Source organism: Mobula hypostoma, chromosome 5, assembly GCF_963921235.1.
Source record: "Mobula hypostoma chromosome 5, sMobHyp1.1, whole genome shotgun sequence".
Taxonomy (NCBI): domain Eukaryota; kingdom Metazoa; phylum Chordata; class Chondrichthyes; order Myliobatiformes; family Myliobatidae; genus Mobula; species Mobula hypostoma.
The window spans coordinates 9,013,421-9,085,509 of record NC_086101.1 but is presented as its reverse complement, the minus strand read 5'-3'; the positions used below and the strand labels follow the sequence as shown (position 1 = coordinate 9,085,509).

Sequence of the window (72,089 nt, the reverse complement as noted above, 5' to 3'; positions counted from 1 at the left end):
GTGTCCTTCAGCCAGGGCCAGCATCTCGTTCATTAATGCTGACGGCGGCCTGTCTCCCAAACCATCCAGGTTCATTAAGCGGCGTGCTCGTTCGTGCCGTGAGAGTCCGAAAGTCCTTATGAGCAGGGCTTTGAATGCTGTGTATTTGCCGTCCTCCGGGGGCGACTGTATAAACTCCTCAACTTGTGCAGCTGTCTCCTGGTCGAGGGAGCTCAGCACGTAGTAGTAGCGAGTGAACTCCGAGGTTATCTGCCGAATGTGGAATTGGGCTTCAGCTTGTTCGAACCATAGGCGTAGTCGCAGCGTCCAGAAGCTTGGCAGTTTTAACGAAACTGCATGAACAAATGCGGCGTCGGTCATCTCTGGTCCAAATATCGTTTGGACCGTCGGGGTCAACAATTGTAGCGGTGTGCTACACTTAGCGCTTGAATAACAACACATAGTTGGTGAGTTGTAGTTGCGATAAAAGAGATTTATTCAAACTTCGCGGCCTCCTTTAAAGCCTTCCCGTTCCCGCCCTCCCTGGAGCGGGACTGCTGTGGGGAATGCATATTCCCAGACCCTTCCCGCGCGCGGGTTTTTCTCCCTGCTGGTGAAGATGGCCTGGCGCCCTTTTTGGGGCCGACCTCTCTGCCGGCGCGTGCCGGTTCGTGTGTGCTAGAAAGTGGGTCGCCACAAACCTTTATAAATCATCGGTCGGTCCACATTTGGTGTATTGGGAGCAGTTTTAGGCACCATATCTTAGAAAGGATCTACTGGCGTTGGAGTAGGTCCAGAGGAGGTTCATCAGAATGATGCAGGGTATGAAGGGGTTAATATCTGAAGAGGGTCTCTACTTGCTGGGCTTCAGAGGAATGGAGAGGGGGGAGGGGAATCCCAATGAAACCTATCAAATACTGAAAGGCCGAGGTGCAGTGAACGTCGTCAGGATGTTTCCTGTAGTGGGAGAGTCTATGACCAGAGGGCACAGCCTCAGAATAAAAGGATATCCATTTACAACAGAGATGAGGAGGGATGTGTTTAGGAGAGGATGGTGAATCTGTGGAATCCATTGGTACTGATGCCTATGGAGGCCAAGCCGTTGGGTGTATTTTAAGCAGGGGGTAATAGGTTAACAAGGTTGTCAAGTTTACTGGGAGAAGGCAGAAGAACGGGGGTTGAGATGGAAAGTACATCGGCCATGATCAAGCTCAAGCTCAAGTTCAAGTTTACTGTCATCTGACTGTTCATAAACACAAACGAATCAATGTTCTTCCAGACCATGGAGCACCCACAAAACATATATCACACACAGCGCATAAAACAAAATATTACCACCACAAATAAGATAATAAACTATCATTCAAAATGCATATCAAGTGTGCAGCACAGGTAAATACTGAACAGCTCGCTGTCCTAGTGACAAGACCTTAGTGGTGGCAGGGTCGTCATTAGTCTCACAAACTGAGGGTAGAAATTGTTACCCGTCTGGCATTTCTATCCTCCTGCTCCTGCATCTCCTTCCTGGTGGTCGTGGGTCGAAGAGATTGTGGTGGTGGTGTTCCTCAACAATGCTTTGGTCACTTTCTGTTCAACCCTCCCGGTAAATGTAACAACCCGGGGGCAGGGGGAGACCCCAGTGATCCTCTTGGCAGTCTTTACTATCCTCCTGTAGGGCTTTGTGGCCTGAGGCCTTGCAGCTTATTTCTTCTGGATCAGCATCGAAAGGCAGAGCAGACTCGATTGACTGAATGGCCTCATTCTGTGGCCGTGCCTCATGGTCTTATTGTTCTTGAGATCTTGCAGATGCTGAAAATCCTGACAACACACAAAACATGCTGGAGGAGCTCAGTTCAAAGCAAAACTATTACCAAAGTACATTTTCATCACCCTGACATTCATTTTCTTGAAGTCATTTACAGTAGACACAAAGAAACACAATAGAATCAATGAAAAACTCCACACAAACAAACAACATATAATCAATGTTCAGAAGAAGACAAACTGTGTGACTACAAGAAGAAACAATTGCTATTAATAAATAAATATGTAATAAATAACACTGAGAACGAGTTGTCGATTCCTTGAAAGTGAGTCCCTAGGTTGTGGAATCAGTCAATTTTCAGGTGCGTGAAGTGGAAAATGAGAGGAGAGTAAAGGATGAGTAATTACCAGAATTTGTAATTATCTACTGTAATTGCCCTGTGCATCGTCTACATAGCGGATCATCCGCAGTTGTCGGCGTCTCGTTTTCTCGCTTTAGGAACCCATCATCAGCAGTTTCCTACTGACAGGCTTGACTTACTAAGGGTGCTTCGCTATTGCCGACTTCCTGTGGTGCAAACCCAACACCCCCTCCTCAACCCCCAGACACAGTCAGACTCGGAGGGGGCTTCCCTTCAAGGTCGCCTCCCAGACCCGCTGTTGTCGAGCCGAATCCAACGTGACAATGTGCAGAACGGTCCCTCATCGCCCCCTTGTGGTGACTGACAGTAGCTGGGAGAGTCAGACAAACCAGATTTTTGTCCCCAGAGACGGTGAAGCAAGCTTGAGAAAACTTTTGTAACCGAATGAAATCAGTAGAAGGTATTTATGGTGCAGGGAATACGGCCAAGAAAGTGCCCCAGGGCCTCTTCCTCCTCAGGGGACCAGAGAAGTCTGGGATTTCCCTTCAATTTCAAGTTCAAGTTTCATATCAGCTGACTCGACATATATACAACCAAACAAAATAACATTCTTCCAGACCACGCTGCATCCACAAATACATATATCACACACAGCACATTAACAAAAATATTATATTACAATGAAGTTTATAAAATCTAATTCAAAATGCATGCAATAAACCCCAGCACAGGTGAACAGCAAATGGCTTTTTGTCCCAGTGACGAGACCTTGGTGGTGGCAGGGTATTCATTAGTCTCACAGCCTGAGGGAAGTGGCTGACACCCAGTCTGGCAGTCCTAGTCCTGATGCTCCTGTACCTATTACTGACGGTAGTGGTTCAAAGTGTTTTAAAAACTTGCAGAAGGAAAATAAGAAGGACAGTCAGAAGGAAAAGATGAATTATGATGAACATCAAAGAAGATACTAAAAGCTTTTTCAAAGTATATAAAGGGTAAAAGAGAGTCGAGGGTAGATATAGGCCCAATATAAAATGACACTGGAGATATTGCAATGAGAAATGCAGAGATGGCGGAGGAACTGAATGCATATATTGCAACAGTCTTCACAGTGGAAGACAACATCTGCAGTATACCGAACATTCAAGAGTGTCAGGGAAGGAAGTTTGTGCAGTGAAAATTACGACTGAGAAGGTTCTCAGAAAGCTTAATGGTCTGAGGGTGATAAATCTCCTGGACCTGATGGAATGCACCCTCGGGTTCTGAAGGAAGTAGCTGGAGAGAATGCGGAGGCATTAACAATGCTCTTTCAAGAATTGATAGATTCTGCCGTTGTACCGATGACTGCAAAATTGGAAATGTTACGCTGCTATTTAAGGAGAGTGGGAGGCAGCAGAAAGGAAACTAGACCTGTTAGCCTGACATCAGTGGTTGGGAAGTTGTTGGAATGGGTAGTTAGGGATGAGATTACGAAGTACCTGGAGGCACATGACAAAGTAGGCCAAAACCAGTATCGTTTCCTGAAAGGAAAATCTTGCCTAACAAACCTACTACAATTCTTTGAGGAAATTTCGGGCAGACTACTATTTAGATGGGGAGAGAATTCGAAATGCCTCCTCCCATCGACCTGTACCAGGACCATAGTCCTCCATACGCCTGCCATCCATGTACCTATCCAAACTTCTCTTAAACCTTCAAATTGAGCTCGCATGCACCTCTTGTGCTGGCAGCTCGTTCCACACTCTCACAACCTGAGTGAAGAAGTGTCCCCTCATGTTCCCCTTAAACTTTCCACCTTTCACCCTTACCAGTGACCTTGTTGTAATCCCACCCAACCAAAGTGGAAAAAACCTGCTTGCATTTACCCTACCTATACCACTCAGGCTTTTGTTTACCTCTATCAAATTTCCCCTCAATCTTCTACATTCCACGGAATAAAGTCTTTCAACCTTTCCTCATAACTTGGGGTCTCCAGTCCCAGCGATATCCTTGTCAATTTTTTCTGTACCCTTTCAACCTTATTAACATCTTTCCTGTAGGAAAAACTGCACACAATACTCCAAATTAGGCCTCGTAAACATCTGATACAACTTCAACATAACATCCCATCTCTTGTAATCTATATTTTGGTTTATGAAGGCCAATGCGCCTAAAGCTCTCCTTACGACCCAATCAACCTGAGACACCACTTTCAATGAATGTTGGACAGTATTCCCAGATCTCTTTGTTCTACTGCACTCCTCACTCAGGTAGGTCCAACCAAAGTGCAATATCTTGCCATTGTCCACATTAAATTGCATCTGCCATTTTCCAGTTTTCAGCTGGACCAGATCCCACAGCAAGCTCTGATAGTCTCCCTTGCTGTCCACTACACCCCCAATCCTGGTATCATCTGCAAATTTTCTAATCCTCAGCGATGAGCCCATTTACATGGAGCTCAGCCACAAGAAAGCAGCGACCGTCATCAAGGACTCCAACCATCCACACCATGCTCTCTTCTCACCACTCCCATCGAGCAGGACATACAGAACCCTTAGGTTCCACACCGCCAGGTTCATGGACAGCTGTTACCCTACAACCATCAGGCTCTTGAACCGGTGTGGATAACTCACTCACCACAACTCTGAACCGATCCCACAACCTACAGACTCACCTTCAACAACTCTTTGCAAGTAATGTTCTCAGTATATTTTTCTTTATTTGAACAATTTATCTTCTTTTGCACATTGATTCATTGTCAGTCTCTGTTTATGTACAGTTTTCATAAATTCTATTGCTTTCTTTATTGCCCTGTAAATGCCGGCATGAAAAAGAATTTCAAGGTAGTACATGGTAACAAATAGGTACTTTGACAATGAATTTTACTGAACTTTGAGTACTGGTATTGAGGGCAATACAGGGTCATCCCCAACATCCTGGCCAATGTTAATCACAGAAACAACACCAAACAAAAGAGCCGTTTTGGTTGTTTTCAGTTTGTTATGTATGAATACACAAGATTCTGCAGATACTGGAAATCCAGAGTAAAACTCACAAAATGACGGAGGAACTCAGCAGGTCAGGCAGCACCTATGGAGACAAATAAAGAGTCAGCTTCTCAGGTCGAGACCATCCATCAGGATGCGATCATCTGAAATACCGACGAAGGGTCTTGGCCTAAAATATCGAGTCTTCATTCCTCTCAATAAATACAACACCGTACAGACTCTTCGACTAATGATGCAGTGCTGACATTTTAACCTGCTCTACGATAAACATAACCCTTCCCTTCCACATAACTCTCTACTCTTCTTTCATCCACGTGCCTGTCTGAGTATCTTCAATGCCCTGAAAGTATCTGCCTCTACCACCACTCTTTCAGAGCGTTCTGCGTGCCCACCAACCTCTGTGTAGTAATCTACCTCTGACAACCCCCCAGACCTCCCTCCATTCTCCTGAAAATGATGCCCCCTGGTATTAGCCATTGCTGCCCTGGGAAATACTTCCTATGACTTATGCTGACCACTCTCCAGGTGAAAACATTGGCCTCAGATTCCTGTTAACTCACTTCATGCCAATTAGTCCTTCAGTCCCCAGTCCTGGGAAAAAGATATTTGGCCAGTTAAACCTGACAAAAGTGCTCGAACCTTTTCACTATTGACTAAGGATGTAATATCAACTAAACCTAGCCTTAAGTAAATACTAGCATCGCTGATGGTGACGTTTTTACAGGATTGTTGTGAAAACCCACCCAATTCGGGTGTCACGGTAGCCCAGCAGTAAGTGTAACGCTATTACAGAGCCACTGGCCCGGGGTCAATTCCCGCTGCTGTCTGTAAGGAGTTTGTAGATTCTTCCTGTGACTGTGTGTGTTTCCTCTGGATGCTCCGGTTTCCTCCCACACACCAAAGATGTGTAGGTTAGGGTCAGTAAGTTGTGGGCGTGCTATCTTGGTGCCAGAATTGTGGTGATTCTTGGCCTGAGCACACAGAATGTGTTGGTGATTGACACAAACAGCCCAATTCACTGTATGTTTCAATGTGACAAGAAAAGCCAATTTACATTCACAAATGTTGTTCAGGGAGGACAACTGCCTTCCTTACCCCCTCTGGATTGGACAAGACTTCAAATTCTTGGCAATATCATCGTCCCAGAGTTTCCCCTGCTAAGCTGATCGTCAAGCCACCCGACCCAGGAGTGAAGGATGAGAGACAAAATGGGCCAGGCGAGGGAACCGATCATCCCTGGAGTACAACAGTCAAACACTTTGAAAAGAAACGTGTTCAGCAGCTGACTTGAAACTGGCTGTCAAAGAGTGAAGAGCAGATTTAGGTCAACAGGTTCTGAAGGAAGTCAAGTTTCAGAATGAGAAGGCAATGGGATAGAATTACAGTCGTGTGTTACCAGACTTAACCCACACAAGAAGCTGTAATGATGAACAACTAGAATGTCAAGTTATTAGGTGAGACAGAGGACAGGAGAAAAATAGATTAGCGCTATGTCTGAGGGGGTGGGGGAGACTGGTGAGTCATATCTCTTCTGAAAGAGAGGACAGGTGAACAAGGAAGCAAAGCTGAGAGCAAAAGCTGTGAACAGAAACTCTGGCAGGGGAAATTACAAACAATGGGAACGTCTCCGCAGCTGAGCGATAGAGACTGGACTCCAATTCTACTCACTGCATTTTAGGAAGACAGGATTTGTCAGCGGACTTGTCCTGGATGGCGAGGATTTTAATGATGGACTCCACACTCCTGAGGCAGCCTCATTTGACGATATCCATAATGGCGGGGAGGCTAGTGCCCATGATGGAGCCGGCTGAGTTTTCAAACCTTTGTAATGGTTTCCGATCCTGTGCAATGGTACCTCCACACAGTCAGTATGTACCCAGACTGAATGCTCCCTACAGTACATCTGTGGAAGTTTACTTGAGTGAGGGATTCTGATTGTGCAAAAAGACTGGGAGGATGTAAGAGAGGTGTCCTCGAAGTGAAGTAAGATCAAGTGAAGTCATGCTGAATTTATTGTCGTGTGTACAAGGCACCGTGACAGTCTGGAGACACGACAGGCTGCAGATGCTGAAATCCAGAGCAACACACAAAATGCTGGCTAGATGCATCTCCTGCCTCAGCAAGGACCTGGGCCCACTGCAATTTGCCTATCGCCACAATAGGTCAACAGCAGACACGATCTCAATGGCTCTCCACATGGCCTTGGGTCACCTGGACAGTACAAATACCTACGTCAGGATGCTGTTCATTGACTGTAGCTCAGTCATCCTCATTCCTACAGCTCTGATCAATACGCTACGGAACCTGAGTCTCTGTATCTCCCTCTGCATTCGGATCATTGACTTCCAAACTGGAGGACCACAATATGTGCTGATTGGTAATAATATCTCCACCTCGCTGACGATCAATGCTGGCACATCACAGGGATGTGTACTCAACCCACAGCTCTACTTTCTCTGTGTGACTGGGTGTAGCTCAAATGCCATCTATAAATTTGCTGATGATAGAGCCATTGCTGGCAGAATCTCAGGTGGTGACGAGAGGGCGTACAGGAGCGAGATATTCCAGCTGGTTGAGTGGAGTCACAGCAACAACCTTGCACTCAGCGTCAGTAAGACCAAAGAACCGATTGTGGACTTCAGAACGGGTAGGACGAGGGAACATGAACCGGTCCTCAAAGAGGTATCAGAATTGGAGAGAGTGAGCGATTTCAGGTTCCTGGCTGTCAAGATCTCTGAAGATCTAATCTGGTCTAACCAGAACAGCAGCTATATTTCATTAGGAGTTTGAGGAGATTTGGTTTGTCACCTAAAACAGTGGAAAACTTCTATAGATGATCCATGGAGAGCATTCTGACAGGCGGCATCACTGTCTGGTTTGGGGAAGGTGCGGGGGGTGCGACTGCACAGGTTCAAAAGAGGCTACATAAAGTTGTAAAATTAGTCAGCTCCATCTTGGGTACTAGCCTCCATGGTATTCAAAACTTCTTCAAGGAGCGGTGCGTCAGAAAGGACCCCCAACACCCAGGACATGCCCTCTTCTCCTTGTTACCATCAGGAAGGAGGTACAGAATCCTGAAGGCACACACTCAGCGATTCAGGAACAATTTCTTCCCCTCTGCCATCCGATTCCTAAATGAACATTGAACATTACCTCAGTTTTTAATATATTATTTCTGCGTTTGCAATGTTTTAATTTCACTGTTCAATACAGATATATACTCTCTGTGACAGATCTACTTTTTTTTCTATATTGTCATGTATTGCATCGTACCGCTGCCGATAAGATACAAATGTTATGACGCATGCCGGTGACCTGGACCTCTGTACCTCCCTCTGCAATTGGATCCTCGACTTCCCAACTGCAAGATCACAGTCTGTGCGGATCAGTGACAATATATCCTCCTCACTGAGGATCAACACTGATGCAACTCAGGGATGTGTGCTTAGCCCACTGCTCTACTCTTCAATACCAATGACAGTGTGACTAGGCAGACCTCAAAGAGCATTTATAAATTTGCTGATGATACAACCATTGTTTGTAGAATCTCAGATGGAGTTGAGAAGGCGTACAGGAGCAAGATATACCAACTAGTGGAGTGGTGTCACAACAACCTTGCACTCAACGTCACTCAGTAAGATGAAAGAGCTGATTGTGGACTTCAGGAAGGGTAAGAGGAAGGAACACATACCAATCCTCGTAGTGGGATCAGAATTGGAGAGAGGAAGCAGTTTCAAATTCCTGGGTGTCAAGATCTCTGAGGACCTAAGCTGGTCCCAACATATAGATGCAGCTACAAAGAAGGCAAGACAGTGACTATACTTTATTAGGGGCTTGAAGAGATTTCGTATGTCAACAAATATACTCAAAAACTTCTCTAGATGTAACGTGGAGAGCATTCTGACAGGCTGCATCACTGTCTGGTATGAGGGGGGGGTGGGGGTGCTACTGCACAGGACCAAAAGAAGCTGCAGAGGGTGGTAAATATAGTCGGCTTCATCTTGGGTACAAGCCTACAGAGTACCTAGATCTTCAAGCAGCGGTGTCTCAGAAAGGCAGCGTCCATTATCGAGGACGGCCAGCACCCAGGGCATGCCCTTTTCTCACTGTTACCATCAGGCAGGAGGCACAGACTCAGCGATTCAGAAACAGCTTCTTCCCCTCTGCTTTCCGATTCCTAAATGCACATTGACCCCGTGAACACTACCTCACTTTTTTAATATAATTGTTTTTGCATGATTTTTCATCTATTCAATAAACATATACTGCAATTGATTTACTTATTCATTTACTTATTATTTTTTGTTCTTCTATATTATGTATTGAATTGAACTGCTGCTGCTAAGCTAACACAAGCCGGTGATAATATAATCAACGGGATTTGATTCTGATTCCTTCCTCGTTTAGCGATCTGTCTGTGTACGAGTGGGCCACAAGTACATCATTTCGACTTTCTTTTGGGCAGTCGGCGGGCAGTAAATGTTGGCCCCGCTACCGATGCCCACATTCCTGCCGAGTTACAGCATTGTGTTTCTGCTCTTCCTGCAGTACCGGTTTCCAGCAGCAGGTGGCGACCCTGCACCGTGAAATTATAAACAAGAGACAATCTGCAGATGCTGGAAATAGTTAATCTCTCCCTCTCCCAGTGTAGAGTAACTTCCTGCTTCAAATTATCCTGCATTGTCCCTGTACCAAAGAAGACCAAGGTAACATGCCTGAACGACTGACATCCTGTTGCACTCACCTCAATAATAAGCAAATGCTTTGAGAGGCTGGTCAAGGATTACATCTGCAGCAAGCTGCCATCCACACTGGACCCCCTACAGTTTGCCTACTGACACAAGCAATCAACAGACGATGCAATAGCCACTGCTCTACATACCATCCTTACATATCTGGAGAGGAGGGATGCTTATGTGAGAATGCTGTTATTGGACTACAGTATTCAACACCATAATTCCCTCCAGGCGCGACAGGAAGCTCAGAGACCTCGGCCTTGACCCTGCCTTGTGCAGCTGGATCCTGGACTTCCTGTCAGATCGCCAGCAGGTGTTAAGAGTGGGCTCCTTCACCTCCACCCCTCTGACTCTCTATACACGAGCTCCTCAGGGCTGTGTCGCCACCCACAGCTCTAATCTGCTAATTAAATTTGCTGACGACACTACATTGATTGGCCTAATCTCAAACAATAACGAGGTGGCCCACAGGGGAGGAGTTATCTCTCTGACGCAGTGGTGTCGAGAAAACAACCTCTCCCTCAATGTCGCAAAAACAAAGGAGCTGGTTGTGGATTACAGGAGGAAAGGAGACGGGCGAGCCCATATTGACATCAATGGATCTGGGTTTGAGGGGGTGAACAGCTTCAAGTTCTTCGGCATCCACATCACCGAGGACCTCACGTGGTCTGTACACACCAACTGTGTGGTGAAAAAGGCACAACAGCGCCTCTTTCACCTCAGACAGTTGAGGAAGTTTGGTATGGGCCCCCAGATCCTAAGTACTTTCTACAAGGGCACAACTGAGAGCATCCTGACCGGTATGGGGACTGTACCTCCCTTAATCGCAGGATTCTGCAAAGAGTGGTGCCAACAGCCCAGCACATCCGTACTTGTGAACTTCCCATGATTCAGGACGTTTACAAAGACAGGTGTGTAAAAAGGGCCCGTAGGATCATTGGAGACCCAAGTCACCTCAACCACAATCTATTCCAGCTGCTACAATCCGGGAAACGGTACCGCAGCATAAAAGCCAGGACCAGCAGGGTTCGAGACAGCTTCTTCCAGCAGACCATCAGACTGATTAACTCACACTGATTTGAGTGTATTTCTATGTTACACTGACTGTTCTATTTATTATAAATTACTATGATTGCACACTTAGATGGAGAGGTAATGTAAAGATTTTTGCTCCTCATGTATGTGAAGGATGTAAGAAATAAAGTCAATTCAATTCAATCCAAGCAACACACACAAAATGCTGGAGGAACTCAGCAGGGCAGGCAGCATCTATGAGAAAAAGTACAGTCGACGTTTCAGGCCAAAGCTCTTCAGCAGGACTGGAGGAAAAAACATGAGGAATCACATTTGAAAGGTGGGGGGGGGGCAGGGGGAGAACACGAGGTGATCCGTGAAACCGGAAGCTGGGAAGGTGATTGGGTGAAAGAGATCCAGGACTGGAGAAGGGTGAGTCCTACAGGACAGAACAGAAGGTCATGGAAGAAAAGTGGGAGTAGCACCAGAGGGAGGTGATGGGCAGGCAAGGAGATAAAGTGAGAGAGGGAAAAGGGCACGGGGAATGGTGAAGGAGGGGTGGCCATTACTGGAGGTTCGATAAATCGATGTTCATGCCATCAGCTTCAATGCTACCCAGACGGAATATGAGATATCGCTCCTCCAACTGAGTGTGGCCTCATCGTGACAGTAGAGGAGGCCCTCGATGGACATATGGGAATAGGCAGTGGAATTAAAATGGGTGGCTACTGGGATCCAGCTTTTTCTGGTGCTTGGTGAAGCAGACTCCCAATCCATGTCGGGTCTCACTGATGAATGTCAGGGCCCTGGGGAGTGTTGTAGAATAGAAATACCCAGGGGAACAAGTACATAGTTCCTGAGAGTAGAGACACAGGTAGACAGTGTAGTGAAGAAGGTGTATGGTACGCTGGCCTTCATCAGGGCATTAAGTACATGAGATAGTTTGTCACGTTACAGTTGTACAAGACATTGGTGAGACCACACTCAGAGTACTGGGTGCAGTTCTGGTCACCGAGCTGTAGAAAGGATGACATTCAGCTGGAATGTGTGCAGACAAGATTCACAGGAATGTTACCAGGGCTCAAGGGCTTCAGGAGAATCTGGATCGACCTCTGAATCCAAAACACTATCCACATCTCTCCTCAACATAGTTGATGTGTAAATGTGCAGAGCCCTGTTAGATTATGAGCTGGGTAAATACATTTATTCACCTCTGAATGGTCGTCCCCTCACTGTGCCTCCTCATCCTGACACTCCCGTTACCAGAAACATCATCCCTGCATCTACCTGGGGAGCCTGGAGCAAGTCTCAGACTCTCTCTCTGTCTCCACCACACACAAATACACACAGGGGACATCACCATTTACATTTCTCCATTGCGTCAATGACCAACACAGTCTGCCCGAGGATTGTGCTGGGATCAGCCTGCATGTGTTGCCACACTTCCGGCTCCAAAATATCATGTCCACGTCTCTGTGTTTTTCCTGCATTCCTGGGTATAAACTGTGTCCCAAAATGAATATCTGATTTAACGTAGAGATCCCGGCTCTATTTGTCTCATAAATTAGAGGAACAGCTCCCCATGTCCCGTCAGGGTGATCGTCAACCTGACAGCATCAACACCGAATTCTGAAACTTTTGGTAGCTGTTCCCTGTCACTTTTGCTATGTAAATGTCTCTCTCCTCCTGATCCACCAGCCCCATCACCCTATCTCTTTCCCCTCCCTCCCCCACCCTCTCTGTTCCCCATCACCCACACACTCCTCCCCACCTCCCTCCCTTTACTCCGGCCTCCACTTTCCCCTCCTGTCAGATTCCAAAATCTTCAGCCCTTTGTCACTGACACCTCTCACCTCCCAGTTTCTGACACATTTCCAAACTCCACCCCTCCCTCATCTATTACCCCTCACCTGGATCCACCCCTCACCTGTCCATTTCCCTCCACAGATGTTACCTGACACACTGGGAGATCCCGCCGCTTCGTGTGTTTCCGACAGTACATGTCCCGTGTTACCAAGATTCACCGTGACCTCCCTCTCCCAGTCAGCCCCACCACCACTTGTCCCAGTTACCCGGTCAGTCCCGGTGGACTTTAGCACCCGGCGGAGCCGGGGAGCTCAGGACCCGCCGCCCGCGGCTGCTGCTGAATCCGCGGTGTTTCTGTTCCGTTGACTGATGCGGTGAACGAGTTAAAATTAATGGATCGATAATTCTCACATCGTGTTTATTTCACTCTTCGCACATTTATATTTACACTGACTTACTCCTGACGCCGGTCCCGGACCCGACCCGTTTACAGACCCGGAGCGGAACCAGAGCAGATTCTCAGCCGCTCGTTTGGATATACTGTCCCGAATAAAGGATAAAGTTTCTCCGTGAATTTGTTCCCAGTGAAGGTGTGGAGATGGAACTTGGTCTCCGCGTTGTAAATTGAAACTGTCCCGGACTCGTAACTGAGATAAACTCCCACCCTCCCGGGGATGGGACCGGCAGGGAGACGGGACTCAGGGGAGGTGAGAACCTTCATCTCGTCACCATCCCGCCCGATGATCCAGAATCCGGTCTCCGGACTCCGTGTGACCCATCGCTTCCTCTCCACAGACTCTGCGGCGACTCCCAGACCCCAGCACCGATTCCCCGTCACCTCCACCTCCCAGTAATGTCTCCCCGATGTGAACCCCTCCGATCCCAGCACACAAGCCCAGTCTGTGAACCTCTTCCCGGTGTCAGGGAGACTCCTCTGGGTCTCGGTCCGTCTCACACTCTTACGATCCTCAGACACCTCGAGCAGCGGATGCGCCGTTTCCACATCCAGGGTGACAGAGACTGGGGGGAGAAGCAGAGAATTAGAGAGTCCCCGGGGATCGGGGGGGAGACTCGGGCAGCGCGGCCCCGGGACCGGACCGGGGGAGAGGCCGCTGGGCCTCAGGCACAGTCGGGTGGCCGACAGGACCCTTTCCCGGGTTTTACACAAACACAGCGGATGGACAACCAGCATCTTCACGAGGTTTTTCCCCGCCATGGAGAGCGGATTTTTCCTGATCAACACACTAGATTCTGGAGGATCTCAGCGGGTCAAGTAGCATGTGTTAAGGGAGATTTCAAGCAGAGACCTTACCTCAAGATTGGAAAGAAAGACGGGAGATAGCAGTGGAAACGGGTATGAGGAAGGAGAGGAGCAACAACTGGATCCAGATGAGGATGGAGTGAGTAAACACTGGAGGCATTTAAAGAGGAGGTCAGGCAGAATTCATTCATGCTGACCAACTCACTTTAATGAACTTGTTCCATTTGCCTCTATTTGCTCAATATTCCTTCAAACCTTTCCTACCCATGTGCCTGTCCAGATGTCTTTTAAATCATTGTAACTCTACCCACCTCTACAATTTCCTTTGCAGCTTCCTGAGCTCCAGGAAAACGACCCAGAATATCCAGCCTCTCCTTATAACCCAAACCCTCCAGTCCCAGTAACATCCTTGTAAATCTGTTCTATACCCTCTCAGTTTAATGACATTCTTCCTGCAGAAAGATCACCAGAATTGTACAGAGTGATCCAAATCATAAAGACGAGAAAGTCTGCGGATGCTGGAAATCCAAAGCAACACACACAAAACCTTGACCCAAAACATCGACTGTTTATTCATATCCATAGATGCTGCCTGATCTGCTGATTTCCTCCAGCAGTTTGTGTGTATTACTCTGCTCCAAATGTGGCCTTCCCAATGTCTTGTACACTCTTAACGTAAAGTCCCAGCTCCTGTACTCAGTATTCTGACTGATGAAGGCAATCACCTCCTGGTCTCTCTGTTCCACAACACTCTCCAGGGCCCCACTGATTCCTGTGTAATCTGGTCCTGGTTTACCCTCCAAAATGCAACACCCTCATATCTGAATTAAAATCAATTTCCATCCAATGGCCCAGAGACCCAATTAATCAAGATCTCATTGTAATCTTGGACAAAGCATAAGCAACAGGGTTATATAGTGGATAACACAATACTGTTTCACCATGGGGCGTTCTGGAGTTCAGAGTTCAATTGCGACACCATCTGTAAGGAGTTTGTACGGTCTCCCCGAGACCTCGTGCTTTTCCTCTGGGTGCTTGCGATTCATCCCTCAGATTGGGGAGGAGTGGACACGAGGAAGACCATCATTACTTGCAGTGGGATCTGGAGCAGCTGGAAAAATGGGCTGAAAAGTGTCAGCTGGAATTTAATGTAGACAAGTGTGAGCTGTTGCACTTCTGTAGGACCCCAGTGTAGGTCTTACACAGTGAATGGTTGGGCACTGAGGACTCTGTTCCACAGCAGATCTGGGAACACAGGGCCATAGTGCATCGAAAGTGGTGTCACAGGTAGATAATGTTAAAAAAAAAAAGCTTTTGTCACATTGGGCTTCATAAATCAAAGTATTGAATACAGGAGATGGGATGTTATGTTGAAGTTGTATGAGACCTGGTGAGGCCTAATTTGCAATATTGTGTACAGTTTTGGTCACCTACCTACAGGAAAGATGTAAACAAGATTGAAACAGTACAGAGAAAATTTACAGGGATGTAGCTAGGACTGGAGGACGTGAGACATAAGGAAAGATTGAATAGTTCAGGACTTTATTCCTGTAACATAGAAGACTGAGGAGAGATTTAATAGAGGTATACAAAATTATGAGGGTATGGATAGCGTAACTGCAAGCAGGCTTCTTCCACGGAGGTTGGGTGGGATTACAACCAGAGGTCATGTGTTAAAGGTGAAAGATGAAAAGTTTAAGGGGAATATGAGGGGAAACTGTTTCATTCAGAGGGTTGTGAGAGTGTGAACAAGCTGCCAGTGCAAGTGGTTCATACAAGCTCGATTTAAACATTTAAGAGAAGTTTGGACAGGTACATGGATGGTAGGAGTTGGAGGACGATGGTCCCAGTGCAGGTCGATGGGAGCAGGTAGTTTAAATGTTTCGGTATAGACTAGGTGGGCTGAAGGGCCTGTGTTGTTCGTTTCTATCACTCTGTGACGCTCGTACAAAGACGAGTTTGTAGGTTAAATGGTCATTGTACATTGCCCGTGATGAGGCTAGTTTTAAATAGTTGGGTTGCTGGGTGGAGCAGGTCATTGGTCTGGGACGGTCTGTTTCACACTGTATCTAAATAAATAAATAACCTCTTCACTGTCCATGAAACCACCAATTTTAGAGTCCTTCACAAACCTACTAAACACGTCACCTACATTCTCTCCAAATCATTCATATGAATGATGAAAAACAGTGGACCCAGCACCGATCCCTGCAGCACAACCGCTGGTCACAGGACTCCACCCAGACAATTCTGTATCCTATTCCAGATCGTACTGTATCCCATGTGATCCAACTCTCTGCTACCTTGTCAAATCCCTCACTAAACTCCATGGAGATAATGTCTACTGCACTTTCATCAGCTATAATTTATTTATTCAGATACAGCACGGAATAGACCCTTCCGGCCCTTTGACCCCCACCACCCAGAAACCCCTGATTTAATCCGAGCCTGACCCTGGAACAAGTTACAATGACCCCACCACCCAGCAACCCCTGATTTAATCCGAGCCTGACCATGGGACAAGTTACAATGACCCCCACCACCCAGAACCCCTGATTTAATCCGAGCCTCACCATGGGACAAGTTACAATGACCCCCACCACCCAGAAACCCCTGATTTAATCCGAGCCTGACCATGGGACAAGTTACAATGACCCCACCACCCAGAAACCCCTGATTTAATCCGAGCCTGACCATGGGACAAGTTACAATGACCCCCACCACCCAGAAACCCCTGATTTAATCCGAGCCTGACCATGGGACAAGTTACAATGACCCCACCACCCAGAAACCCCTGATTTAATCCGAGCCTGACCATGGGACAAGTTACAATGACCCCCACCACCCAGAAACCCCTGATTTAATCCGAGCCTGACCATGGGACAAGTTACAATGACCCCCACCACCCAGAAGCCCCTGATTTAATCCAAGCCTGACCATGGGACAAGTTACAATGACCCCCACCACCCAGCAACCCCTGATTTTATCCGAGCCTCACCATGGGACAAGTTACAATGACCCCCACCACCCAGAAGCCCCTGATTTAATCCGAGCCTGACCATGGGACAAGTTACAATGACCCCCACCACCCAGAAACCCCTGATTTAATCCGAGCCTGACCATGGGACAAGTTACAATGACCCGCACCACCCAGAAACCCCTGATTTAATCCGAGCCTGACCATGGGACAAGTTACAATGACCAATTAACCTGCCAACCGGTACGGGTTTGGACTGTGAAACCGGAGCACCTGGAAGAAACCCACGTGGTCATGGGGAACGTACAAACTCCTTACAGGCAGTGATGGGACATGAACCCGGGTCACTGGTACTGTAAAGTGTTGTGCTAACCACTATGCTACCGTACGGTCCATGCAGAAAACCAAGCTGGGTATCCCTGATTAGTCCTCACCTTTCCAAATGAATGTAGATCCCGTCTCTCAGAATTCCCTCCATTAATGTACCCTCCACTGACGTTAGGCTCACCGGTCTGTACTTCCCTGGCTTTTCCCTACAGCCGATCTTCAATAAATGTTCAACATTAGTCTCCCTCCAGTCTTCTGGCCCCTCACCCACAGCTATCGATGACACACATATCTCCAAAATGGGCTCCACACCTTCCTCCTGAGCTTCCCACAATGTCCTGGGATACACTCGATCAGGACCTGGGGATTTATAGACCTTTCTGCATTTTAGGACCTGCAGCACATTTGCTTCTGTAATGTGGTAGAAAATGAGGTCGATCATTTTCTGTAACACGGGGGAATTGAGGGTCCCGTGGAACTGGCACAGAAGAGGAGTTGAGAAATGATGACAGGGAAGGTTTAGCAGGATACAGGCAAAATGCAGGTGAATGGGCCGATGGGTGATCTGACAGAAATGTATAAGGTTACGAGGGGTGTAGATTGAGCAGATTGTTGAAATCTTCTTCCCACAGGAGGGGGATCAAATACAAGAGGTCACAGGTCTGAGGAGGGAGGAAGGAGTTTAAAGGTGAGTTTACTGGAACAGTGAGTGGTTGATTTTGGAACTTGCTGCCAGAGGAGGTGATGGAATCAGATACAATCACTGTGTTTCCGAGAAACTCAGCCAGACACTTTAATGGACAGGACACAGAAGGAGACTGACATAAATAGGTCAGAACAGAGGTGACGGGCCGAAGGGCCCATTTCGATACTGTACAACGATGACTCTGTGACTTTAAATGAACTGAATGACTGAGACCCCACAGCCTCCGGTGCAGAGAATTCCAGTCACACCATCCTCTGAGGGTCCACCCCATCCTGAGACAGTGACCCCTGACCCTCGACTCCTCAGACAGGGGAAACATCCTCCCTGCATCCTGCCTGCTGCATTTGGAAAGACAAGGACAGATCAGGGACAGTCAGCATGCCGTTGTGCATGGAAAATCACGGCTCACAAACTCCAGTTTGTTGAAGAGGTGACAGAGAGGATTGACCAGGACAAGGTGGTAGACATTGTCCACATGAACTTCACCAAGGCCTTTGATGTTGATGATAGACCATACTTGGAGTATTGTGGACATTTCTGGTTCCCCGACTATGGGAAGATATCATTACACTGGTCAGGAAGCTTCAGGAGGCTGTATCAATGGCCAGAGGGCTTGGGTTAAAAGGAGATACTGGATAAGCTGGGGACATTTCCCTGGAGCGATGGATGTTGAGGGGTGACCCCATTTCAAGGTATATAAAATCATAAGAGGCAGATGTAAGGTGTAGGCTCATGGTCTTTTTCCCATAAAGGGGGAGTCCAAAACCAGAGGACAGAGAGGGAACGTGAGAGGGGGAAGTTTTTTAAGGGAGGTGCAGGGCAACCAGTGACCAATCGGCATCTGGGATTGATGAATAAGAACAAATTAAAGGAAGACAGGCAAACACAGCAGCCATCGTCTGAGTGGACATCGTCAGAGTGGTGATCTTGAGGCTTCAGCTCTTCAAGGCTTAACAGGGAGAAAAAAATAAATAAAAGGCATCCGTTAGTCTTGCGAGACCATGGATCTGCACCTGGAAAGTCTTCACTCTCCAGGGCGCAGGCCTGGACAAGGTTGTATGGAAGACCGGCAGTTGCCCATGCTGCAAGTCTCCCCTCTCCACCACACCGATGTTGTCCAAGGGAAGGGCATTAGGACTCATACAGCTTGGCACCAGTGTCGTTGCAGAGCACTGTGTGATTAAGACACAACACACTGCCTCGGTTGGGGCTCAAACTCACCACCTGGTTAAGAGAAAGCAAAGGAAAGAAAAGCTCTTCTTTTTTCCTTCTCTTCTTTGTATCTGCTCAGCCAGGACAGTAGAGATGCCAGGCAGGATAGACAAATGCTCCTCTTGTGGGATGTGGGAAGGCAGGGAGACCTCCAGTGTCCCGGAGGACTACAACTATGAGATGTACATCCAGTTGCAGCTTCTGACAAACCACGTTAAGGAGTTGTAGCTGGAACTGGGTGAACTCCGGATCATTCGGGAGGCTGAAGGGATGAGAGACAGGACGTACAGGGAGGTAATTACAACAAGGTGCAGGACACGGAAACTGGGTGACAGTCAGGAAGGGGAAAGGGTTGAGGGAGCCAGTGTATAGTACCCCTATGGACATCCCCTCAACAACAGGATACTGTCCAGGGGAGATGACCTAACAGAGGAAAGTCACAGTGGTCAGGTCCCGGCTACTGAGTCTGCCTCTGTGACTCAGAAGGGAAGGGGGAGAGGAGGGATGCTGTGGTGACAGGGATTTGTTAGTTGGGGAAAAGGACAGGAGGCTCTGTGGGTGAGAACGAGATTCCCAGATGGGATGTTGCCTCCCGGGTGCCAGGGTCTGGGATATGTGGGATTGAGTCCTCAGCATTCTTAAGTGTGAGGGTGAACAGCCAGAAGTCGTGCTCCATATTGGTACCACTGACATGGGTAGGATGAGTGACGAGGTTCTGCAAAGGGAGTTCAAGGCGTTAGGTGCTGAGTTAAAGGGCAGGACCTCCAGGGTTGTGATCTCAGGATTGGTCTCCGTGCCACGTGCTGGTGAGGCCAGAACAAGCAAGATTATACAGTTTAATATGTGACTAAGGAGTTGATGTAGGAGGCAGGGCATAAAATTTTTGGATCATTGGGCTCCTGTGATCACAATTCTATCTCCTTTACCATAGCATTGGAGAGGGATAGGAACAGGCAAGTTAGGAAAGCGTTTAATTGGAGTAAGGGGAAATATGAGGCTATCAGGCAGGAACTTGGAAGCATAAATTGGAAACAGATGTTCTCAGGGAAACAAATAGGATTAGGACAGGATGAAGGAAAATCCCAGGGCATTCTACAAATATGTGAAGAGGATAAGATGTGAGAGAATAGGATCAATCAAGTGTGACAGTGGAAAAGTGTGTATGGAACCACACGAGATAGCAGAGGTACTTAATGAATACTTTGCTTCAGTATTCACCATGGAAAAGGATCTTGGCGTTTGTAGGGATGGTTTACAACGGTCTGAAAAGCTTGATCATGTAGATATTAAGAAAGAGGACGTGCTGGAGCTTTTGGAAAGTATCAAGTTGGATAAGTCACTGGGACCAGAGGAGATGTACCCCAGGCTACTGTGGGAAGCGAGGAAGGAGATTGCTGAACCTCTGGAGAGTTTCTGGAGGATTGGAGGGTTGCGGATGTTGTTATCTTATTCAAGAAAGCGAGTCGGGATAGCCCAGGAAATTATAGACCAGTGAGTCTTACTTCAGTGGTTGGTAAGTTGAAGGAGAAGATCCTGAGGGGCAGGATTTATGAACATTTGGAGAGGCATAATATGATTAGGAATAGTCAGCATGGCTTTGTCAAAGGCAGGTTGTGCCTTACAAGCCTGATTGAATTTTGGAGGATGTGACTAAACACATTGATGATGGTAGAAAAGTATATGGATTTCAGCAAGGCATTTGACAAGATACCCCATGCAAGGCTTTTTGAGAAAGTAAGGAGGCATGGGATCCAAGGGGACATTGCTTTGTGGATCCAGAACTGGCTTACCCACAGAAGGCAAAGAGTGGTTGTAGACTGGTCATATTATGCATGGAGGTCGGGGACCAGTGGTGTGCCTCAGGGATCTGTTTTGGGACCCCTACTGTTCGTGATTTTTATAAATGACCTGCAGGAGGAAGTGGAGGGATGGGTTAGTAAATTTGCTGATGACACAAAGGTTGGGGTGTTGTGGATAGTGTGGAGGGCTGTCAAAGGTTACAGCGGGAAATTGATAGGATGCAAAACTGGGCTGAGAAGAGGCAGATGGAGTTCAACCCAGATAACTGTTAGGTGGTTCATTCTGACAGGTCAAATATGATGGCAGAATATAGTATTAATGACACTTGGACTCTTGGCAGTGTGGAGGATCAGAGGGTTCTTGGGGTCGGAGTCCATCGGACACTCAAAGCTGCTACGTAGGTTGACTCTGTAGTTAAGCAGGCAGGCAGTGCATAGGCCTTCATCAATTGAGGTAATGAGTTTAGGAGCTGAGAGATAATGTTGCAGTAATATGGGACCCTGGTCAGACCCCACTTGGAGTACTGTGCTCAATTCCGGTCACCTCACTACAGGAAGGATGTGGAAACCATGCAAAGGATGGCGAGGATATTCACAAGGATGCTGCCTGGATTGGGAAGCATGCCTTATGAGAATAGGTTGAGTGAACTCGGCCTTTTTTCCTTGGAGCGACGGACGATGAGAAGTGACCTGATAGAGGTGCATAAGATGATGAGAGGTATTGATCGTGTGGATAGTCAGAGGCTTTTTCCCGGGGCTGAAATGGCTAACATAAGAGGGCACAGTTTTAAGCTGCTTGGAAGTAGGTACAGAGGAGATGTCAAGAGTAAGTTTTTTTTAAACACAGAGTGTGGTGAGTGCGTGGAATGGGCTGCTGGTGACAGTGGTGGAGGCAGATACGATAGGGTCGTTTAAGAGCCTCCTGGATAGGTACATGAATCTTAGAAAAATAGAGGGCTTTGGGTAACCCTAGGTAAATTCTCAGGTAAGGACATGTTCGGCACAGCTTTGTGGGCCTAAGGGCCTGTATTCTGCTGTAGGTTTTCTATGTCTTTTTGTTTCTACATCCCACAGAATAAGTACTCTGAAGGCAGGATGTGGCTAACAAGAGAAGTCAAAGCCAACATAAAAGCCAAAGAGAGGGAATAAAACAGAGCAAAGAGTAGTGGAAAGTCAGAGGATTGGGAAGCTTTCAAAAGGCAACTAAAAAAGTCATTAAGGTAAAGAGGGATTACAAAACTAAGTTAGCCAATAATATTAAAAAGGACAACAAAAGTTTCTTCAGATACATAAAATTTAAAAGACCATAAGACATGGGAGTAGAATTAGGCCATCTGCCCATCGACTCTGCTCCGCCATTCAATCATGGCTGATCCGATTTTTTATTTCCTCCTCAAACCCAGTTTCCAGCCTTCTCCCCGTAACCTTTGAAACCATGTCCATTCAAGAACTTATCAACCTCTGCCTTAAATACACCCAACGACCTGTCCTCCACAGCTGCATGTGGCAACAAATTTAACAAACTCACCACCCTTTGGCTAAAGAAATTTCTCCTCATCTCTGTTTTGAAAGGGCGCCCCTCTATCCTGAGGCTGTGCCTTCTTGTCCTGGACTCTCCCACCATGGGAACCATCCTTTCCACATCTACTCTGTCTATGCCTTTCAAGATTCGAAAGGTTTCAATGAGATTCCCCCCCCCGCCCCCCATCATCCTTCTGAATTTCAGTGAGTACAGACCCAGAGCCATAAAACGATCCTTGTATGATAACCCTTTCATTCCTGGCATTATCCTTGTGAACCTCCTCTGGAACCTCTCCAATGCCAGCACATCTTCCTCAGATGAGGTGCCCAAAACTGTTCACAATATTCAAGGTGAGGCCTCACCAGTGACTTTTAAAGCCTCAGTATCACATCCCTGCTCTTGTATTCTAGACCTCTTGAAATGAATGCTAACATAGCATTTGCCTTCCTCACTACCGACTCAACCTGCAAGTTAACCTTTAGGGTGTTCTACACAAGGACTCCCAAGTCCCTGTGCATCTCAGATTTAGATCTCAGATCCCATTTAGAAAATAGTCTGCACATTTATTTCTACTACCAATGTGCATGACCATACATTTTCCAACATTGTATTTCATTTGCCACTTTCTTGCCCATACTCTTAATGTGTCTAAGTCCTTCTGCATCCCACCTGTTTCCTCAAAGTGACCTGCCCATCCACCAATCTTTGTATCATCTGCAAACTTGGAAAAAAACCCATCTATTCCATCATCTAAATCGTTAATATACAGCATAAAAAGAAGTGGTCCCAACACTGACCCCTGCCGAACACCACAAGTCACTGACAGCCAACCAGAAAATGATCCTTTGGTTCCCTCTTGCTGCCTCCTTCCAATCAGTCAATGCTGTAACCATGCCAGTATCTTTCCTGTATAACATGGGCTCTAACTCGGTAAGCAGCCTTTTGTGTGGGACCTTGTCAAAGGCCTTCTGAATGTCCAAATACACAACATCCACTGCAGCCCCTTTGTCTATCCTACTTGTAATCTCCTCAAAGAATTCCAACATGTTCGTCAGGCAGGATTTTCCCTGAAGGAAACCATGCTGACTTTATACTATCTCGTCCTGTGTCACCATGTACTCCATCACCTTATCCTTAACAATTGACTCAAACATCTTCCCAGCTACTGAAGTCAGGCTAATTGGTCTATAATTTCCTTTCTGCTGCCTTCCTCCTTTCTTAAAGAGTGGAGTGACATTTGCAAATTTCCAGTCCTCTGACACCATGCCAGAGTCCAATCATTTTTGAAAGGTCATTTCTAATGCCACCACAATCTCTAATGCGACCTCTTTCAAAACCTTAGGCTGCAGTTCCTCTGGTCTGGGTGACTTATGAACCTTTAGGTCTTTCAGCTTTTTGAGCACCTTCTCTCTTGTAACAGTAACTTCACCAACTTCTCTTCCTTCACACACTACAACATCAGGCACACTGCCAGTGTCTTCCACAGTGCAGCCTGATGCAAAATAGTCATTTTGTTCATCAGCCGTCTCCTTGTCCCCTGTTATTATTTCTCCTGCCTCATTTTCTAGCGGTCCTGTATCCACTCTCATTTCTCTGTTATTTTTAACACACTTGAAAAAACTTTTACCGTCTACTTTGATATTATTTGCTAGCTTGCTTTCATATTTCATTTTTTTCCCTTCCAATGATTTTTTTAGTTGCTCTCTGTAGGTTTTTAAAAACTTCCCAATCTGCTATCGTCCCACTAATTTTTTGTTTGTTGTCTGCTCTTTCTTTTGCTTTTACAATAGCTTGGACTTCCCTTGTCAGCCACGGTTGTACTATTTTACCATTTGAGTATTTCTTCATTTTTGGAAGAAATGAAGAAATACTCATGTCCTGCACCTTCCTCATTTTTCCCAGAAACACACACCATTGCTGCTCTGCTGACATCCCTGCCAGCAGCTCTTTCCAATTTACTTTGGCCGACTCCTCTCTCATACCACTGTAATTTCCCTTACTCCACTGAAATACTGCTACATCAGCCTTTACTTTCTCCCTATCCAGTTACAAGTTGAACTCAATCATACTGTGATCTCTGATTCCGAAGGGTTCTTTTACCTTCAATTCCCTAATCGCCTCCGGTTCATTACATAACAGCCAGTCCAGTATAGCTGATCCCCTGGTAGATCAAACTGATTTAAATGCCATCTCTTAGGCATTCAACAAACTCACTCTCTTGAGATCCATTACCAACCTGATTTTCCCAATCGACCTGCATGTTAAAATCTCCCATCACTACCATAACATTGCCCTTTTGACATGCCTGTTCCATTTCCTGTTGTAATCTGTGTTCCAATTCCCTGGTCTGTTGGGAGGCCTGTATATAACTGCCATCAACGTCTTTTTATCCTTGCAGTTTCTTAACTCAACCCACAAGTATTCAACATCTTCCGATCCTATGTCACTTCCTTCTACTGACTTGATGCCATTCTTTACCAGTAGAGCCACACCACCCCCTCTGCCTACCTTCCTATCACTCCGATATAATGTGTAACCTTGGATATTCAGCTCCCAAATACAACCATCCTTCAGCCACAATTCAGTGATGGCTATAAAATCCTACCTGGCAATTTGTAATCGTGCAACAAGATCATCCACTTTACTTCTTACACTACGTGCATTTAGATACATCATCTTGAGTACCGTATTTGCTGTCCTTTCTGATTCTGCATCCCTAATGATTTGATACTCAGCCTGTTGGCTGCAACTGAGGCCCATCACATGCCTGCCCTTCCTGACAGTCTGACTGCACGCTATCTTTATTTTTCACTATCCGTCCTATCCTAAGTCCCTCACCCCGGTTCCCACCCCGCTACCACATTCGTTTAAACCCTCCCCAACAGCTCTAACAAACCTGCCCGTGAGAATATTGGTTCCCCTCGGTTCAGGTGCAACCCATCACTTTTGAACAGGTCATACCTCCCCCAGAAGAGATCCCAGTGATCCAAGAACCTGAAGCCCTGCCCCCTGCACCAGCTTCACAGCCACAAATTTATCTGCCAAATCATCCTGTTTCTACCCTCACTGGCACGTGGCATCGGGGGCAATCTAGAAATTAGTACCTGGGAGACGCTATTTTCTGGATTAGAGGGAGGCAAGAGTGGATATCAGACTGCTGGAAAACAATGTTGGGGAGGTAGTAATGGGGGACAATGAAGGGGTGGATGAACTGAAGACGTATTTTGCATCAGTCTTCACTGTGGAAGAGACGAGCAGGATGGTGGAAGTTACAGGTGTCAGATGGCATGCCGTGCGTGAAGTTCGCATTACCAGAGAACAGGTTCTTGGGAAACTGAAAGAAATTAAGGTAGATGTCCACCTGGACTAGATGGTGAACATGCCAGAGTTCTGAAAGAGGTGGCTGAAGAGATCGTGGAGGCATTAGTAATGATCCTTCAAGAATCACTAGATTCTTGAATGGTTCTGGAAGACTGCAAAGTTCTAAATGTCTCTCCACTGTTCAAGAAGAGAGAGGCAGAATAAAGGAAACTCTGGGCCAGTTAGGCTGACCTCAGTGGCTGGGAAGATGTTGAAGTTAATTATTGAGGAGGAGTTGTCAGGGTACTTGGAGGCTCAGGATAAAATAGGCCGTAGTCAGCATGGTTTCCTCAAGGAAAAATCTTGCCTGACAAATCTGTTGGAATTCTTTGAAGAAATAACAAGCCAGATAAACAAAGAAGAATCATTGATGTTGTGTACTTGGATTTTCAGAAAGCCTTTGACAAGGTGCCACACATGAGGCTACTTAACAAGCTACGAGCCCACGGTATTACAGGAAAGATCCCAGTATGGACAAAGCAGTGGCTGATTGGCAGGAGGCAAAGAGTGGGAATAAATGGAACCTTTTCTGCCTGGCTGCCAGTGTCTAGTGGTCTGTGTTGGGACTGATTCTTTATACATTGTATGTCAATTATTTGAATGATAGAATTAATGGCTTTGTTAAAGAGTTTGCAGACGATATGAAGATAGGTGGAAGGGCAGGTACTTTTGAGGAGGTAGAGAAGCTTCAGAAGGATTTAGATAATTTTGGAGAATAAGACCATAAGACAAAGGAGCAGAAGCCGGCCATTCGGCCCATGGAGGCTGCTCCGCCATTCTATCATGAGCTGATCCATTCTCCCATTTAGTCCCACTCCCCCGCCTTCTCACCATAACCTTTGATGCCCTGGCTACTCAGATACGAATCAATCTCTGCCTTAAATACACCCAATGACTTGGCCTCCACTGCTGACCGTGGCAACAAATTCCATAGATTCACCACCCTCTGACGAAAAAAATTTCTTCGCATTTCTGTTCTGAATGGGCGCCCTTCAATCCTTAAGTCATGCCCTCTCATACTAGACTCCCCCATCATGGGAAACAACTTTGCCACATCCACTTTGTCCATGCCTTTCGACATTCAAAATATTTCTATGAGGTCTCCCCTCATTCTTCTAAACTCCAAGGAATACAGTCCAAGAGCGGACAAATGTTCCTCATATGTTAACCCTCTCATTCCCGGAATCATTCTAGTGAATCTTCTCTGTACCCTCTCCAATGTCAGGACATCCTTTCTTAAATAAGGAGTCCAACATTGCCCACAGTACTCCAAGTGAGGTCTCACCAGCACCTAAAAGACCCTCAACATCACATCCCTGCTCCTATACTCTATTCCTCTAGAAATGAATACCAACATTGCATTCGCCTTCTTCACCACCGACTCAACCTTGAGGATAACCTTAAGGGTATCTTGTATGAGGACTCCCAAGTCCTGTTGCATCTCCGAACTTTGAATTCCTTCCCCATTTAAATAATAGTCTGCCCATTTATTTTTTCTGCCAAAGTGCATAACCATACACTTTCCAACATTGTACTTCATTTGCCACGTCTTTGCCCATTCTTCCAATCTATCCAAGTCTCTCTGCAGACTCTCCGTTTCCTCAGCACTACCGGCCCCTCCACCTACCTTCGTATCGTCAGCAAACTTAGCCACAAAGCCATCTATTTCATAATCCAAATCGTTGATGTACAATGTAAAAAGAAGCGGCCCCAACACGGACCCAGTGGAACACCACTGGTAACCGGCAGCCAGCCAGAATAGGATCCCTTTATTCCCACTCTCTGTTTCCTGCCAATCAGCCAACACTCTATCCACGTATGTATCTTTCCTGTAATTCCATGGGCTCTTATCTTGTTAAGTAGCCTCATGTGTGGCACCTTGTCAAAGGCCTTTGGAAAATCCAAATATACAACATCCACTGCATCTCCCTTGTCTAGCCTACCGGTAATTTCCTCAAAAAATTATAATAGGTTTGTCAGGCAGGATTTTCCTTTAAGGAATCCATGCTGTGTTCTGCCTATCTTGTCATATGCCTCTAGGTACTCTGTAACCTCATCCTTGACAATCGACTCCAACAACTTCCCAACCACCAATGTCAAGCTAACAGGTCTATAATTTCCTTTTTGCTTCCTTGCCCCTTCATAAATAGTGGAGTGACATTTGCAATCTTCCAGTCCTCCGGAACCATGCCAGAATGTATCGACTTTTGAAAGATTATCGCTAATGCCTCCGCAATCTCCACAGCTACTTCCTTCAGAACACGAGGGTGTATTCCATCTGGTCCAGGAGATATATCTACCTTTAGACTATTCAGCTTCCTGAGTACTTTCTCTGTCGTAATTGTGACTGCGCACACTTCTCTTCCCTGCCACCCTTGAGTGTCCGGTATACTGCTGATGTCTTCCTCAGTGAAGACTGATGCAAAATACTCGTTCAGTTCCTCTGCCATCTCCTTATCTCCCATGACAATTTCTCCAGCATCATTTTCTATCGGTCCTATATCTACTCTCACCTGTCTTTTACTCTTTATATACTTGGAAAAGCTTTTAGTATCCTCTTTGATATTATTTGCTAGCTTCCTTTCATAGCTAATCTTTTCTCTCTTAATGACCTTCTTGGTTTCCTTTTGTAAGGTTTTAAAAACTTCCCAATCCTCTGTCTTCCCACTAATTTTTGCTTCCTTGTATGCCCTCTCCTTTGCTTTAACTTTGGCTTTGACTTCTCTTGTCAACCACAGTTGCATTCCTATTCCAGTCGAAAATTTATTCTTTTTTGGAATATACCTGTCTTGCACCTTCCTCACTTCTCGCATAAACTCCAGCCACTGCTGCTCTGCTGTCTTTCCCGCCAGTGTCCCTTTCCAGTCAACTTTGGCCAGTTCCTCTCTCATGCCACTGTAATTTCCTTTACTCCACTGAAATACCGACACATCAGATTTCGGCTTCTCTTCTTCAAATTTCACAGTGAACTCAATTATGTTATGATCACTGCCTCCTAAGGGCTCCTTCACCTCAATCTCTCTAATCACCTCCGGTTCATTACACAATACTCAATCCAGTACAGCCGATCCCCTAGTGGGCTCAACAACAAGCTGTTCTAAAAAGCCATCTTGCAGACATTCTACAAATTCTCTCTCTTGAGATCCAGTGCCGACCTGATTTTCCAAATCCACTCGCAGGTTAAAACCCCCACAATTATCACAACACTGCCCTTCTGACAAGCCTTTTCTATTTCCTGTTGTAATTTGTAGTCCACATCCCTGCAGCTGTTTGGAGGCTTATAAATAACTGCCATCAGGGTCCTCTTACCCCTGCAACTTCTCAGCTCAACCCATAAAGATTCTGCACCTTCCGATCCTATATCACCTCTTTCTAATGATTTAATATAATTTCTTACCAATAAAGCTATGCCTTCCCCTCTGCCTACCTTCCTGTCCTTCCGATACACCGTGTATCCTTGGACGTTCAGCTCCCAGAGACATGCATCCTTTAGCCATGTCTCAGTGATGGCCACAATATCATACTTGCCAATCTGTAGCTGTACGACAAGATCATCCACCTTATTCCTTATGCTGCGTGCATTTAAGTATAACACCTTAAGACCAGTATTTGGTACTTTTCACTTTGATTTCACTGCAACTTTATTGCACTGCAACTCATCCCAATGGCTACAAATTTGCCCATCACCTGCCTGTCTTTCCTGCTCACTATCTTAGATTTCCCCTTCCTCTGCTCTGTCATTCCGGTTCCCATCCCCCTGCCAAATTAGTTTAAACCCTCCCTAACAGCTCCATTAAACTTTCCCACCAGGATATTGGTCCCCTTCGGGTTCAGGTGTAATCTGTCCTTTTTGAACAGGTCATTCTTCCCCCAGAAGAGACCCAATTATCCAAGAATCTGAAGCCCTGCCCTCTGCACCAGTCTCTTAGCCATACATTCATCTGCCTGATCCTACTATTCTTGCCCTCACTAGTACGTGTCACAGGTAGCAATCCCGAGATTACTACCCTGGAGGTCCTGCTTCTCAGCTTCCTTCTTAACTCCTGGAAATCTCTCTTCAGGCAAAGAAATGGCAGATGGAATACAGTGTCGGTAAGTGTATGGTCGTGCGCTTTGGTGAAAAAAACATAAGTCATAACTATTTTCTAAATGGAGAGAAAATATAAAAAAACTGAGGGGCAAAGTGAGTTGGGAGACCTTGTGCAGCATTCCGTAAATTTTAATTTGCAGATTGAGTCTGTGGTGAGGAAGGGAAATCTGATGTTAGGATTCATTTCAAGAAGACTAGAACATAAAAGCAAGGATGTAATGTTGAAACTTTATAAGGGACTGGTCAGGCCTCACCTGGAGTATTGTGAGCAGGTTTGGGCCCTTTATCTCAGAAAGGATGAGCTGAAACTGGACAGGGTTCAAACGAGATTTATGAAAATGATTCCAGTGTTGAATGGCTTGTCATATGAGCGGCGTTTGATGGCTCTGGGCCTGTATTCACTGGAATTCAGAAGAATGAGGGGTGATCTCATTGAAATCTATCATTGAAAGGATTTGATAGAGTGGATATGGAGAGGATGTTTCCTGTGGTGGGAGAGTCTAAGACCAGAGGACACAGTCTCAAAATGGGGAAGCATTCTTTTAGGACGGAAATGTGGAGGAATTTCTGTAGTCAGAGAGTGGTGAATCTGAGGAATTCTTTGCCACAAGCTGAGGTGGATGTCAAGTCTTTATGTATATTTAAGGCAGAGGTTGATAGATTCTTGACTGGTCAGGGCATGAAGGGATGTGGGGAGATGGCAGGAGATCTGGGCCGAGAGGAAAATTGGATCAGCTACGATGAAATGGCAGAGCACACTCAATGGGCAAAATGGCCTAATTCTGCTCCTATATCTTAGTCTTATGGTCTATGGTTTAATTAAAATATTTTAAAATAAATTTAGACAGGTACACAGATAGGAAATGGTTAGAGGGATATGGGACAAACACACAGAAATGGGGCTTACTCAAGAAGACATCTTAGCCCGGATGGATGAGTTGGGCCATGGGTTCAACATCTACCAAACCCCTTCCCAGATCATCCTCCTGAGGAATCTCACCCTGGAGTCTGTCTGTGAACTGTTGGTGTGACGTCAGTTCAGAGGGCAGTTCAGTCCCACAAAAACAGGCAGATTGGATAAAGGTGGCAGATTTCATTCTTAAATGTAAATTTGTGTCTGTGTCTCTGACGATGTGTCCCAGTCTGCTGGTGTGTCTGGGTATTTATCACTGTTGTTGTTGGGTGGGTTTCCGTGTGTGTGTGTGTGTGTGTGTGTGTGTGTGTGTGTGTATGTGTGTGAGTGTGTGTGAGAGATAGAGAGTGTGTGTGTGTGTATATATGTGTGTGAGTGTGTGTGAGAGATAGAGAGTGTGTGTGTGTGTGTGTGTGTGTGTGAGAGAGCGATAGAGAGTGTGTGTGTGTGTGTGTGTAACTGACAATGTGTAATGCTGAGGCTCTGACTACAATCTATCAATCGTGCTTGTGCATGTGTGTGAGGGAGATTTGCCAGGCTGGTTACATGAGGGAGATTTGCCAGGCTGGTTACATGATCTTCTCCCATCATTCACCGAGGTCAATGCTGATCGGTGTGTCCGGGCTCAGTCTGACGATGCTTCAATGTGCTGGTTTGATAACAACAGTGAGACTCGCGAGTCCAGCAGGGGGCAGAGTTGAGTCAATCAGACTGCGGTCACGGACAGGTCAGACACGGTGAGTGGCTCGAAGGACTGGTGTATTTTTCTGACAATCCCTGTCACCACAGTGATACCAGATTTTATCCCCTTTAATGTCATTCATTGAATGTTAATTCCAGAGCTACTGTGTTGGGATTCAAACTCATGCATTGGCGTATTTGTCCAGTGTGAATGGGATCAGGATGCAGTGGTTCACATAACAGTGCCGTGTATTGGTTGTATGTTGTCCCTGTGTCAGTCTGTTCAGGGATTTGACATCTCCAGCTGACCATGTGACAGTGATGCTTCCCAACAGGTGGAGTTGGTGCCGGAATTAACTTCAATTCCGACGACCCGATTAGAGGCATGAGCAGGCCACAGTGAGGAGGTTTCCAGCAGGTTTGCGACACTTGTTTAAAAGTAGAGAAGGGACAAGTGGAGCGGCCATTGTCGGGGCTACCATTGTTGGGATTAGGTCAGTGGTGAGAGTAGGAGTGTCAGGCTTTGGCTCAAAGGAGGTTTCACCGTTAAAAGAGGCATTTCTGTGGGTAAGCTTCTGTTACAGTTCCCTTTTTTTTCTCTTACTGTACCTCATGTAGTAAATGCCTGTTGTATGTTCTTCATGCTGGATGTTGGAGTCCTGGGAGACCAGAGTCTCCCAGTGAACACCATCTGTGTGAAGTGCATCCGGCTCCAGCTCCCTGAAGACTATATTAGGGATCTGGAGCAGCAGCTGGATGACCTTCGGATTGCAGAGGAGAGTGAGGAGATAATTGATCAGAATTACTGGAAAGTAGTCACTCGAAAGTTGCAGGAGGTGAGTAGCTGGGAGTCTGTCGTGAGAAATGGAAATGTAAATAGGCAGTTAGCACAGTGAAAAGAGGTCCTGCACAGAGAACTTAGAGAGCTAGGTAGAAAGTTGAGAACCAGGACCTTCCAGGAAGTAATTTCTCGATTGCTGCCTGTGCCACGCGTCATTGTGGGTAGAAACAGGATGATTTGGCAAATTAATGCATGGCTGAGAAGCTGGTGGAGGGGGCAGGGCTTCAGGTTCTTGGATCATTGGGATCTCTTCTGGGGGAGGTATGAACTGTACAAAAGTGACAGGTTGCACCTGGACCCGAGGGGGAACCAAAATTCTAGTGGGCAGGTTTGTTAGAGCTGTTGGGGAGGGTTTAAACTAATTTGGCAGTGGGGTGGGAACTGGAGTGAGGGGACACAGGATAGGATAGATGGTAAAAAAACAAAGATAGCCGGCAGTCAAACTGTCAGGAAGGGCAGGCAGATGATCGGACATACTGGAGCCAGCAGGGTGAGTATCAGTGCATTAGGGATGCAAAATCAAAAAGCATAGCAAATGCAGTACTCAAAGTGTTATATTTCACTTCATGGAGGATAAGAAATAAGGTGGATGATCTTGTTGCACTATTACAGATTGTCATGTATGATGTTGTGGCCATCACTGAATTGTGGCTGAAGGATGGTTGTAGTTGGGAGCTGAATGTCCAAGGTTACACATTATATCAGAGTGATGGGAAGGTAGGCAGAGGGGGTGGTGTGGCTCTACTGGTAACGAATGGCATCAAATCAGTAGAAAGATGTGACACAGGAATGGAAGATGTTGAATCCTTTTGGGTTGAGTTCAGAAAATACAAGGGTATATACAGGGCTCCCAGTAGTAGCTGGGATGTGGACCATAGATTACAAGAGAATAGGAGAGAATTCAAAATGCAGAGATGCAAAGGGACTTGGGAGTCCTTGTGCAAGATACCCTAAAGGTTAACCTCCAGGTTGAGTTGGTTGTGAAGAAGGCAAATGCAATATTGGTATTCATTTTTGGAGGTATAAAATATAAGAGCAGGGATGTGATATTGAGGCTCTATAAGCACTCGTAAGACCACATATAGTGTATAGTGTTCAATTTTGGGCTCCTTATTTTGAAAAGGATATATTTAGAAAGGGTTCAGAGAAGATTCACTAGAATGATTCCAGGAATGAAAGGGTTACCGTATGAGAAACATCTGGCAGCTCTTGGGCTGTATGCCCTGGAGGTCAGCAGAGTGAGGGAGGGTCTCATAGAAACATTCCAAGTGTTAAAAGGCTGAACCAGTTAGATATGGCAAAGTTATTTCCCATGGTAGGAGATTCCGGGACAAGAGGGCACGACTTCAGGATTGAAGGACGTCCTTTTAGAACTGAGATACGGAGAAATTACTTTCATGAGAGGGTGGAAAATCTGTGGAATTTGTTGCCACGAGCGGCTTTGGAGGCCGAGTCATTAGGAGCAGAGTTAGGCCATTCAGCCCATCGCGTCTGCTCCGCCATTCCATGATGGCTGATCCTGGATCTCACTCCATGACAAACACGTGCCTTCTCGCCATATCCACTCCACCATAGAGAACATCCTCTCCACATCCACCCCATCTTGCCTTTTCAACATTTGGATGTATTTAGGGCAGAGATAGATAGGTTCTTGATCAGCCAGGGCATCAAAGGGTATAGGGCAAAAGCAGGGGAGTGGGGATGACTGGAAGAATTGGATCAGCCCATGATTGAATGGCGGACCAGACTCAATGGCCCAAATGGCCTACTTCTGCTCCTATATCTCATGGTCTAATATGGAAAAGGCATGTCAAAGGGGCAATGTTATGATGGTTGTGGGAGATTTTAACATGAAGGTCCATTGGGAAAATCAGGTTGGAAATGGATCTCTAGAGAGGGAATTTGTTCAGTACCTAAGAGGTGAATTTTTTGAGCAGTTTGTCTTTGAGCCTTCTAGGGGATCAGCTATACTGGATTTGGTGTTATGCAATGAACCGGAAGCGATTAGGGTGTTTAAGGTAAAGGAACCCTGAGGAGGCAGTGATAACAAAATGATAGAAAGGAGTTGGCCAAAGTAATTTGGAAGGAGATGCTGGCAGGGATGACAGCAGAGCAGCAATGGAGTGAGTTTCTGAGAAAAATTTAAAATTCTACAGAGAGCAACTGAAAGAATCATTAGGAGGGAAAAGATGAAATATGAAACCAAGCCAACAAACAATATCAAAGTGGATAGTGAAAGCTTTTTCAAATATGTAAAAATAATAGAGAATGGATGTAGGATTGCTTGAAAATGATCCCGGAGAAGTAATAACGGGGGACAAGGAGGTGGCAGAAGAACTAAGTGAGTGCAATTAATTTTACAAGGTAAAAGGTGCTCAAAAAGCTGAAAGAACTAAGGGTACATAAATGACCCAGACCAGATGAACTGCACACTCGGGGTCTGCAGGAAGTAGTGGTTCTGATTGTGGAGCCATTCGTAATGATCTTTCAAAAATCATTTGACTCTGGCATGGTGTCAGAGGACTGGAATATTGCAAATGTCACTCCACTCTTTAAGAAAGGCGGAATGCAGCAGACAGGGAATTATGACCAGTTAGCCTGACTTCAGTGTCTGGGAAGATGCTGCAGTCAATTGTTAAGGATGAGGTGATGGAGTACTTGGTGACGCAGGACAAGATGGGACAAATTCAGCATGGTTCCTTAAGGAAAAATCTTGGCCGACGAACCTGTTGGAATTCGTTGAGGAGATTCCGCGTAGGATAGATAACGGGGATGTTGTATTTCTGGATTTTCAGAAGGCCTTTGACAAGTTGACACATGAGTCTACTCACCAAGTTGAGAGCCGCTGGTATAACAGGAAAGTTACTGGCATGTTTAGAGCATTGGCTGATTGGTAGGAGGGAGCGAGTGGGAATAAAATTATCACATCCTAGTTGGTTGCCAGTGACTAGTGGTGTTCCGCAAGGGTCGGTGTTGGGACGACTTCCACTTATGCCGTATATAAATGACTTACGAGGGGTGATTGATAAGTTCATGGCCTAATGTAGAAGGAGATGGGTTATACAGCTCTCGTTACATTCACGTGCTTTTGAACTCTTTGAGTGATTATGGAGGAAGTTTGAAGTTAATAACTTTTGTGGTATTATTGTTTCAGGTAATTGAAAATTGCAAGTAAGCACTGTCTGAGAACTTATCAATCACCCTCGTAGATGATGGGATGGATGGCTTTGTTGCTATGTTTTCAGCTGATGCAAAGATTGGTGGAGGGGCAGGTAGTGTTGAGGAAACAGATAGGCTGCAGAAGGACTTAGGCAGATTCGGAGTATGGGCAAGGAAGTGGCAAATGAAATACAATGTTAGAAAATGCATGCTCGTGCACTTTGGTAGTAGAAATAAATCTGCAGACTGTATTCTAAGTGGGGAGAAAATCCAAAAATTTGAGATTCAAAGGGGCTTGGGTGTCCTTGCGCAGAACACCCTAAAGGTTAACTTGCAGACTGAGTCAGTGGTGAGGAAGGCAAATTCAATGTTAGCATCTGATTTAAGAGGTCTAGAATACAAGAGCAAGGATGTGATACTCAGGATTTATAAGGCACTAGTCAGGCCTCAACTTCAGTGTTGTGAACATTTCTGGGCTCCTCATCTAAGAAAAGATGTGCTGGCATTGGAGAGGGTTCAAGGGAGGGTCACAATGATGATTCTGGGAATGAAATGGTTATCATACGAGGAACGTTTGACATTTCTGTGTCTGTACTCGCTGGAATTTAGAAGGATGGGGGGGATGTCATTGAAACCTATCGAATGCTGAAATGCCGAGACAGAGTAGATGTAGAAAGGATGTTCCCCATGGTGGGGAATCTCGGGCAAGAGGGCACAGCCTCAGGATAGAGGGAGATCCATTTAAACAGAGATGCGGAGAAATTTCTTTAGCCAGAGGGTGGTGAATTTAATGAATTTATTACCTCAAGCAGCAGTGGAGGCCAGGTCGTTGGGTGTACTTAAGGCAGAGCTCGATAGATTCTTGATTGGACATGGACATGGACATTGGACATTGGACATGGCATCAAAGGTTACAGGGAGAAGGCCGGGGAGAGGGACTGAGGAGGGGAAGAAAAGATCAGCCATGATAAAATGGCGGAGCAAACTCAATGTGCCAAAGACACTAATTCTGCTCCTATGTCTTATTGTCTATAGTTTCCCTTCAGCCTATAATTACAGTCATATTTTGTGTCTAATTATAACTTAGTCGTGTCTCATAAACAAGAACAAATGAATCTGATGTTTTACCTTGTTTAATGCTGCCAATCACTTCTTCCAACGCTATGTCAAGCAAATAGAGGTGATCGAATTTTTCAACCAGTAGGGCACGACCTGTCACTGACAATACCTGCCTATTGTCACTTACCCTGTAAATATTATACAGATGGTTATAAACTGAGCATCAGTGATATTTGAACTATTTTATAAATTCATAGTGCTTCAGTAAAGACCATGTACTACCTTCTCTTCCGACGAGCTTCCTCCTGAAATAAATAGAACACAGATCTCAATTGATTGAGATGGACCATCGGCATCCCGACAGCAGGAATCTAAGACAAGTTATTACAAGCTGCTGAAAATTCCCACTAAAATCATTCCCACTTACACGAACGGGAAAAGAGGGACATAGAACCATGGGAGAAAGTACAAGGAATGTTTATGAGAATTATACCATAACTGAGAGAAGGAACTTACAGGAGAGACTGGACAGGTTGTGTACTTTTATCTGGATATGATGTCAGGGAGGATCAAATGGAGGAATTTAAGATTCCAAATGGATTTGATAGAAAATATTTCTGGTTGTGTGGAGACCAAAAGTCAAAGATAAAACATCAGTTAGTCGTTAATAAATTCCACAAGAAATGTGGTGAAGAGAACGTGGACTCACTGCCACAGGAGTGGTTGAAGTGGAACGGCAGAGAGTGAATGTAATGGGGAAGCTGCATAAACACATGAGGGACCATGGAGTCCGGAGCACTGTTGCTGGTTGTGGTGAGTAGGTGGGAGGAGGCTTGTGAAGCAGGGAAATTGATAGGAGAGAATGGACTGAAAGACCTGTCTATGATGGAAAATGGGATATAATCTGATGAAGAATATTTCTGAAAAACAAAAGACAGTGCAAAATTCTCCAAAACAATGAACCTGATACAAACCAGATATAGATGGTAAATCTGATCTGAGGGTCATGTTCTGGAATTCAACTTCAGTTCCCACTGATCAACGGTGGTTAACGGTGGTAAATAACAGTGGTTATTTCTTCAGCGGTTTGAACGGGGCACGACTGCGCAAGCGTGTGGAGGTCAGCCAGTGAGAACAGTGGTAAGAGTTTAAAAGCGAGCAGAGTTGAAAAGGTGACTGTTATTTCTTCAGCGGTTTGAATGGGGCACGACTGTGCAAAGGTGTGGAGGTCAGCCAGTGAGAACAGCGGGAAGAGTTTATAAGGAAGACAGATTTACAGAGCGGGTGACAGAGTAGAGGGAGACAGAGTAGGAAGGCTTTGGCTCAATGGGGCTTCGGTGATAAAGGGTCGAGACCAGGTAGGTTATCTGTTTAAAACAAAGACAGAGAGTATGTGTGTGAGGCCGGTTTTCTGTGCTCGGTGTCAGATGTGGGAGGTCCTGGAGACTCTCAGCCTCCCGGACGGCCACATCTGCACCAGGTGCGTCGAGCTACAGCTCCTTAGAGACCGTGTTAGGGAACTGGAGATGCAGGTTGATGACCTTCGTCTGGACAGGGAGAGTGAGGAGGTGATAGAGAGGAGCTATAGGCAGGTAGTCACCCGGGACCACAGGAGACAGAGAAGTGGATAAGAGTGAGGAGATGGAAGGGCAAGAAGCGGGTACTAGAAGCAGGACAGCAGGTACTAGCTGTCCCTTTACAATAAGTATTCCTGTTTGAGTACTGTTGGGGGGGAATGGCCCACCTGGGGGAAGCAACAGTGATCGCACCTCTGGCACAGAGTCTGGCCCTGTGGCTCAGAAGGGTAGGGAAAGGAAGAGGAAGGCAGTAGTGATAGGAGACTCTACAGTTAGGGGGTCAGACAGGCGATTCTGTGGACGCAGGAAAGAAACGCGGATGGCAGTTTGCCTCCCAGGAGCCAGGGTCCGGGATGTTTCTGATCGCATCCACGATATCTTTCATGGGTAGGAGAACAGCCAGAGGTCGTGGTACATATTGGTACCAATGACATAGGTCGGAAAAGGGAGGAGGTCCTGTAAACAGACTACAGGGAGTTGGGAAAGAAGTTGAGAAGCAGGACCTCAAAGGCAGTAATCTCAGAATTACTGCCTGTGCCACGTGACAGTGAGTATAGGAGTAGAATGAGGTGGAGGGTAAATGTGTGGTTGAGGGATTGTAGCAGGGAGCAGGGGGCAGGGATTCAGATTTCTGGATCATTGGGACCTCTTTTGGGGCAGGTGGGACCTGTACAAAAAGGACGGGTTGCACTTGAATCCCAAGGGGACCAATATCCTGGCGGGAAGGCTTGCCAAGGCTAATGGGGAGAGATTAAACCAGAATTGCTGGAGGGTGGGAACCGAACTGATGAGACAGAGGAAAGGGAGGTTGGATCACAAATAGAGAAAGCTTGGAGACAGTGCGAAAGGGAGGAGAGCCAGGTGATAGAGAAGGGACGTGCTCAGACCGATGGTTTGAGATGTATCTATTTTAATGTGAGGAGCATCGTGAATAAAGCAGATGACTTTACAGCATGAATCAGCACGTGGAGCTATGCTGTTGTGACTATTACAGAGACTTGGATGGTGCAGGGGCAGGAATGGCTACTTCAAGTGCCAGGCTTTAGATGTTTCAGAAAGGATAAGGAGGGAGGCAAAGGAGGTGGTCAGAGATAGTGTCACGGCTGCAGAAAAGGAGGAGGTCATGGAGGGATTGTCTACGTAGTTTCTGTGGGTGGAAGTTAGGAATAGGAAGGGGTCATTAACTCTACTGGGTGTTTTTGGCAGACCACCCAATAGTAACAGGGACATCAAGGAGCAGATAGGGAGATAGATTCTGGAAAGGAGAAGTAATAACAGGGTTGTTGTGGTGGGAGATTTTAATTTCCCAAATATTGATTAGCATCTCCCTAGAGTGAGGGGTTTAGATGGGGTAGAGTTTGTTAGGTGTGTTCAGGAAGGTTTCTTGACACAATATGTAGATAAGCCTACAAGAGGAGAGGCTGTAATTGATCTGGTATTGGGAAATGAACCTGGTCAGGTGTCAGGTCTCTCAGTGGGAGAGCATTTTGGAGATAGTGATCACAATTCTATCTCCTTTACTATAGTATTGGAGAGGGATAGGAACAGACAAGTTAGGAAAACGTTTAATTGGAGTAAGGGGAACTATGAGGCTATCAGGCAGGAGCTTGGAAGCATAAATTGGAAAGAGATGTTCTCAGGGAAATGTACGGAAGAAATAATCAGATATAACCATAACCATATAACAATTACAGTACAGAAACAGGCCATCTGAGCCCTTCTAGTCCATGCCGAACTCTTACTCTCACCTAGTCCCACAGACCTGCACTCAGCCCATAATCATCCATTCCGTTCCTGTCCATATAGCTGTCCAGTTTAACTTTAAATGACAACATCGAACCTGCCTCAACCACTTCTGCTGGAAGCTCGTTCCACACAGCTACCACTCTCTGAGTAAAGAAGTTCCCCCTCATGTTACCCCTAAACTTTTGCCCTTTAACTCTGAACTCATGTCCTCTTGTTTGAATCTCCCCCACTCTCAATGGAAAAAGCCTATCCACGTCAACTCTATCTATACCTCTCATAATTTTAAATGCCTCTATCAAGTCCCCCCTCAACCTTCTATGTTCCAAAGAATAAAGACCCAACTTGTTCAACCTTTCTCTGTAACTTAGGTGATGAAACCCAGGTAACATTCTAGTAAACCTTCTCTGTACTCTCTCTATTTTGTTGACATCCTTCCTATAATTTGGTGACCAAAACTGTACACAATACTCCAAATTTGGCCTCACCAATGCCTTGTACAATTTCAACATTACATCCCAACACCTATACTCAATGCTCTGATTTATAAAGGCCAGCATACCAAAAGCTTTCTTCACCACCCTATCCACATGACATTCCACCTTCAGGGAACTATGCTCCATTATTCCTAGATCCCTCTGTTCTACTGCATTCTTCAATGCCATACCATTTACCATGTATGTTCTATTTTGATTAGTCCTACCAACGTGTAGCACCTCACATTTATCAGCATTAAACTCCATCTGACATCTTTCAGCCCACTCACTCTTCTAACTGGCCTAAATCTCTCTGCAAGCTTTGAAAACCTACCTCATCATCCACAACACCACCTATCTTAGTATCATCTGCATACTTACTCATCCAATTTGCCACCCCATCATCCAGATCATTAAAGTATATGACAAATAACATTGGACCCAGTACAGATCCCTGAGGCACACCACTAGTCACCGGCCTCCAATCTGACAAACAGTTATCCACCATCACTCTCTAGCGTCTCCCAACCAGCCACTGCTGAATCCATTTTACTACTTCAATATTAATACCTAATATTAATATTAATATTAAATGTGGCAAATGTTCAGGGGATATTTGCATGGGGTTCTGCGTAGGTACGTTCCGATGAAACATGGAAAGGATGGTAGGGTAGAAGGTCCATGGTGTACAAAGACTGTTGTAAATCTCGTCAAGAAGAAATGAAGAGCCTACGAAAGGTTCAAAAAACCAGGTAATGATCGGAATCTAGAAGGTTATAAGGCTAGCAGGAAGGAGGTTAAGAATGCATTTAAGAGAGCCAGAAGGGGCCATGAGAAGGCACTGGCGGACAGGATTAAGGAAAACCCCAAGGCATTCTACAAGTATTTGAAGAGCAGGAGGATAAGGCGTGAGAGAATAGGACCAATCAAGTGTAACAGTGGAAAAGTGTGTATGGAACTGGAGGAGATAGCAGAAGTAATTAATGAATACTATGCTTCAGTATTCACTACGGAAAAGGATCTTGGCGATTGTAGGGATGACACAGTGGACTGAAAAGCTGAGAATGTAGATATTAAGGAAGAGGATGTGCTGGAGATTTTGGAAAGCATCAAGTTGGATAGGTTACCGGGACCGGATGTGAGATACCCCAGGCTATTTTGGGAAGCAAGGAAGGAGATTGCTGAGACTCTGGCAATGATCTTTGCATCATCAATGAGGACGGGAGAGGTTCTGGAGGATTGCAGATGTTGTTCCCTTATTCAAGAAAGGGCGTAGGGACAGCCCAGGAAATTATAGGCCAGTGAGTCTTACTTCAGTGGTTGGTAAGTTAATGGTGAAGATCCTGAGAGGCAGGATTTATGAACATTTGCACAATATAATTAGGAATAGTCAGCATAGCTTTGTCAAAGGCAGGTTGTGTCTTACGAGCCTGATTGAATTTTTTGAGGATGTGACGAAACACATTAATGAAGGTCGAGCCGTAGATGTAGTGTATATGGATTTCAGCAAGGCATTTGATAAGGTACCCCATGCAAGGCTTGTTGAGAAAGTAAGGAGATATGGGATCCAAGGGGACATTGCTTTGTGGATCCAGAACTGGCTTGCCCACAGAAGGAGAAGAGTGGTTGTAGACGGGTCATATTCTGAATAGAGGACGGTGACAAGTGGTGTGCCTCAGGGATCTGTTTTGTGATTTTTATAAATGACCTGGATGAGGACGTGGAGGGATGTGTTAGTAAATGTGCTTATGACACAGATGTTGGGGGTGTTGTGGATAGTGTGGAGGTCTGTCAGAGGTTACAACGGGACATTGATGGGATGCAAAACTGGGCTGAGAAGTGGCAGATGGTGTTCAACCCAGATAAGTGTGAGGTGGTACATTTTGGTCGGTCAAATATGATGGCAGAATATAGCATTAATGGTAAGACTCAAGGCAGTGTGGAGGATCAGAGGGATCTTGGGGTCCGAGTCCATAGGGCATTCAAAGGTGCTACGCAGGTTGACCCTGTGGTTAAGAAGGCATACGGTGCATTGGCCTTCATCAATTGTGGCATTGAGTTTAAGAGCCGAGAGGTAATGTTGCAGCTGTATCAGACCCTGGTCAGACCCCACCTGGAGTTCTGTGCTCAGTTCTGGTCGCCTCACTACAGGAAGGACGGGGAAACTGTAGAAAGGGTGCAGAGGAGATTTACGAGGACGTTGCCTGGATTGGGGAGCATGCCTTATGAGAATAGGTTGAGTGAGCTCGGCCTTTTCTTCTTGGAATGATGGAGGATGAGAGGTGACCCGACAGAGATCTATAAGATAATGAGAGGCATTGATCATGTGAATAGTCAGAGGCTTTTCCCCAGGGCTGAAATGGCTAGCATGAGAGGGCATAGTTTTAAGGTGCTTGGAAGTAGGTACAGAGGAGGTGTTAGCTGTAAGTTTTTGACACAGAGTGGTGAATGCATGGAATGGGCTGCTGGTGGCGGTGATGGAGGCCGAAATGATAGGGTCTTTTAAGAGACTGCTGGATGGCTACATGGAGCTTAGAAAAATAGAGGGCTATGGGTAAAGCCTAGGTAGTTCTAAGGTAGGGACATGTTCGGCACAGCTTTGTGGGCTGAAGGGCCTGTATTCTGCTGTATGTTTTTCTATGTTTCAAACAGAGAGACACAGAACATAGAATAGTTCAGCAGAGAACAGGCCCTTCGGCCCACAATGTTGTGCCGATCTGCTTCCCAAATAACCCCCCACCTTAAATTCCTCTATATACCTGTCTAGTAGTCTCTTAAACTTCACTAGTGTATCTGCCCCACCACTGATTCAGGCAGTGCATTCCACGCACCAACCACTCGCTGAGTAAAAAACCTTCCTCTGATATCCCCCTTGAACTTCCCACCCCTTACCTTAAAGCCATGTCCTCTTGTATTAAGCTGTGGTGCCCTGGGGAAGAGGCGCTGGCTATCCACTCTATCTATTCCTCTTTTTAACTTGTACACCACGATCATGTCTCCTCTCATCCCCCTTCTCTCCAAAGAGTAAAGCCCTAGCTCTCTTAATCTCTGATCATAATGCATACTCTCTAAACCAGGCAGCATCCTGGTAAATCTCCTCTGTACCCTTTCCAATGCTTCCACATCCTTCCTATAGGGAGGCGACCAGAACTGGACACAGTACTCCAAGTGCGGACTAACCAGAGTTTTATAGAGCTGCATCATTACCCCGCGACTCTTAAACTCTATCCCTCGACTTATGAAAGCTAACAATCCATAAATTTTCTTAACTATCCTATCTACCTGTGAGGCAACTTTCAGGGATCTGTGGACATGTACCCCGAGATCCCTCTGCTCTTCCACTCCACCAAGTATCCTACCACTTACTTTGTACTCTGCGTTGGAGTTTGTCCTTCCAAAGTGTACCACCTCACACTTCTCCAGGTCGAACTCCATCCACCACTTCTCAGCCCACTTTTGCATCCTATCAATATCCCTCTGCAACCTTCGACAATCCTCTACTCTATCCAGAACACCACCAACCTTTGTGTCGTCTTCAAACTAGCCAACCCACCCTTCTATCCCCACATCCAGGTCGTTAATAAAAATCACGAAAAGTAGAGGTCCCAGAACCGATCCTTGTGGGACACCGCTAGTCACAACCCTCCAATCTGAATGTACTCCCTCCACCATGACCCTTTGCTTTCTGCAGGCAAGCCAATTCTGAATCCACCTGGACAAACTTCCCTGGATCCCAAGCTTTCTGACTTTCTGAATAAGCCTACTGTGTGGAACCTTGTCAAATGCCTTACTAAAATCCATATAGATCACATCCACTGCACTACCCTCATCTATATGCCTGGTCACCACCTCAGAGAACTCTATCAGGCTTCTCAGACACGATCTGCCCTTCACAAAGCCATGCTGACTGTCCCTGATCAGACCATTTTCTCTAAATGCCCATAGATCCTATCTCTAAGAGTCTTTTCCAACAGCTTTCCCACCACAGACGTAGGGCTCACTGGGTCTATAATTACCCGGACTATCCCTTTTTTGAACAAGGGGACAACATTCACCTCCCTCCAGTCCTCTGGTAGCATTCCCGTGGACAACAAGGACATAAAGATCCTAGCCAGAGGCTCAGCAATCTCTTCCCTCACCTCATTTAGCAGCCTTGGGAATATTCCGTCAGGCCCAGGGGACTTATCCTTCCTCATGTATTTTCACAACTCCAACACCTCCTCTCCCTTAGTATCAACATGCTCCAGAACATCAATCTCACTCATATTGTCCTCACCGTCATCAAGTTCCCTCTCATTGGTGAATACCAAAGAGAAGTATTCATTGGGACCTCGCTCACTTCCACAGCCTCCAGGCACATCTTCCCACCTTTATCTCTAATCGGTCCTACCTTCACTCCTGTCATCCTTTTTTTCTTCACATAATTGAAGAATGCCTCGGGGTTTTCCTTTACCCTACTCACCAAGGCCTTCTCATGCCCCCCTTCTTGCTCTTCTCAGCCCCTACTTAAGCTCCTTTCTTGCTTCCCTATATTCCTCAATAGACCAATCTGATCCTTGCTTCCTAAACCTCATGTATGCTGCCTTCTTCCACCTGACTAGATTTTCCACCTCACTTGTCACCCATGGTTCCTTCACCCTACCATTCTTTATCTTCCTCACCAGGACAAATTTATCCCTAACATCCTGCAAGAGATCCCGAAACATTGATCACATGTCCATAGTACATTTTCCTGCAAAAACATCATCCCAATTCACACCCTCAAGTTCTAGCCTTATAGCCTCATAATTTGCCCTTCCCCAATTAAAAATTTTCCTGTCCTCTCTGATTCTATCCTTTTCCATGATAATGCTAAAGGCCAGGGAGGGGTGGTCACTGTCCCCCAGATGCTCACCCACTGAGAAATCTGTGAGCTGACCCGGTTCATTACCTAGTACTCCATCCAGTATGGCATTCCCCCTGGTCGGCTTGTCAACATACTGTGACAGGAATCCGTCCTGGACACACTTAACAAACTCTGCCCCGTCTAAGCCGTTGGAACTAATCAGGTGCCAATCAATATTAGTGAAGTTAAAGCCACCCATGATAACAACCCTGTTATTTTTGCACCTTTCCAAAATCTGCCTCCCAATCTGCTCCTCTGTATCTCTGCTGCTACCAGGTGTCCTATAGAATACCCCCAATAGAGTAACTGCTCCCTTCCTGTTCCTGACTTCCACCCATACTGACTCAAAAGAGGATCCCGCTGCATTACCCACCCTTTCTGTAGCTGTAATAGTATCCCTGACCAGTAATGCCACCCTTCCTCCCCTTTTCCCCCATCTCTATCGCTTCTCGGCCTTTTGGCTAAGATCAAGTGTAGTATCCGTACTTATCAGACCAGAAGGCGGAGGAGAAGAGTTCGCGCTGACGCAGGGGTGGATCCTAATGCTGATTGGCCTCCAATCTAACACCCCATACCAGCGACGACAGCAGTGAGGAAGAAGATGGCAGCAGCGAGCAGTGCATCGGCCCGAGGCCCGGGAATCAAGAACACTGTCAGGCTGACAGTGAGAGACCGGAACGGGGGCACCGGCTTCACCCAAGAGACCTTCATCCGGAAGGTCTTGATGGAGTGCTGCGGATTTACACCCGACAACATCTACTGCGTCCAGGATTTCGCAGGTTTCTTCGATGTCACTTTCCGGCAGGCTGCAGGGTGGCAGAAGCTGTAGTAGCAGCTTCAGCTGAAGGGGACAGAGGCGCCGCTGTCGCTGCTGAAAGCACAGGCCCTCTTTGCAACAGCTACCCAACAGGAACGGACAATCACGGTGCACATGTTCAACCCGCAGTGCCAGTGGTGGATGTCCTGACATTCCTCACTCGGTATGTGGAGAGCGTAGGAACACCAGCGGACGTGAAGGACGGACTGGGAATCTGGACCAGCAAAAGACAGGTCAAGGTGAAGCTGAGGTTGGATTCCAACGGCGGCGTCATCCACCCCCCCCTCCGTCTTCGCCATGGGAGGGAACCAAGGGTACACGGTGTACGCGGGCAACCCAGGGTGTGCCGAAACTGCGGCAAGGCAGGGCACATCGCAGCCCAGTGCAGGGTGGTGATGTGCAAGAACTGTAAAACCGAAGGCCACCTGACCAAAGACTGCACGCAGGCCAAGTCCCGCAACCTTTGTGGACAAGCTGGCCACCTGTACAGAGCCTGCCCGAGGCGTGGGGGCACCTACGCACAGGCGACCAGGGGAGGTGCTGGCCCTGAAAGGGCCCAGGCAGTTCCGGACGTACCCGCCAGCTCTGCAGACGAGGCACCCGACAGGGCGGACGATGAAACCAGGGAGGAAGGTGCAAGCACCCCGAGACCTGCCACCCCACTGCAGACCCTCCAGGACCAGGCAAACGACGAGCAGGAGTCCATGGAGGAGGGGAGAGCTGAGGTGGAAACGGAATGGAAGGTCGTGAAACGCAAAAAGACCCAAAAGGCCGCGGCCAAGCGACAGAATGCGGAGCAACGCAAGAAAAGGGCAGGGAACCACACAGCCTCTCGTACCCTGTCCTCTTCAGAGGAGGAGGGAGTTGGGGGGGGGGCAGCAGCCCCAGCGGAAGAAGCGGCTGGCAGAACAGGTGGAGAGGAGGAGAGAGGAGGGAGGAAGTCTGCTGACCACCCCCCAAGTACAGAAGGCGGAGAGCAGCAGACACACAGAGCTCCGGGAATCCGGGAGCAGAGCCACGGCTGGCACCCAGCAGCTGGAAGGGGAAGCAGCCCAGTAAGTCAACAACCCCCCGGGCCCAGAACCAGAACGGCCACACACGGAGGAGTACTACCAGCAGTACCTGAGCCCATAGGAGGTGGAAAACTTCACAAAGGCGGTGGGAATGAAGGCTCAGGATGGCAAGGGTGAGGACGGAGAGCAGCCAAAATAAAAGACTTACAATGATGGCAGACCTTAAACTGGCGTGCTTGAACGTGCGAAGTTTGAAGAGTACTGGGCGATGCGTCAGCACGCTCCAGTACCTGGACACTGTAAAGACCGACGTGACCTTCCTCCAGGAGTGCGGACTACCACACTTCCGGAACTACCGGAACTACCGGAGGTGGTCACGGTGGTGGAAAAAAGGTTTGTCTGTTGGTCGGGGGGCAACGATTGTCGCGCTTCCGGCCTGGGGATTCTGCTGCGGGGAGGCAACTTCTCAATCACCCAAGTTAAAGAGGTGGTTGCGGGGCGCCTCCTGGTAGCAGACGTCAAATACCGGGGCACTCCGCTCCGGCTGATCAACGTGTACGCCTCCCCCGTGCGGAGCGAGCGGCTGGCCGTCATCGAGCAGCTCCCACAGCTGCTGGTGACGTCCCAGCCGGTCATTCTGGCCGGAGACTTCAACTGCACCATTGATGCGGCTGGAGTACCCGGCAGGCTGGACAGTACCTCTAGACTCCTGAGGGAAATGGTGAAGACAGCCAAGCTGCGCGACGCCTTTGGCACCCCCACAGGTGGAGCACAGCCGCAAGCCACCTGGACACGATCGGACGGCTCAGCCCGCTCCCGGATCGACTTCCTCTTCCTGTCTGAGTCCCTCACGGTCAGGTCCACCCACGTCACGCCGGTGTTCTTCTCTGACCACTGCCTTCTGAGAGCCACCTGTCTCTTACGGGAGGACCGGAAAGCAGGCAGGGGGACTGGGAAGCTGAACGTAAAGCTGCTGACCCCAGAGAACATCGAGGAACTAGAGAGGGAGTACACAGGTTGGAGAGCCTTGAAAGCCTTCTTTGATTCCCCTGTTCACTGGTGGGAAGCTACCAAGGAGAACATTAGGAGGTTCTTCATTTGCAAAGGTATCCAAAAGGCAAAGCAGGAGCAGAGGGAACTGCGTAAACTCCAGACAGAGTTGCAGCAACTTCTCTTTCTGCAATCGAAGGGGATGGATGTCAGGGAGGAATTGCGACAGGTGAAGGGCCGGCAAGCCCAGCACCTCGCCGCCGAATCCTCCAAGATCATCTTCCGATCAAGGGTCCGAACCGTGGAGCAGGACGAGACGTGCTCACGCTTCTTCATCCAAAAGGTGCACAGGGGAAGCTCCGTGATCCACAACCTTAAGGAAGAGGACGGCTCAGTCGCGTCCTCGCAGACCGACATACTGAGGATCTGCAAGTCCTTCTGTGGAACTGGATGGGCCCAGACCTGCTGGAAGTGTACAACGCTATGCTTCTGGCCAGCAGCATGTCTGAGTCCATGAGGAAGGGCATCATCACCCTCATCTACAAGCAGAAGGGGGAAAGGGAGGACATTAGGAATTGGAGACCCATCTCTCTCCTGAATGTGAATTACAAGATCCTGTCCAAGGCTATCGCCAACAGGGTCAAGTCTGCTCTGGGACAGGTGATCCACCCAGACCAAACCTGTGCTGTACCGGGCAGGAAGATCTCAGACAGCCTCACGCTGCTGAGGGACACCATCGCCTACGTGCAGGACAGGTGGGGTGGACGCCTGCCTGGTCAGCTTGGACCAGGAGAAAGCCTTCGACAGGATATCGCACACAGACATGGCGGACGTGCTCTCCAAAATGGGATTTGGGGAGGGAATCCGGAATTGGATTAGACTGCTCTACACAGACATCCGTAGTGCAGTACAGGTCAACGGGTGGGAAACAGACAGCTTCCCCATCAGGTCTGGAGTCAGGCAGGGCTGTCCCCTCTCCCCTGTCTTGTTTGTGTGCTGTATAGAGCCCTTTGCCAAGGCCATCAGGAGGCATGAGGGCATAAGAGGGGTGACACTGCCAGGCAGTGGAGGGACCCAAGTGAAACCCTCCCTGTACATGGACGACATCACCATCTTCTGCTCTGATCCGAGGTCAGTTCGCAGGTTGATTGGCACCTGCGAACAGTTCGATCTAGCGTCGGGGGCCAGGGTCAACTGCACGAAGAGCGAAACCATGCTCTTCGGCAACTGGCCCGACCGATCCAGCGTCCCCTTCACCATCAGGTCTGACCACGTGAAGGTGTTGGGGATCTGGTTCGGAGGGGCTGAGGCGTGCAGCAAGAACTGGCAGGAGCGGACTGCCAAGGTGAAACAGAAACTGGGACTGTGGGGAGAGTGCTCCCTGTCGATAACGGGCAAGAACCTGGTCATCAGGTGTGAGGTGCTCTCAGGGCTGCTGTACTTGGCGCAGGTCTGGCCCGTCCCCCGGTCCTACAGCTCGGAAATCACCCGGGCTGTCTTCAGATTCGTCTGGGGATCCAAGATGGAGCGGGTGAGATGGACCGTCATGCACAAGTCCCTGGACAACGGGGGAAAGAACGTCCCCAATGTCGCCCTCACCCTGATGGCCAGCTTCGTATGTGGCTGCATCAGGTTGTGTGTAGAACCCAGGTATGTGATCACCAAGTACCACTATGTGCCCAGGTTCTACCTGTCGCCCTGGCTACGAAGGATGGGTCTGGCCCCACTCCCGCGCAACGCCCCAGTCAGCTGGTCGTTGCCGGCATACCTGTCCTACGTAGCAAAGTTCTTCCAGGAGAACGCCTTTGACCACAGGGCCATCAGGCAGTGGTTGGCACGTAGTGTCCTGCAGGCACTGCAGGAGAAGGACATGATGGACACAGTGGGGTGGTTCCCTGAGCAGACTGTCCAGTTCATCTGGTAAAATGCCTCATCGCCAGATCTCACCAACAGGCACCAAGACCTCGCCTGGCTGGCGGTGAGAGGGGCCCTCCCAGTCAGAGCCCTCCTGTATGCCCAGAACGTCGTCTCCGCACCCCAATGCCCACGGGAGGACTGCAGTGAGGAGGAGTCTGTGACCCACCTCTTTGCACACTGCCAGTTCGCAAAGAGGGTGTGGAGGAGGATGGAAGGGCTAGTGTCACGTTTTATCCCTAGCAGCTGCGTAACAGAGGACTCTCTGATCTACGGGCTGTTCCCGGGGACACACACGGAGACCAACGTCCGGTGCTGCTGGCAGATCATCAACTCGGTGAAAGACGCTCTTTGGTTGGCCCGAAACTTGATGATCTACCAGCACATGGAGATGTCCGTGGGAGAATGCTGCCGACTGGCACATTCTCGGCTGCAGGAGTACGTGCTGAGGGACGCACTGAAACTTGGTGCAGCCACCGCAAGGGCCCGGTGGGGAAGGACCACAGTATAGGTTTCTCCACCCGTGGGAGTGGGAGGGGTCGGTGGGCGGGGAGTATACCCCTCAACAATGATATGGTAAGCTGAACTACTGGAGTGCCACGTGGGTGGCTATAAATACAGATATGTACTGACTATAATGGAAACTTATGTAAAGGATGAAAAGTTATTAAATGGTTTATTGTGTATATTTCTGTTTGAATAAAGTATATTTTGAAATTTAAAAAAAGAAAAAAAAAGTCTCTATCCCTTTTAAAGCACTGAAATCCAGGAATGTTGAGAATCCATTCCTGCCCTGGTGCCAGCCAAGTCTCTGTAATGGCCACTATATCATAATCCCATGTATGTATCCAAGCTGTCAGTTCATCACCTTTGTTCCTGATGCTTCTTGCATTGAGGTACACACATTTCAGCCCTTCTACCTTACTGTCTTTACACCGTTTATTCTGCTTCTCTTTCCTCAAAGTCTCTCTGTATGATAGATCTGCCTTTACTCCATGCACTTCTTTCACTGCTCTATCCCCCTTGCAAATTAGTTTAAACCCTCCCGAACCATGCTAGCAAATCTACCTGCAAGGATATTGCTCCCCCTCAAGTTCAGGTGCAACCCATCCAATTTGTACAGGTCCCACCTTCCCCAAAAGAGATCCCAATGATCCAAAAATCTAACCCCTGCCCCCTGCACCAGCTCCTCACCCCTGATGTCTTGTTCTTCAGCCTTCTGCCTAGTTCCCGAAACTCACAGTTCACGTCCTCATCCCTCTTCCTGCCTATGTTGTTGGTGCCAACATGTATCATGACTTCTGGTTGCTTTCCCTCTCATACCAGGATGTCGTGCACCCGGTCAGAGACATCCTGGACCCTGGCACCTGGGAGGCAACAAACCATGCGGGTGTGCTTCTCATGTCCACAAAACCTCCTGTCTGCTCCCCTGACTATAGAGTCCCCAATGACAACAGCTCTCCTCTTCTCCATCCCACCCTTCTGTGCCACAGGGTCAGACTCAGTGCTAGAGGCCCTGCCACCGTGGCTCACCCCGGTCGATTGTCCCGGCCAACTGAGCTTCAGATCGAACACACAAACTCCATGCAGACAGCACCAGAGCTTAGGACCCTCACACCCACCGCACCAGACACACTCACAGTCTGTGACTGTAATGGGATGTTACTCTGAGTATCAGGGGATATTATACGTGGGGAATCACAGAAATGATCACTGGTTCAGTGCTATGAACTGGGCTTGTACTCGTTGGAATTTAGAAGATTGAGGGGGGATCTGATTGAAACGTATAAGATCCTAAAGGGATTGGACAGGCTAGATGCAGGAAGATTGTTCCCGATGTTGGGGAGGTCTAGAACGAGGGGTCACAGTTTGAGGATAGAGGGGAAGCCTTTTAGGACCGAGGTTAGGAAAAACTTCTTCACACAGAGAGTGGTGAATCTGTGGAATTCTCTGCCACAGCAAACTGTTGAGGCCAGTTCATTAGCTATGTTTAAAAGGAAGTTAGATATGGCCCTTGTGGCTACAGGGGTCAGGGGGTATGGAGGGAAGGCTGGGTTCTGAGTTGGATGATCAGCCATGATCATAATAAATGGCGGTGCAGGCTCGAAGGGCCGAATGGCCTACTCCTGCACCTATTTTCTATGTTTCTATGTTTCTATGATCAGAGTGAACACTCCCGAGAAGTTTGCAGACTGTCCTGTGATGTACAGATGTTGTGGGAGGCCGGATTGGGGACAACAACAATCCTGAACAGTCAAACCATCTGTCTGGTTTAAATCAGTTTACAACTACAGTATTTGTAAATCCCATACTGAGATAAAATACATCATTTTGTGACTGTGAACTTTTACAGAAACAAACTGAAATCTCTCACCATGAGGAATATGGTATTGTCTTGTTGATCCATCTGTTCCTGTAACTTTGAGATTTCCTCCTGGATGAAATTTAAATTCTCTTGAATTACTTGAAGATTTTTCTCCATTGGATTTAGAATCCTCTCCTCTTCTTCCCTGAGATCTCGGAGCGCGCGCTGCTCTTTCTCAGTGATAATCCGGCGCAGTTCAGCAAACTGGGATGTGATCTGGGACTGAACGTTGTGTGACTGTTCCTGTCAAATGAAAGGAGAGGCTAGTTTATTATTTGGCCCTGATGTATTTCCTTATGATATGGAAGGTCTATCCAGCCCATTATCATCCAAGAGGACCACAACCTTGCCGTTGGGTTTGGAGGCTTGTGTGCCTCAGTGACCCAAAGAACTATATTGGCTGGAATGTGGGCTTTATGCTTTGACTCTTGGTGGGGTCACCCATGCCAAACAGGTCAAAGGGTAGAGGCCAGAGTAAGAATGGTCTACTGGTCCTCCAGGTAAATGGGTTCAGCTCAGGGCTAACAATACTGACTGGTGAAACAAAATTGTTACGGAAACAGTGAAAAGTCTTTCTACATCTGAGTGCCATGTTATTCCTGAGTCTCCACTCAGGACCTGCATGACTGACAGTAGTGAAAACCGAGAAGTAGCTGCTGATGTGTTCAATGAAGACATGAACACTGCCAGAAATGGAGGACCTTCATTGCTGTCCTAAACACCAGGGGTATAACAGGCAGTAAGTAAGTGGCTCTCAGATCTTCAATCACATTTCCCTGAAACCCAGTCTTCCTCACTGACCCATTAACTCCCACCTGATTCACATACAACCCCCCTTCACAGGGTTAATTACAGTGGCCAATTTACCACTCAACCATGGAATGTCGGCTAAAGGAAGGTACTGGTTATGGAGAGAACGTGCAAACTCCACGCAGACAGCACCAGAGGTCAGGATCGATCCCAGGGCACTAGAGCTGCGACACTCTGCTATTCTGCATTAAAGGGAACAAAACTACACAAAGATATTGGAAATTCTGCTCAGGAAGCCTCACCCGAACTCCAGAAATCTTCTCTTTCTGTTGCTGCTCCATTTCCTGAAAGTCTGATTTCTTTTTTGTGAGAGACTCTAAGGAAGATTTAACCCGATCCTGGGAATCAAAGAGTGACTGGATTAGACAAAAAGATGACACTTTTGGATTAGACAAAAAGACGATAGAAAGCGGGTTATTTTTACCTTGTAAATTTTAACGGCTTCTTTAATCGGCATGAAGTTGTGAGACTTGTGTTCCTGTGCATCTCTACAGATCAGACAGATCAGTTTCCAGTCCGTCTCACAAAACAGCTTCAGTTCTTCCTCATGTTCCTCGCAGTGAAGTTTACTTTCCTTCTCTTTCGGATTCAGGTTTAGTTTTCGAGCTTTCTCAGACAGATTTGCTAAGGCCCGATTGACCCTGAGGGTGCGGTCTGCAATCTCCTCTCTACATTCCGGGCAGGAGTTTCTCTCCTCCCTTTCCCAACACCGTGTGATACAGGAGCGGCAGAAGTTGTGTCCACACTCCAGTATAACCGGATCGGTGAAGAAATCCAGGCAGATGGGACAGATCGCTTCCTCGGTCCAACTCTCGACCTGTCCTTTCGAAGCCATGTTAACTCTCGGTACTTCCTGGTTCAGGATCCTTTCACTTTCGGGCGCTGCTGAACCCCTGCAGTACCGCGATTGTCCAGTAGGCGCGCTGCAGTCCCGGAATGAACATAACGTTGCTGCAAGTGTTCTCTGGGAAGGAATCGCAGCAATTTCCACGTCAGGGTGGGAACAGAAACACATTAAAGAGGTCTGAATATAAATGAACCCGAAGCGCGGAGCCTGGTTCAGTGTAAGGCAGAACTGAAAGTGACAATTCCCGAAAAGCGAGACAACAGTTGGCCTGTTGCCCGACCCTGCTCCTGGGTGCTCCTGCCCCACGGAACTCGTGTCCTCAAACATATCTTTACCTCCTTCCTTCTCTACTTTCTGCAGGGATCACTCCCTCCATGACTCCCTTGTCCATTCACCCTCCCCACTAATCTCTCTCCTGACACTTATCCCAGGAAGCAGCCAAAGTACCTGGTCACCTGCTCCCCCACCTCCAGTCAAGGACCCAAAAAGTCCTTCCAGGTGAGGCAACACTTCATCTGCTGGGGTCATCTATTTGGTCTGCCGCTCCCAATGCAGCCTCCTCTACATTGGTGTGACCTGTTGTAAATTGGGGACTGCTTTGTCAGATACCTCTGCTCCATCTGCCAAAGATGGAACTTCCTGGTGGCCAAACATTTTAAATTCAATTCTCATTCCCATTCCAGCCTGTCAGTAGATAGCCTTCCCTTGTGCGAAGGAAAAACAACGTGTATTATGTTTGGGTAGCCTCCAACCTGATGGCATGAATTTTATTTCTGCTTCCAGAAAAATATTCTGTCCCCCTCCCTTCTTAATCAATTGTCATTTCCATAGATGCAGTCTGACCTGCTGAGTTCATCCAGTATAGAACACAGAAAATCTACAGCACATGACAGTCCCTTCGGCCCACAACGTAGTGCCGACCATGTAATATACTCTAGATTAAGCTGCCTAGAATTTCCCTACCGCATAGCACTCTATTTTTCTAAGCACCATGTACCAATCCAAGAGATTTTTATAAAGACCTTATTGTACCTGGCTCTACCACCTTCACTGGCAATGCATTCCACGCACCCACTACTCTCTGTGTGAAAAACTCACCCCTGACATCCTCTTGTACCTACTTCCAATCACCTTAAAACTCTGCCCCCCTCCCTCGTGTTAGCCATTCAGCCCTGGGAAAAGCCTCTGGCTACACACATCAAAGTTGCTGGTGAACGCAGCAGGCCAGGCAGCATCTCTAGGAAGAGGTACAGTCGACGTTTTGGGCCGAGACCCTTCGTCAGGACTAACTGAAGGAAGGGTTAGTAAGAGATATGAAAGTGGGAGGGGGAGGAGATCCAAAATAATAGGAACAGACAGGAGGGGGAGGGATGGAGCCAAGAGCTGGACAGTTGATTGGCGAAAGGGATATGAGAGGATCATGGGACAGGAGGCCCAGGGACAAAGAGAAGTGGGAGGGGGGAAAACGCAGAGGATGGGCAAGGGGTTTAGTGTGAGGGACAGAGAGAGAAAAAGGAGAGAGAGAGAAAAAATGTGTGTATATAAATAAATAACAGATGGGGTATGAGGGGGAGGTGGGGCATTAGCGGAAGTTTGAGAAGTCAATGTTCATGCCACCAGGTTGGAGGCTACCCAGATGGAATATAAGGTGTTGTTCCTCCAACCTGAGTGTGGCTTCATCTTTACAGTAGAGGAGGCCATGTATAGACATATCAGAATGGGAATGGGATGTGGAATTAAATATGTGGCCACTGGGAGATCCTGCTTTCTCTGGCGGACAGAGCGTAGGTGTTCAGTGAAACAACCGCCTGCCTGGTTTTGTTAAGGGCAGGTCATGCCTTATGAATGTGATTGAAACCACCCTTCTACTTCCTCATCCAGGTCATTTATAAAAATCACGACGAGAAGAGGTCCAAGAACAGATCCCTGCAGAACACCACTGGTCTCCGTCCTCCATGCAGAATACGAACTACCCACAATCACTCTTTGCCTTCTGTGGTCAAGCCAATTCATGATCCACAAAGCAAGGTCCCCTTGGATCCCATGCCTCATTACTTTCTGAATGAGCTTCGCATGGGGAAACTTATCAAATGTCTTACTGAAATCCATATACACTACATCCACTGCTCTACCTTCAGCAATGTGTTTTGTTACATCCCCAAAGAATTCAATCACGTTCGTAAGGCATGACCTGCCCTTGACAAAACCAGGCAGACTATCCCTGATCAGATTATGTCTCTCCAATTGCTCATAATTCCTGCCTCTCAGGATGTTCTCCAACAACTTGCCCCCCACTGAGAAAAGGGGATGGGATGGTGAAGGAGAAGTGGGGGCATTACCATGGGCTCCTCCACTGTCGTGATGAGCCCACAATTAGTTTGGAGAAACAACACCTCATACTCTGGGTAGCCTCCAGCCTGATGGCATCAACATCGATTTCTCGAACTTCTGGTAATACCCCCAACCCGCTCTCCTTCACCATTGCCCATCCCCCGTTTCCCTCTCTCATCTTATCTCCTTGCCCGCCCATCAGCTCCGTCTGGTGCTCCTCCCCATCAACTTTCCTCCTTGGACTTCTGTCTCTTCTATCAGACTCCCCCTTCTCCAGCCCTGTATCTCTTTCACCGATCAACCTCCCAGCTCTTTACTTCATCCCTCCCCTTCAGGTTACTCCGATCACCGTGTGTTTTTCTCTCCCCTCCCCCAGCTTTTATATCTACTTCAGTTCTTCTTTCCCCAGTCCTGCCGAAGGGGTTCGGTCCGAAGCGACGGCTGTACTTTTCATCCCCCCATAGAAGCAGAAAAGCCCGCTGAGTTCCTCCAGCATTTTGTGTGTGTTGTACCGTGTACATCGAGTCCTTCCTGCTGACTTGTGGTCAGTGGTGTTGGTCTGGAGGAACTGTGCCCAAGTCCATTAATGCAAAGTTCACATGCACAGGCGATAAACAAAGTTACTGACAGGAGCTTCCCGTGACTCTGAGCACAAACTCGGCGCTTCCATCGGACTGAACTCTGCAGCTCACGGAGGCGGTCCGTCAATCAGCCGGACCGGCTCTCATCGGCCGAGGAGTGAGCCCCGCCCAGTGGGCCGTCCATTGCCACCGGGAGCGAGTGGCTCCGATCCGGGGACAGGCCGCAAATCGGCAGCTGCACCTTGGGCAACCGCTGCAACACCGACCGGGGCTGCGAATCTTTTCCGTGGTGGAGGTGAGGAGATTCCGTGCGATGTTCCAGCTATACGGAGGGTGCCCGGCCTTTCCCCGCCGGGGATCGGGGCCTGTTGTCTGCAGCTGCCTCCGAAACCCGTCTCCTGTTGCTGGGAGACCGGAGCTGCGCTGCAGCGGCTGCTGATGGGTCGCTGGTGCTCTCACCTCTCTCCTGTGCAATCCGACAGACTGATGGGCGAGGGAGGACAAGCACCGATTACCTCTTCTCCGGTCTTCAACCCTCCTCCTCTCCCTGGTCACCCCGCTCGGGTCTTCTGCCTTCTCTGGATCTTTACATTGCCAAATGCCGATGGGACATCAACCATCTCCACTTCACCAATCCTCTCTCCAATTCCAACCTCACTCCTTCCGAACGCACTGCTCTCCACTCCCTCAGCACTAATCCTCACCTCACCCTCAAACCCGCAGGTAAGTGGGGTGCTGTAGTAGTCTGGCGTACTGACCTCTACCGTTCAGACCCAGCGACAATTCTCAGACACCTCCTACTTACTTACCCCTCGAACAGGACCCCACTAAGCAGCACCAGGCCACTGTCTCCCACACCATCACCAACTTTATAAGCTCTGGGGATCTCCCATCCACTGCCTCCAACCTCATAGTTCCCGCAACTCCCCTTTCTCCCTCTTACCCAAGATCCACAAACCTGCCTGTCCAGGTAGACCCATTGTTTCAGCTTCTTCCTGCCCCACTGAACTCATATCTGCATACCTCGACTCTGTTTTATCCCTCCTGGTTCAGTTTCAATGATTTCAAATTTCCTGGCCCTCATCATCTGATCTTCACTCTGGTTGTCCTGTACCAATAGACCTGCATACCCCACCAGGAAGGCCTCAAAGCTCTCGATTTCTTACTGAACAGCAGACCCAACCAGTTCTCCTCCAGCACCACCACTCTCCTCTGTCTGGCAGAACTTGTCCTCACTCTCAGTAATGTCTCCTTTCACTCCTCCCACTTCCTTCAAACAAAAGGGGTAGCCATGGGCACTCGCAAGGATCCCAGCTATGTCTGCCTTTTTACAGCTACATGGAACAGTTTATGTTACTGGTGTCTGCCCCCCACTTTTCCTACGCTACATTGATGACTGCATTAGTGTTGCTTCCTGCACCGATTCTGAGCTCTTCGACTTCATCAACTTTGCCTCCAACCTCCACCCTGCCCTCAACTTGACCTGGTCCATTTCCAACACCTCCCTTCCCTTTCTCGACCTCACTGTCTCTGTCTCTGGAGACAGCTTATTTACTGATGCCCATTATAAACCCACAGACTCTCACAGCTACCTGGACTGTGTCTCTTCCCACCCTGTCACTTGTAAAGACACCATCCCCTTCTCTCAATTCCTCTGTCTCCGCGGCATCTACTCTCAGGGAGAGGCTTTTCCTTTCAGAAAGATGGAGATATCCTCCTTCTTCAAAGAAAGGGGCTTCCCTTCCTCCACCATCAATGTTGCCGTCAACCGCATCTCTTCCAGTTCACGATGTGTGCTCTCACACCATTCTCCCGCCACCCCACCAGGGATAGGGTTCCTCTTGTCTTCACCTGCCACCCACCAACCTCTGTGTCCAGCACATAATTCTCCGTAACTTCCATCATCTCCAACAGGATCCCCCTGCCAAGCACATCTTTCCCTCCCCCTCGCTTTCTGCTTTCCGCAGGGTTCTCCCCATACACGACTCCCTTGTCTATTCGCCCCCTCCCCACTGATCTCCCTCCTGGCAAACGGAACATGTGCTACACCTGGCCCTACACATCTTCCCTCACTACCATTCAGGGTCCCAAACAGTTCCTCCAGGTGAGGTGACACTTCACCTTTGAGTCTGTTGGGGTCACGTACTGTGTCTGGTGTTCCTGGTGTGGCCTCCTGTACGTCAGTGAGACCTGACACAGATTGGCAGGCTGCTTCGCCAAGCACCTGTGCTACATTTGCCAGAAAAAGCAGGATTTAAAGGTTGCATGGATGAACTACAACAATTGTTCATCCCAGTTTGGCAAAAGAATAAATCAGGGAAGGTAGTGCACCCGTGGCTGACAAGAGAAATTAGGGATAGTATCAATTCCAAAGAAGAAGCATACAAATTAGCCAGAGAAAGTGGCTCACCTGAGGACTGGGAGAAATTCAGAGTTCAGCAGAGGAGGACAAAGGGCTTAATTAGGAAGGGGAAAAAAGATTATGAGAGAAAACTGGCAGGGAACATAAAAACGGACTGTAAAAGCTTTTATAGATATGTAAAAAGGAAAAGACTGGTAAAGAGAAATGTAGGTCCCCTGCAGACAGAAACAGGTGAATTGATTATGGGGAGCAAGGACATGGCAGACCAATTGAATAGTTACTTTGGTTCTGTCTTCACTAAGGAGGACATAAATAATCTTCCAGAAATAGTAAGGGACAGAGGGTCCAGTGGGACGGAGGAACTGAGCGAAATACATGTTAATAGGTAAGTGGTGTTAGGTAAATTGAAGGGATTGAAGGCAGATAAATCCCCAGGGCCAGATGGTCTGCATCCTAGAGTGCTTAAAGAAGTAGCCCAAGAAATAGTGGATGCATTAGTGATAATTTTTCAAAACTCATTAGATTCTGGACTAATTCCTGAGGATTGGAGGGTGGCTAATGTAACCCCACTTTTTAAAAAAGGAGGGAGAGAGAATCCGGGGAATTATAGACCGGTTAGCCTAACGTCGGTGGTGGGGAAACTGCTGGAGTCAGTTATCAAGGATGTGATAACAGCACATTTGGAAAGCGGTGAAATGATCGGACAAAGTCAGCATGGATTTGTGAAAGGAAAATCATGTCTGACGAATCTCATAGAATTTTTTGAGGATGTAACTAGTAGAGTGGATAGGGGAGAACCAGTGGATGTGGTATATTTGGATTTTCAAAAGGCTTTTGACAAGGTCCCACACAGGAGATTCGTGTGCAAACTTAAAGCACACGGTATTGGGGGTAAGGTATTGGTGTGGGTGGAGAATTGGTTAGCAGACAGGAAGCAAAGAGTGGGAATAAACGGGACCTTTTCAGAATGGCAGGCGGTAACTAGTGGGGTACCGCAAGGCTCAGTGCTGGGACCCCAGTTGTTTACAATATATATTAATGACTTGGATGAGGGAATTAAATGCAGCATCTTCAAGTTTGCGGATGACACGAAGCTGGGTGGCAGTGTTAGCAGTGAGGAGGATGCTAAGAGGATGCAGGGTGACTTGGATAGGTTGGGTGAGTGGGCAAATTCATGGCAGATGCAATTTAATGTGGATAAATGTGAAGTTATCCACTTTGGTGGCAAAAATAGGAAAACAGATTATTAAATGAATGGCGGCCGATTAGGAAAAGGGGAGGTGCAACGAGACCTGGGTGTCATTATACACCAGTCATTGAAAGTGGGCATGCAGGTACAGCAGGCGGTGAAAAAGGTGAATGGTATGCTGGCATTTATAGCGAGAGGATTCGAGTACAGGAGCAGGGAGGTACTACTGCAGTTGTACAAGGCCTTGGTGAGACCACACCTGGAGTATTGTGTGCAGTTTTGGTCCCCTAATCTGAGGAAAGACATCTTTGCCATAGAGGGAGTACAAAGAAGGTTCACCAGATTGATTCCTGGGATGGCGGGACTTTCATATGAAGAAAGACTGGATGAATTGGGCTTGTACTCGTTGGAATTTAGAAGATTGAGGGGGGGATCTGATTGAAACGTATAAGATCCTAAAGGGATTGGACAGGCTAGATGCAGGAAGATTGTTCCCGATGTTGGGGAAGTCCAGAACGAGGGGTCACAGTTTGAGGATAGAGGTGAAGCCTTTTAGGACCGAGATTAGGAAAAACTTCTTCACACAGAGAGTGGTGAATCTGTGGAATTCTCTGCCACAGGAAACTGTTGAGGCCAGTTCATTGGCTATATTTAAGAGGGAGTTAGATATGGCCCTTGTGGCTACGGGGGTCAGGGGGTATGGAGGGAAGGTTGGGGCTGGGTTCTGAGTTGGATGATCAGCCATGATCATAATAAATGGCGGTGCAGGCTCGAAGGGCCGAATGGCCTACTCCTGCACCTATTTTCTTTGTTTCTATGTTTCTATCTCCCAGTGGCCACCCATTTTAATTAAACTTCCCATTCCCATTCTGACATTTCAATCCGTGGTGATGAGGCCATGCTCAGGTTGGAGGAACAACACCTTATATTCTACATGGGTATCCTCCATCCTGATGGCATGAACATCGACTTCTCAGCCCCTCTTTCACCATTCCCTGTCCCCTTTTCCCTCTCTCACTTTATCTCCTTGCCTGCCCATCGCCTCCCTCTGGTGCTCCTCCCCCTTTTCTTTCTTCCGTGCCCTTCTGTCCTCTCCTATTAGATTTCCCCTTCTCCAGCCCTGTATCTCTTTCACTAATCAACTTCCCAGCTCTTTACTTCACCCCTCCCCACTTCCCGGTTTTACCTCTCACCTTGTGTTTCTCCCTCCCCTCCCCCAACTTTTAACCCTGACTCCTCATCTGTTTCTCTCTGGTCTTGATGAAGGGCCTCGGCCCGAAACGTTGACTGTACTCTTTTCCTTAGATGCTGCCTGGCCTGCTGAATTCCTCCAGCATTTTGTGTGTTCTGCAAAGGTAAACTTGTGTTTTAAAAAATTAAGCTTTATTTATAATAAAATATCTACAAAAGTTTAAAACAGTTCAAATGATATTTGACATTCTTAATGTCATATGGTCAATACATTCAGTAGTGTTGACACTGATTAAACCATTGCCATTCAGATCGCCTCGGGGATGTTACAAATTTCAGTGTTTGTGGGGCTTCCCCACCTGACCCAGGCCCTCCATGTGTGGTAGCAGAAGGAGTCTCGTCTATGGTCCTCTCCCAGGATGAGGTTTCAGAGTAATTGAAGGCACATGATAGGTTGAAATCAGCATGATTTTTCCTTCAGGAGAAATCTTGCCTGACCAATCAGTTGCATTCTTTGAGGAAATAACAGGAAGTATAGACAAAGAAGAGTCAATAGACGTTGTTTACTCGGATGTTCAGAAGACATTTGACAAGGAGCCGCACATGAGGCTGCTAAACAAGATGAGAGTCCATGGAATTACAGGAAAGATACCAGCACGGATAGAAGATTGACTGACTCTCAGGAGATAAAGAGGGGGAATAAAGAGGTCCTTTACTAGTCGGGTGTCGGTGACGAGTGGTGTCCGCAGGGGTCGGTGTTGGGACCGCTTCTTTTCATTTTGTTTGTCACTGATATGGATGGCAGAATTGCTGGTTTTGTGGACAATACAAAGATAGCTGGAGGGGTTGGTAGTGTTGAGGAAACAGGGAGTCTGCAGTAGGCCTTAGATTGCAAAATGTCCGAGAAGTGGTAGCTGGAATATAGTGTCAGGAAGTACATGGTCATGCACATTGGTAGAGGGAATAAAGGTATCGAAGGAATAAAGGTGCTTTCAAGTAGGTACAGAGGAGAGGGTGGGGTAAGTTTTTACTCAGAGAGTGCTGAGTGCGTGGAACGGGCTGCCGGCGACGGTGGTGGAGGCAGATATGATTGGATCTTTCAAGAGACATTGGAGAGGGTCCAGAGGTAGTTGTGAAAAATGATCCTGGTAAAGAACGGGTTAGTTAGAAGAAGCATTTGATGGTTCTGTGCCTGCATTTGCTGGAGTTTAGAAAAATAATGAGTTATCTCATTGTGACCAGTCAAATACTGGATGGCCTATAGAGAGTGGAGTTGGAAAGGATGTCTCCGATAGTGGGAGAGTCTAGGACCAAGGGGCACAGACCCATAATACAAATACATCCCTTTTGTACATTGGTGATGGGGAATTTCTTTAGTTATTAGATTGTGAAAATAGAATTCATTGTCACAGAGATGTGGGGGCCAAGTCATTGAGTATATTTAAAGTTGAGGTTGATGGCTTCTTGATTAGTAAGGGTGTCAGATTGTCGGGAGAAGGCAGGAGAATAGGATTGAGAGGGTAAATAAGTCAGCCATGATGCATTGACAGAGTAGACTTGATGGACCGAATGGCGTAATTCTGCTCCTATGTTCTTTGGTTTTCTGGTCAAACTCAATCTGATCCTGTCTCTCAGAAATTTTCCCATCACAGCTGTGAGGCTCAGCGGCCTGGAGTTTCCCAGATTGTCCTTCCAGCCCTTCTCAAGTTGTGTCCTTGAGCCACCCTGCACCCTCTCTCTCCACCTTTGATTTCTGAATTTGCTGCACATTTAATAGAAACATAGAAAACCCAACATATTTAAATATAAATTCCACAGTGGGTTGTGGTTCTGTGGAATGCTCTGCCTCAGAAGGCAGTGGAGGCCAATTCTCTGCATTCTTTCAAAAAAGCGTTGGATAGAGCTCTTAAAGATAGCGGAGTGAAGGAATATGGGGAGAAGGCAGGAAAAGGGTACTGATTGTGGGTGATCAGCCATGATCACAGTGAATGGTGGAGCTGGCTCAAAGGGCTGAATGGCCTACTCCTGTACCTATTGTCTATTGTCTACAAACCCAGTTGGCCCACAGGGATAAAACCTCCCAATCGCACAAGATACAAATATAATATACCAAAAAAAAACATGAAAAATGAAAAAAAATATTTACCCAATAGAAAAACTAATCTAAACAATGCTAACCACCTAAACTAAAGAAAGAAAAAGACATGGACTGTTGTGTAACGTCAAAAAAAAGGAACCATTAGTGTCGTCGACTCCGCTCATCTCGATGTATATTAAAAAGAAACAGAATAGGTTTGGAAAAGTTCAAATTACATCGTATGGAAGTGTTGAATAAGTGGCTTCCATGTCTTTTTGAATTTAATAGAGGGATCATATATTACACCTCTAATTTTTTTCCAAGTTTAAACACAACATAGTTTGAGAGAGCCAATGAAATGTGTGGGAGGATTGATCTCTTTCCAGTTCAGCAAAATGGATCTTCCAGCCATTAGTGTAAGAAATGCAATCATCCGACGAGCTGAAGAGGTTAGATGGTTTAGTTCTATCATTGGTAACCCAAAAATTGTGGTAATAGGGTGGACCTACTCCTGATGTCTTCGCATGCCCTTGATCAGGCTCTGGGGATTTATCCACCTCAGCTGGCTTTCACATCATCAGCACCTACTCTTTTGTAATGTGAGATTTTCCATGATGTTGATGTTCATTCTTCTTCATTCCGTGGATCCCATGATGTTTTCCCTGGGAAATAGGGATGGGAAATATTGATTTCGGACCACTCCCCTCCCGAGCTGATCCACCGGTTGATAACCACATCAGCGCTTAAGGAAATCTGTTCTCTCACTAATTACTCGTTAAATCTCAATGTGCCTGTAGCCCCTCATGAATGTCATAGAAACATAGAAAATAGGTGCAGGAGTAGGCCATTTGGCCCTTCGAGCCTGCACCGCCTTTCAGTATGATCATGGCTGATCATCCAACTCAGAGCCCTGTACCTGCCCTCTCCCCATACCCCCGATCCTTGTAGCCACAAGGGCCATATCTAACTCCCTCTTAAATATAGCTAATGAACTGGCCTCAACTGTTTCCTGTGGCAGAGAATTTCGCAGATTCACCACTCTCTGTGTGAAGAAGTTTTTCCTCATCTCGGTCCTAAAAGGCTTCCCCTTTATCCTTAAACTGTGACCCCTCATTCTGGACTTCCCCAACATCAGGAACAATCTTCCTACATCTAGCCTGTCCAATCCCTTTAGAATTTTATACATTTCAATAAGATCCCCCCTCAATCTTCTAAATTCCAACGAGTATAAGCCTAGTCGATCCTGTCTTTCATCATGTGAAAGTCCTGCCATCCCAGGAATCAATCTGGTGAACCTTCTTTGTACTCCCTCTATGGCAAGTATGTCTTTCCTCAGATTAGGGGACCAAAACTGCACACAATACTCTAGGTGTGGTCTCACCAAGGCGTCGTACAAGTGCAGTAGTACCTCCCTGCTCCTGTACTCGAACCCTCTTGCTATGAATGTCAGCATACCGTTCGCCTTTTTCACTGCCTGTTGTACCTGCATGCCCACTTTCAATGACTGGTGTACAATGACACCCAGGTCTCGTTGCACCTCCCCTTTTCCTAATCGGCCACCATTCAGATAATAATCTGTTTTCCTGTTCTTGCCACCAAAGTGGATAACCTCACATTTATCCACATTAAATTGCATCTGCCATGAATTTGCCCACTCACCTAACCTATCCAAGTCACCCTGCATCCTCTTAGCATCCTCCTCACAGCTAACACTGCCACCCAGCTTCATGTCATCCGCAAACTTGGAGATGCTGCATTTAATTCCCTCATCTAAATCATTAATATATTTTGTAAACAACTGGGGTCTCAGCACTGAGCCTTGCGATACCCCACTAGTCACTGCCTGCTATTCTGAAAAGGTCCCGTTTATTCCCACTCTTTGCTTCCTGTCTGCCAACCAATTCTCTATCCACATCAATACCATACCCCCAATACTTTGTGTTTTAATTTTACACACTATTCTCCTGTGTGGGACCTTGTCAACAGTTTTTTTCTCCCCTATCCACTCTACTAGTTACATCCTCAAAAAATTCTAGTAAGATTCGTCAGACATGATTTTCCTTTCACAAATCCATGCTGACTTTGTCCGATCATTTCACTGCTTTCCAAATGTGCTGTTATCTCATATTTGATAACTGACTCTAGCATTTTCCACCGATCACCACCACCGATGTTAGGCTAACCGGGGTCTATAATGCCCCAGTTTCTCTCTCACTTCTTTTCTAAAAAGTGGGGTTACATTAGCCACCCTCCAATCCTCGGGAACTAATCCAAATTATCATTCAAATTATCTGCAGAGGTATCGTGTGTTCTCCTCCTATTCTCTTGATTTCTCTCTTCACTGTACTCCTCTCTCTGTCTGATTCTCCTCGGGTCAGAGAGCTGAATCCACCCTTGTTTACTCTTTGTGGTCAGAGCCTTCACAATGTATTTTCCCAGTTCCCTCAGTAACCTGGTCCACCTGTGTCTGTGCAGACCATGAGACCAAATTAAACTAACCCCACCTTTCTGCATACACTCTATATCCCGCACACCCCGCCTCCCTTTTCCTGCCTCCTCACTGGCAGCCACAAAATAAAGAAACCCAATAGAACCCAAAAGAAAGAAGACCGTCAAGCATACAATGCGCAGAAAAATACTCGGTACTCCAAAGACAAAAAGAAGCCGATAGAGGAACTCAGCAGGTCGGGTGGCATCTCCACTGGAAAAGTGATAGTCGATGTTTCAGGCTGAGATTCTGCATCAAAGCCCTGTCTCTGCTGCCTCTTGTGTCTCCACAACACTCCAAACGTGACCTCACCAAAGCTTCAAGCAAGAGAAGATCAGATCTTCGTCAGGACTGGAGAAAAAAAGATGAGAAGTCAGAGGAAGAAGGTGAAGGGAGGGAAAGAAGAAATACAAGGTTGTAGGTGATCGGTGAACCCAGGAGAGGGGGAGTGGCGAATAAAGAGCTGGGAAACATAGAAACATAGAAAATAGGTGCAGGAGTAGGCCATTCGGCCCTTCGAGCCTGCACCGCCATTTATTATGATCATGGCTGATCATCCAACTCAGAACCCAGCCTTCCCTCCATACCCCCTCACCCCTGTAGCCACAAGGGCCATATCTAACTCCCTCTTAAACATAGCCAATGAACTGGCCTCAACAGTTTGCTGTGGCAGAGAATTCCACAGATTCACCACTCTCTGTGTGAAGAAGTTTTTCCTAATCTCGGTCCTAAAAGGCTTCCCCTCTATTCTCAAACTGTGACCCCTCGTTCTGGACCTCCCCAACATCGGGAATAATCTTCCCGCATCTAGCCTGTCCAATCCCTTTAGGATCTTATACGTTTCAATCAGATCCCCCCTCAATCTTCTAAATTCCAACGAGTACAAGCCCAGTTCATCCAGTCTTTCTTCATATGAAAGACCTGCCATCCCAGGAATCAATCTGGTGAACCTTCTTTGTACTCCCTCTATGGCAAAGATGTCTTTCCTCAGATTAGGGGACCAAAACTGCACACAATACTCCAGGTGTGGTCTCACCAAGGCCTTGTACAACTGCAGTAGTAACTCCCTGCTCCTGTACTCGAATCCTCTCGCTATAAATGCCAGAAAGAGACTGGTGACATTGTTAAAGGGCTGGAGAAGGAGGAATCTGGTAGAGGACAGAAGGCCATGGAAGAAAGGGGAGGTGGAGGAGCACCAGAGGGATGTGATGGGCAGGAAAGGAAGCAAGGTGAGAGAGCGAAATGGGAATGGGGAATGGTGATGGTGTGTCCATTACCGGAATTTCAAGAAATTGATGTTCTTGCCATCAGGTTGGAGGCTACCCAGACGGAATAATGTTTTGACAAGATATATGTAGATAGTTTGACTAGAGAAGCGATTACAGATGACCGCCTCCCAGTAAGTGAGGCTGGGACCAAGTGGTTAACGTGTCAGTGCGGAAGACTTTGCCCCAGCGAGCATCTTTCTATTTGTTTTGAAACAGATGGAAAAATTGGACCAGTGCTGATCCTGCATCTACCTGGAAAGCAGAGGAGATGTCTCAGGCTTTCTCTCTCTTTCTCTGCCACACGCACACACACAGACACGTGAGCTCAGACATTGTCATCACTTGCACTTACACACAGTTTCATCTGAACCTCCCTCAACTTTGATCCCTCTTGTCCTCTCCCTCGGGGTTCCCCCTGTCCCTTACCTTCTGTGCACCCTTCCTCAGACCGCATGCCTCCAACACTTGCCCACCCCTCCCTTTGCTGCACCCTGTTTGCTACGTGGTTCCTTCCCGTGACCCCTGCATTGGGCTCTCCTTCCCACCCAAGTGGAAGACACAATCCTTACTCGGGTGACACAACTGTCGCAAATGATCATCTGAGCGAGGCTGAGTGATGGATGGGGCGAAAGAGGCACTGGAACACTGAGTGACGGAGGGGCAGAAAGAAACCCACACTGAGAACCGCGTGTGACCTTTGATACCTGCATGGGGGTCTTTTGTCGCCCAGTCAGTTTGACAGGGCTGGAGAGTGAGTGAGGGGAAAGGACTGAGGTTGAGGATCACATGGGAGGTGGGTTAAGAGAGGAAAGGGGTACGCCACCATGTGACCCTCAACTTCAGACATCGTTGTTAATGCTCTGAACTCGGGATTCCGCCAATCCGGCTGATAAATGTTTGGACGTTCAGTTCATGGCGGTACCGCTTTCAACCAGGAGATGGGGATAGCGAGCTGTGCAAAGATCAGTTTCGCGGCGAGGATCCCCACCTGCTGCTGGGAACCGGTACTGCAGGAAGAGCCGGAAAAAAAACCATCAGAGTCTCTTCAGCCCTTCACCTTGTCCACCTGTCACCTCCCAGCTTCTCCCTTCATGCTCCCTCCCCCAATCCCCCACCCGACTCACCTGGTGTATCTTTCACATGTCATTTGTACTCCTTACCCTCCCCCGCCTTATTCCGACTTTATCCCCCCTCCTGCCCAGTCCCGATGAAGGTTCTCGGCGGGAAACATCGTCTGTTTATTCCTTCCATAAATGCAGCCGGACCCGCCGAGTTCCTCCAGCACTTTGTGTTGCTCGGGATTTCCAGCGTCTGCAGACTCTCGTGTGTCAGATCCATTTGTTGTTGTTTGCTTGTTCGTTTATTTGAATCAGATGCTTGAAAAACTAAAACTAAACAGAAAATACTTGAACTCCGCAGAGGCCAGGCAGCGTTTGAATGAAGATGTCATGGACGTGGAACGCAAACTCCGTGTCTCTCGCCGTGGATCCTGACTGACCTGTTACTGTTGTTCCTGCATTTCCTGGGGATAACACGGGTCGAAAACAGAATAACTGATTCCACGTGGGCACCCGTTGTGATCTTGTCTCATCAATTAGAGGAACCGCTCCTCATGTTCCACTGGGGCAGTCTGAAACCTGCCGGCATGAACATTGAATTCTCTGACTTCCGGTAGTTGCTCCCCCTCTGTCACTTTTCCTTTTAATTTTCTCTCTTCGTGATCCATCAGCCTCCATCACCCTCTCTCTTTCCCCTCCTCCCCCACCCTCTCCATCTGCCCATCCCCCACACACTCCTCCCCCTCCCTCCCTTTGTTCCAGACTCCACCTTCCTCCGACCAGATTGCATCATCCTTGGCTCTGCCAGCTCTCCCCTCCGGGCTTCTGACACATTCCCACACTCCACCCCTCCCTCATCTGGATCAGCTGCCAGCTCTTCCACCACCTTTCTGTACCAACCATCTCCCCTCTTTCTTTCAGCCCAGATGAAGGGTCTGGAGCCGAAATGGTAACTGTTCATTTCCCATTCCCATCCTGTCTGTCTCGCTGAGAATCTCCGGCGCTTTGTGTGTTTCCAGCGTTGCCTGGCCATTCCCTAACATTCACCTTGACCTTCCCAGTCAGCACCACCACCGCTTGTCCAACTTAACCTGTCACATTGTAGGTGGACTTTACGACCCGGGCAGCTCCGGACCTGTAGCCCGCGGCTGCTACTGAATACACTTGGCATCTGTTGACACAATCCGTCCCGACCGAGTGAAAGCAGAGAGTGAGAGCGAATAACTGGAGCAATTCCGCCACCTGCTGGCCGCACAGGGTATAAAGAAAATGATATTTAAGATTCATTCAACGCACATCGAAGTTGCTGGTGAACGCAGCAGGCCAGGCAGCATTTCTAGGAAGAGGTACAGCCGACGTTTCAGGCCGAGACCCTTCGTCAGGACCAGAAACTTTGATGTGTGTTGCTTGAATTCCTGTTGTTTGTGTTTTTTAAGATTCATTCTGTGTTATTTTCTGATTCAGCTCAGGGTATTCACAGATGCATTCACAAACAAAGGAGTTGCAACACACGTGTTCAAGGCCGCAAGAAAACACCTCATTAGAACCAGCACAAATGCAACCCAGATAGAAAAATCAAGAGTCTGCAGTAGTTGCAGCACAGAATCAAAATAATTCTTATCATTCACTGAGCCGATCTCTGCAATGTCAGAAGGGTGTCACAGATCCGACAATTTTTCTCACACTATTCCATCCCTGTCTTCTCTAAATCTCAACATTAACACCAGTGGTGATCTAGCCTCAGACAAAACCCTCCCATTACACAAAGAAAATGCCCTTTTTATACCTTTTAAGATTACATCAAAGCATAAACATAATCATTACCCAGTATTCTTCTGTAGCTTGGTGGTTCCAGCTGAATCCTCTTATCTCTTATGAGCTTCATCCCAGACACAGAATTTAGGAAGAAGGAGACAACAGGTCTGTAAGGAGGAAAACATTCTTCATCGGTATTTCATCTCCATGATGTATATTCAAAAGAGACAAGACATTGGTCAATGCGAGGGAAAGAAGGCCATCACCACATTCTAATCTGACACCATTTTGTCTTTGAACTTCCATTTTAATTCAGCATGTAGCAAGGAGGAATCACAATTAACTCTTCCCTTACACAGGGACATGCACCTTCTCTGGTGTCTCCCAGATTTGAGGATGACTTATTTCTACTCCAGAGCTGAGGTGATCGATGAGACCAATGTGGGATCTGCAGTGTAGCATTAGTGTAAGAGTGTGGATAATGGTTGATGAGATTCGGCCTGTATCTGAGCTGCATTTTGCATTTCAAATGTGCCTTTTATTCATAATAAAATATATACGAAATGCTAAACACGATGTGAATAATGTTTTACATTCTGAGTGCCATTCGGTCAATCCAGTCGGTCATGTTTAAACCATTCCCACTCAGGTTGTCTCAGAGGTGATGAAACTTTTCAATGTTGGCAGCATTCCCTGACGGACATCTCGCTGTGCTGGGAGACCAACAGGTTTCGGGCGGACCAAACAGCGTCTCTCACTGAGCTGATGATCTTCCAGCAGCAGTTTCCGTCAGTGAGCTCACCGGAAACAGGAACATCAGCACTGAGGCCGGCAGGTCAAATGTCTCTTGTTTACAGAGGGACGATGAAATATCGCAACCTGCAGGAGCCCTGGCCTGACTCGAGGGTCCTGCCTTCTGTAATATTTCACTGTCCTGGAGGGAAGGAGTTGTGTTTAGAGCGTGCTTTGTGTGTGTGTGTGTGTTTAGAGCTCTGTGTGTGTGTGTGTGGGGGGGGGGGGTGATCCGATGGATGAACTGAGAGATTATCGGGTGTTGGGAGGGTTTAAGCACATGATTGGGAGAGGTCGGATCAGACAGGTCACTGGGCCTGACTAATCTGTGGAAACAGAATCAGAATCGTGTTCATTATCTCTGTTATATATGATGTGAAATGTGTTGCTTTGCAGCAGCAGTGCAGTGCACAGACATAACATCACTATGAATTATAAAATAAATAGTTCAAGTGAAGGAATAATGGGGTAATCAGTGGGAATCAAAGAAGAGAATAGGCTATTCTAGACTGGGTATTGAGCAATGAGGAAGGGTTAATTAGCAATCTTGTCGTGAGAGGCCCCTTGGGTAAGAGTGACCATAATATGGTGGAATTCTTCATTAAGATGGAGAGTGACATAGTTAATTCAGAAACAAAGGTTCTGAACTTAAAGAAGGGTAACTTTGAAGGTATGAGACATGAATTAGCTAAGATAGACTGGCAAATGACACTTAAAGGGTTGACTGTGGATATGCAATGGCAAGCATTTAAAGATCGCATGGATGAACTACAACAATTGTTCATCCCAGTTTGGCAAAAGAATAAATCAAGGAAGGTAGTGCACCCGTGGCTGACAAGGGAAATTAGGGATAGTATCAATTCCAAAGAAGAAGCATACAAATTAGCCAGAAAAAGCGGCTCACCTGAGGACTGGGAGAAATTCAGAGTTCAGCAGAGGAGGACAAAGGGCTTAATTAGGAAGGAGAAAAAAGATTATGAGAGAAAACGGGCAGGGAACATAAAAACT

General features: G+C 47.2%; 1 protein-coding gene, 1 long non-coding RNA gene and 1 pseudogene across 2 annotated transcripts; 2 read left to right on the top strand and 1 right to left on the bottom strand.

Annotated features, from left to right (window-relative positions):
- Positions 1–13,055: 13,055 nt before the first annotated feature.
- LOC134346558 (nuclear factor 7, brain-like) lies at positions 13,056–70,848 on the bottom strand. Its single transcript, XM_063047974.1, has 7 exons — positions 70,359–70,848; positions 53,567–54,106; positions 53,385–53,480; positions 52,342–52,575; positions 36,835–36,857; positions 36,622–36,740; positions 13,056–13,665 (listed from the first exon to the last, which is right to left on the bottom strand). The coding sequence occupies exons 2-7, from the start codon at positions 53,975–53,977 to the stop codon at positions 13,133–13,135; spliced, it is 1,416 nt and encodes a 471-aa protein (XP_062904044.1). The 5' UTR covers positions 53,978–54,106; positions 70,359–70,848; the 3' UTR covers positions 13,056–13,132.
- On the top strand, positions 45,675–45,806 carry LOC134347403 (U2 spliceosomal RNA; annotated as a pseudogene).
- LOC134346561 (uncharacterized) lies at positions 57,073–70,368 on the top strand. The gene is made up of 3 exons (XR_010017954.1): positions 57,073–57,196; positions 61,758–61,807; positions 68,896–70,368. It is a non-coding gene; the product is annotated as an uncharacterized LOC134346561 (long non-coding RNA).
- Positions 70,849–72,089: the final 1,241 nt, after the last annotated feature.

Excerpts from the sequence above, each read along its gene's own strand:
- LOC134346558 (XM_063047974.1), bottom strand. The coding sequence starts at position 53,977 with ATGGCTTCGAAAGGACAGGTCGAGAGTTGGACCGAGGAAGCGATCTGT. Across the intron at positions 52,576-53,384 it reads AGAAGATTTCTGGAGTTCGG|GAACAGTCACACAACGTTCA; the intron begins GTGAGGCTTCCT and ends TTCATTTGACAG. Across the intron at positions 36,741-36,834 it reads GAAGCTCGTCGGAAGAGAAG|GGTAAGTGACAATAGGCAGG; the intron begins GTAGTACATGGT and ends TAATATTTACAG.